The sequence below is a fragment of the Schistocerca gregaria genome, chromosome 4 (genome assembly GCF_023897955.1).
Source record: "Schistocerca gregaria isolate iqSchGreg1 chromosome 4, iqSchGreg1.2, whole genome shotgun sequence".
Taxonomy (NCBI): Eukaryota; Metazoa; Arthropoda; class Insecta; order Orthoptera; family Acrididae; genus Schistocerca; species Schistocerca gregaria.
Window position 1 is genome coordinate 273,656,636 of NC_064923.1, and position 72,089 is coordinate 273,728,724.

Here is a 72,089-nt window from a genome sequence, read left to right on the forward strand (position 1 = left end):
CCCACCTGCATAAAAGCTTCCAGTGTTTCGTCCTTTAGTGTACACTTGGTGACTCATTACTGATAAGAATGTTACTGTCATTGGCAAACAGTATTTTCGACTTGACACTCTGGAGAAAATCATTGATATATAATCGTTGATATATAATATTGGTCTTTGCACATTTCCTTGGGTGGAATCCAATATTGGCTTGAAGAGGTGTTTTATGAAATGTCTGCAATTACTTTGGAAGATCTCCACCCATAGCACTCTGTTGCTCAAGTATGTATAAAACCATTTACTTGTTATCCAGTTTATTTAAAAGAACTGTGTAATCAATTGTATAAAAGATTTTGGTAAAATCAAGGAAGACTCCTGTTATATGACGTCCTTTGGTTTAATTCAATTTACAATATTTGTAAATTGCATTATAGCCGATTCTGAAATCAAACAGACCTTTAAGCAGAAGATTGTATTTTGCTAGGGATCTCAAGAATCTAATTTTAATTATCATTTCTGATACTTTTAAAAACGATAAGAGTAAGAAGATGAGTCTATAATTTCTTATCTTTTTGCAGTCACCCATCAAATGTAGAGGCAGCACTCTTGCTTGCTTTAGTCTTTCCAGGAAATGACATTTTGTGAAATATTCATTTATGATGTTCACTAAAGAGTATTTGATACTGTCTATATAAGCCTTCAGCAAGCACACAGCCACTTCATCTATAGCTATTATTTTTGGAAATATCTCTTCAAATTTATATTTAAATGTCAACAGGAACTTTGAAAAATTCCCATTCATACTAGTCTCTGCATACACTACTTCTCATGTTTCGTTGTTCATCTGTGCAGAAAATTCATTTCTCTTTGGTTTACAGAAATCTCTTATGTACATGATTATTTTAGTTTTGTTTCTACAGCTATGTTTAGCACATTGAATGCTGCACACATAGTGACTGACATTTCACTGCCAGGCCAGGGCATCAAGTGAGAGACTGCTGTGGTTGTCAGTGGTCTGGGCAGTCAGTGTGTTAATTTTAAGATACAACTGGAATGATCTGAAGAGCAATCACAACTTTCTTTCTCATTGTTATAGTATGTGGTCAACGACTGATGCTCAAAGCTAGCTTATCCTAGCAGTAGTGTAAATACATGGTAATATTCTATAGCTGTACATAATGACCAAAAACATAGTGCAGAACCCATCTGGGTACATTGTGTTGATTATATATATATATAATGATGTAAATAAAATAGAAAGAAACTTCCACATGGGAAAAATATATTAAAAACAAAGATTCCAAGACTTACCAAGCGGGAAAGCGCCGGCAGACAGGCACATGAACAAAACACACAAACACACACACAGAATTGCTAGCTTTCACAACCGATGGTTGCTTCTTCAGGAAGGAGAGGGAAAGACGAAAGGATGTGGGTTTTAAGGGAGAGGGTAAGGAGTCATTCCAATCCCGGGAGCGGAAAGACTTCCCTTAGGGGAAAAAAAAGGACAGATGTACACTCGTGCACACATGTCTGCTTGTGTCTGTGTATGTGCGGATGGATGTATGTGTGTGTGTGTGTGTGTGTGTGCGCACGAGTGTACATCTGTCCTTTTTCCCCTAAGGGAAGTCTTTCCGCTCCCGGGATTGGAATGACTCCTTACCCTCTCCCTTAAAACCCACATCCTTTCGTCTTTCCCTCTCCTTCCTGAAGAAGCAACCATCGGTTGCGAACGCTAGCAATTCTGTGTGTGTGTTTGTGTGTTTTGTTCATGTGCCTGTCTGCCGGCGCTTTCCCGCTTGGTAAGTCTTGGAATCTTTGTTTTTAATATATATATATATATATATATATATATATATATATATATATAAAAGAGGGAAACATTCCACATGGGAAAAATATATCTAAAAACAAAGATCATGTAACTTACCAAACGAAAGCGTTGGTATGTTGATAGCGACACTAAAACACACAAAATTCAAGCTTTCACAACCCACGGTTGCGTCATCAGGAAAGAGGGAAGGAGAGGGAAAGACGAAGGGATGTGGGTTTTAAGGGAGAGGGTAAGGAGTCATTCCAATCCCGGGAGCGGAAAGACTTACCTTAGGGGGAAAAAGGGACATGTATACATGTATACACTCCCCCCCCTCACAGACACACACACACACACACACACACACACACACACACACACACACACACACACACACACACACACACCCATCCGCACATACACAGGCACAAGCAGACATATGTAAAGGCAAAGAGTTTGGGCAGAGATGTCAGTCGAGGTGGAAGTACAGAGGCAAAGAGGTTGTTGAATGACAGGTGAGGTATGAGTAGCGGCAACTTGAAATTAGTGGAGGTTGAGGCCTGGTGGGTAACTGGAAGAGAGGATATATTGAAGGGCAAGTTCTCATCTCCGGAGTTCTGATAGGTTGGTGTTAGTGGGAAGTATCCAGATAACCCAGACGCTGTAACACTGTGCCAAGATGTGCTGGCCATGCACCAAGGCATGTTTAGCCACAAACACTGTCTGCCTGTGGCCATTCATGCGAATAGACAGTTTGTTGCTGGTCATTCCCACATAGAAAGCTTCACAGTGTAGGCAGGTCAGTTGGTAAATCACATGGGTGCTGTCACACGTGGCTCTGCCATTGATCGTGTACACCTTCCGGGTTACGGGACTGGAGTAGGTGGTGGTGGGAGGGTGCATGGGATAGGTTTTACACTGGGGACAGTTTACAAGGGTAGGAGCCAGAGGGTAGGGAAGGTGGTTTGGGGATTTCATAGGGATGAACCAAGAGGTTATGTAGGTTAGGTGGATGGTGGAAAGACACTCTTTGTGGAGTGGGGAGGATTTAATGAAGGATGGATTTCATTTCAGGGCAGGATTTGAGGAAGTCGTATCCCTGTTGGAGAGCCACATTCAGAGTTTGATCCAGTCCCGGAAAGTATCCTGCCACAAGTGGAACACTTTCGGGGTTCTTCTGTGGGAGGTTCTGGGTTTGAGTTGATGAGGAAGTGGCTCTGGTTATTTGCTTCTGTACCAATGCAAGAGGGTAGTTGCGGGATGCGAAAGCTGTTTTCATGTTGTTGGTGTAATGGTTCAGGGATTCAGGACTGGAGCAGATTCGTTTGCCATGAAGACCTAGGCTGTAGGGAAGAGCCGATTGATATGGAATGGGTGGCAGCTGTCATAACGGAGGTACTGTTGCTTGTTAGTGGGTTTGATGTGGACGGATGTGTGAAGCTGGTTATTGGACAGATGGAGGTCAACGTCAAGGAAATTGGCATGGGATTTGGAGTAGGACGAGGTCAATCTGATGGAACCAAAGGAGTTCAGGTTTGAGAGGAAATTCTGGAGTGAGTCCAGATCATGAAGATGTCATCAATAAATCTGTACCAAACTTTGGGTTGGCAGGCCTGGGTAACCAAGAAGGCTTCCTCTAAGCGACCCATAAAAGGTTGGCGTACGAGGGGGCCTTCCTGGAACCCATGGCTGTTCCCTTTAATTGTTGGTATGTCTGACCTTTGAAAGTGAAGAAGCTGTGGGTCAGGATGAAGCTGGCTAAGGTAATGAGGAAAGAGGTTTTAGGTAGGGTGGCAGGTGATCAGCGTGAAAGGAAGTGCTCCATCACAGCGAGGCCCTGGACATGCAGAATATTTCTGTATAACGAAGTGGCATCAATGGTTACAAGGACAGTTTCCAGGGGTAACAGATTGGGTAAGGATTCCAGGCGTTCGAGAAAGTGGTTAGTGTCTTTGATGAAGGATGGGAGACTGCATATAATGGGTTGAAGGTGTTTATCTACGTAAACAGAGATACGTTCTGTGGGGGCTTGGTAATCAGCTACAATGGGGCGGCTGGGATGATTGGATTTGCGAATTTTAGGAAGTAGGTAGAAGGTAGGGGTGCGGGGTGTCAGTGGAGTCAGGAGGTTCATGGAGTCAGGTGAAAGGTTTTGTAGGGGGCCTAAGGTTCTGAGGATTCCTTGAAGCTCTGCCTGGACATCAGAAATGGGATTACCTTGGCAAACTTTGTATGTAGTGTTGTCCGAAAGCTGATGCAGTCCCTCAGCCACATACTCCAGACGATCAAGTACCACGGTCGTGGAACCCTTGTCCAAGATCTATCCATGATTTCTTCATTTAATGAAAGAAAGTTATTTCTAATTTATACACACTCGTGTGCTTTACATTGTGTCAAGCATTAGCTTGCAGAACCATGGTGAGATGTCAGGGCATCACAGTGAGATCCAGTCTGGTGTTCGGGAGTGAACTGGTGGCACCAACTTGGTACCAGCACCTGTGCGGGCTGTAGACAGTGGCATATAAGTCTTCAGGTTTGGTACTGACCCATGCATGGTGTGTTTAAGTAGCAGCATGACTGGCCCATGGGTTGCTAGCAATAGTATAACTCCATCTAGATGGAGGATGAGGCTACCACTATAGTCATCAGCTACACGAGGCAGTATCAAGCATGTCAGCTAGGAGGCAACTCAGCTAGCAATGTGAAGAGAGCAGTCAGATGGACGTGTTGAAGCAGAATGTCACTGCAAATCAGTGTGGTAGCCTGGTGGACTTGCTGCTGAGGCTGGTGGTAGCTTCCTGTCAGCACTGGGCATAGTTCTGGTCTGGAGCAGCAGGTAGTCCTTGACTTCATGGATCGAAGGAATGCAGTGCAGCTGGTAGTCTAGAGTTGTTAGCTGAGCTGTGTTTTGACTATGATGATTAAACGTAACTGTTCTGTTTATAATCAGTCTTGTAGTGCAGACAAGTTTGTCTGGGTTGGGCAAATTAAGTTACCAAGACATCACAGTGTTCAAATATGGTGAAATCACTACACAGTCTAATGTATTATATTTGGAAAACTGTATTTTATTGTCAAAGTGTTCAGTGAAAATTTTCTCTCTGCCTGTTCCTGGAATTCAATGTCTTGTCATCATTTACTGTGTCCAGCAAGGGTAACTTGGGCTGGTTTATTGTACTGCTGATTTTTCACTTTCTTGTAAATTGCTTGTTTAGTGTTGGTTATTGCGCTAAGATTCATTAATGTGGTTTCTTGTTCCCTTTTACTAGTGTGTCCTAATTTTTGGTATAATATTTTTTGTCCCCTTTATTGCGTACATAACGAAGTTCAATGAGGATGAAGTTTTATTATGAATTCTACTCTGTCAGATATTACATTCTGCATCTTGTATATGCACTTGGAATTGTTTAAATTGGTCAACAAATATATTAAAATATATTTAAGAATTTATGTCCACACAACCTCCAGCCACTTCCCACTCTCACCATTTTCTGTGCCATATTATATGCATGATCCGCCAACTCTCAGAGTGGTTCTACTACAATAGCATGCTAGATTATAAGAGTTTAGAGTTACATGTGGTATTTCACATCCCTTACACCGATGTTCTGTTGTGCAACATGTATGCTATCAATAGTCTGCAGTTCCATTTCTATAATTGTTGCACTAAATTTCTCATGGACTGTACATTTCAGCAGAGAACTGAGAAACACTGAAGACTGCTTACCTTGGAGTCTAAATTGTTCAAGTTCACAGTTGCCCTCAGTTCAAATTATGAAATATTTATTGCATTTTCATGGTGAAAGAATTTTGTAAAACTGTTCACCTTAACTCTGCTTTAGCGGTGCTTGTGTGTATAAAACTACCATTCTGAAGATACTCAGTTTTCTCTTGCCAGTCTTACAAATACCAAATCTACTTTGGATTTGATGCTAGAGTTTGAGACTGGGTTTTGTTGTACAAACTGTTAACATTCTACATGGGAAGTCCATACAAAATTTTGATATTCTCTTAACCACTGCTAATCTGGCAGACTTTGCATTCTTTCAGATCATCACAATTTTTTAAAAAAATTATTTATTATTATTACTATTATTTTGCAAGGGTCAATTCCTAAAAATGCATCAAGCAGATTTTTATTTACCTTTCTTAAATATTTGTATTTTGTGTTTCTTTTTAATGGACTTGGATGTTATGATATTCACTCTTGCTATGATAATTTTTTTATCAGTAATTCCAGTGTATGTTGTTGTAGTGTAACATGGGATTCTTCTCAATAATATGCTCCCCTCTTATTTTCTCAGGTCAATGAAAGAAGTTAATGAGAGCTGAAAACATAATTTAAGTAGTTCGTAAGGATAAAATGTCCCACTGCATGTGTTCTCATTTTTATATCTATGCTTATAAAGTGAGAGTCAAATTAGCTGCAGACATCAGTGAACCATCGATAGCAAATGAACTTCTCCATCTGTTGTGGCACAGTGCTTGATCTTTGGATGACACAGCTTGGCAGTGACTTGGAGGTCAAGGAACAGAGGCATGGGCCCAATAATGTAAATCAGCAGAAAACAATGAAAATCATTTTAAGGACTGTCAGTTACTCAGAAACTGTTGGTTATGCCAAAGCAAAATATGTGTGTGCTGAAACTATCAGAGATCTGTCCACATGGAATTATCATTGACGTTGTGTAGAGAAAAAAAGAAAATGTAATTTACAGAAGAGGTAACAAAGCACTGTACACGTCATTACCTAAATGATTGGTGTAGATCTGAGCTCTTCCAGTCATCAACCCTGTGCAAAGGGAGACCAAGTCACAAGGCAAGAAGTAGCGGCACTGCGTAACAGGTTGACAGCATCAAGAAAGCTATGAGAAAGTGACATTCTAGTTCAAATAAGGTTAAGGTGGTCACGTGAAGCATCAGAGTGACCGAGAAGTGAGAACTTCATTACAATTCAGGCCCAGATCTAGGGAGAGGTGGGGGCAAACCATGTTATCTGCACCGGGCAGCAATTTCAAGGGGCACCAAATGCATGTTCTTGAAGAAAAAAACTATTTCACAAAGTGCCCAGCCTCCATCACATGTCGGTCTGTCAATTGTTCATATTATTTTGAAATGCATCCCTGTTAGTTTTTGAACACATTCTAAGTGGATATCTGAACGAATCATAAGCTTATTTTTGAATGCGTGCATAGTGTACATGATATCTCTGCCAGGATCACACTGTTGCTCCTAAAAATAAAAAACTTTCCAGACAAAAGGGGACAGGGCTATACGAGCTGAGCCGAATAAACCCGAATGGGTGAATGCCAATTGAAGTTTGTTTATGTGGTTGATTGAGTGTGTGAATTGTAAGTGTTGTTATAATTATTAGTGAAATTCATAGATTTAAACTACCAGAGTGGAAATAAACAACTAACAGAAATAACAGGTAAGAAAGATTACCGTATTTACTCGAATCTAAGCCACACTTTTTTTCCGGTTTTTGTAATCCAAAAAACCGCCTGCGGCTTACAATCCAGTGCAAAGCAAGCGGAAGTTCTTAAAAATGTCAGTGGGTGCCGCCACAACTTAGTTCTGCCGTCGAATATATGTAGCGCTACACAGGCATGCTTTGTAGGCACAAAGATAAATACTGGCGCCAAAACCTCTGCGTCATTTTAAAAAAAGCTTTTTTTCTCCGCGCCGCGTTTCGACCACTGCATTTTTATACATTATCCAATGAAGTAAATACAAATTCCGTATTGTTCATCTTCGAATGTAGCAGCATTTCAATGTACTACGAAAACCCTACTGGCAAGAATGTTTAGGATGTTTGTCAATATGGCCAACTCTACGTTCTGAATTTTTCCTATCTGTGAGAAGAGATGGCTGCTAATAGGAACTTTTATAAATTGTGAATCACATGCAGTATTCTCGTCACCATAAGAATAATACGAATATAAATATTTTGCCATGTATTGTTTCGTGTTTGCTGCTATCTCATTTAAATCCTGTCTGCGTAATAAACCACAAAACTAGAGTGAGACAACAGCAAACGCGGAAGAATATACATATCATGTCATGTTTATATTCGTATTATTCTTATGCTAAACTGTGATACAGTCAGAAATGAAGCGAGGCAATTGACTAGATTTTTAAATTTAAGATGACTAATTTCTGTGCAGAATGTAATGTACTAAAGAGGCGCCTGCAAAGATTTTGAAGCGGAGAAAAATTTTCATTAAGCTCTCATTCAGAACATCTTCTATCATACGCAATCTATTATTTGGTTCTTGTTGATCATTATCAAAGAAAGCAGCAGTGTAAGTAACAACAAGTAGCAGTCTCTTGCCATTGTTTCGCTCATGAGACGATTCCTCTCTCTCTCTCTTTTTTTTTTATTTGTAAGCAGTGGTAGCGTGCACAAAAGCAAGCCATGCCGCGATCGGCGACAGGCAGTAAACACGCAGTATCAGAGTACGACAAACAATGCACGACACAGTACAGTAATGCATTTTCAGTGTAGAGTGACGTAACCACCTATAACAAAGAAAAGTGCGCTTATCAGATCAAAGAAAAATAAGCAATCAATTCAAACCAGATGAAGCATGTGAAAATACGGACGGAGCGTCTGACGCATAGCAATGGCTACCGGGTAAAGCTTAACTGATAAGCTTACGACTCGAACCAAACTACTGTAGCTGTATCGTCATTCATTCGACTTAAATTGTCTCATATTACAGTGGACCCACTTTGTTTCGATTTGGAGATGCGGCCTAAAACTTTTCTCTCCCCTTGAATTTCAAGCCTCAAATTTCAGGTGCGGCTTAGATTTGGGAAATTTTTTTCCCTTGATTTCGAGTCTCATTTTTATTTTTCAGGTGCGGCTTAGACTCGAGTAAATAGGGTACACATTATCTTCTTGGTGTATCCAAGAAAATGAAATGTTGACACAAAATTTTTGCCACATTGCTACAAAACTAAGGGCCATTTGTACAGTCTCCAGTTAACAGCGCTTAAGCCCTATTCTTGGAATAGTGCAGAAAATGCATTGTACAAATCCATAACAACACCAAATTGGACAATAAATGTGGGATAACTAAACTGATAATTCTGGCAGTGTTACTGAAGTTATCTGCAAAATAACTTTTGACAATGGCAGGAATAGTTACAAAATTAGTTATGGCAAGATCATTTGTTAGAACAAGTAAAGAGGAAGATAGTTTGTTAGAACAAGTGAAATACCATGGATATCAAACAGATTCTATGGAAGAACAAGACGATTCGAAATTTATACAAAAATTTTGTACTGCAGTTACTTTTCAGTTTCGTGCTTGAGCGTATGAATGAAATGTGAAAAAATTTCCTAACATAAAACTTTTTGCTTGTAGTAGGCCTTAAGTGTTTGATAATGGTACTTCGTGAATTATATTCTGTCATGTTATTTATGTAAGTGATGTAGATAAAAATGACCACTTGTGCAAAACAGTCAAGTGTGTTTGGAGTTTGTTACAATTGCTGCAATATTAGAAAGGCCTATTTCATTTTATTTAGCAGACAATGATTTTATTTAGCAGACAATGACAATATAGATATAATCACATCGAGGAACCACAACAGTCCTGGGTACTATTCTTATTAATAACTTTTCAGTATTAGACAACGACATTTTGATTTTTCATATAGCAAAATGTTTTACAAACTTTGTTGAGGTAATAGATTCATTCATAGAAAGGAAAGCACACTGTGTAACGCAGCAGCAAGATTAGAGAGAAAAAAATGCTGGGACCTAAGGATTGAAGAAATTTGTACTATCTTGCTTGTCTCTTGTCTTTACTGCTTTTACGTTTCCTATACTTAATTTTTTGTCACACAAAAGAGAAAATTGTTAGCTAATAAGCAATGAACAGTACAAATTTTCTGAAGAGTTCTTATTCTACCAATCACAAATAATCCCACCCAATATTAATTGTGAGTTTTTTAAAAGGGGGTTAGGATGTCAAACCGGCCAACTGGGAGCAGGAGAGGCACCATAGGACTTTTAATTTCCACTATCCTGAATATAGGTTTAATGGCTTCCATTACAAAATTTACACGTTTGAATTCCACACAATGAATTATAGAGACGTGCGATAGGAGAATGCTGTGTGAAGAGGCGTGACACTGCACTGCAGCACATTTAATACCAAATGACATGTTTTATATATCAAACTCTCCAGAAAGATGTACACTAGAAAATGAACATATTTTTGAAAAATTGATTTTTTAAAAAGTTTTTGAAATCCTATCTTGAATGCTTGCACCGTTTCGGAAATACCACAGACCCCAGGATTGTTACAATCAATAACAATAACCCTTTTATTTCACTTCATAATGATGCTCTCGAGTTTCTACAGATTATTTATGGCTAAGAAATGTAGTTCAAGTATTTATACAGTGTGTGGACTCCAGAACTAATTGCTCAAAGTAACTTTCAGAGAAGGCATTTAGTAGAATTACATAGATGTTTTATTCCTGTGACTGCTTTTAAAGACTTCTTTTCATCAATATATCCTGGTAAGATTGAACTCTCCTCCAAGCATAACTGTATGACACATACCTATACGAATCAGACTTGAGTTTGCCTTTGAGTGTTTTTGTGATTATCAGGGGAGTCAGTGGAACAGTAGAAAGAACCAACTGTTAATTTACTTCCAATACTGGGTGTACAGCAAAAACTTACTTCTACTACACACACACACACACACACACACACACACACACACACACACACACACACACACACACACACACTTCCTGTCAGCACCGAAACCCTAAACCCAAGTAAAACTTTTGGCTTGTCTTATCTCCAGCTTCAGCCAGTTTCATTACCTTTTTTTGTGTTATCTTTGAGATTTTGAAGCTCTTTCGCAATATGGTTACAACAATGAACAACTATGATTTTTTTTTTCTTGGTCTGTTCTTACCTAGCATTTAGTCTGATCCCTTTCAATTTATAACATTGTTTCAGTTTTCACAAGATACTAAAAAACAACCCCCCACTGCTCAGTCCCCCCCCCTCCCCCCATACACACAAAGCCTTGGCCTCGCATATAGCCATATCCGACGTGTGGTGGGCTCCTGATGTACATACAGGAACCTAACAAATCTTGAGCCTCCGATGTGAAGAATCTATAGCCTATATTGTTGAAGAAATGTCAGAGCCTATGATTTAGATCCTCCACTCTTCTCTACCTGTGGCAGAGGTTCAAAGCAAATCCTATCAATGTTGCTGTGAATGGTGAGCTCTGTCTTTGCCTTGCGAGCTTGGCAATCTTTACCAACTCCACCTTTACCAACTCCACCTTTACCAACTCCACCTTTACCAACTCCACCTTTACCAACTCCACCTTTACCAACTCCACCTTTACCAACTCCACCTTTACCAACTCCACCTTTACCAACTCCACCTTTACCAACTCCACCTTTACCAACTCCACCTTTACCAACTCCACCTTTACCAACTCAGATAGCCTCTAGGAACAAGAAAGAACTGCTTCTGATCAGAAGTGACACGCTGTTGACCCTGACAAGCTACATCCTGCATTTGACCGTGCTCTGTGCTCTTCATTGCATACAATAAAACCCATTCCAAACAAGGGATGACTCCCCACACCTAACACGCACACAGTGTGCACAATTGCCAGTATCTGCCAAATTTTGAATTTACTACTCAGTCCACCAAAGGCAAATCGGCATCATCAGCGAAGCAATAATCAGGCCGATCACAGCAATGACTGACTGGAGGGATAAGCCTAAAACTGCAAGTTTGAAGCCAGATGTGTTGACGGAAGAGGGAAGTCAACTTATGTCCAAATAAAGCATTGATGGCCCCAACGATGCAATACCATTACATGTTATACTTAGGAAGGTCAAATAAATAAGCTATACTGGTGCAGTCATATTATGAACTACAAAAAATACAGAAACATCTAACTTAGCCACACAACATACTACCCAAAAATATGAAAGCTCTCAAGACTTGTGCTATTAGATTGTTATGCAACTCTTTGTCCTTCCTGTGTGTGTTCACTACCTAGTACTCTTGTATTGTTACAAACAGTTATCTATCTTGATATACATATAACATGCAAGAGGACAATGTATTTTCACATTTTAAATGTAATATCAATGTATGATTTGCTGTTGTCACGAGGACAACACCAATAAAATCTCACAGAAATGTTTCTTTATTTATTATTAGCTTAGTATTTTATCCACCTCCAGCAACTGTAGTTATATATAATGAAATAATAATCAACCAGTTGCATAAAAGAAATTAAATTTTTTTTGTTGGACTCGGGCACTTCAGTGTCCTTCCTCCGAAGTTTATGCCACCTGGCATGATGTCTGTACTTTTTGCTTTACTTCTTTGTACTAGTTTTATGCAGACACTGAACTACTTGGCCATGACATTATTCTGTATGCACATTATCACTGACATTTGCAAATAATGCGATAGGCATAACCTTCTGAAGAAGGCAACTAAGTGACCAAAACCAGTAAGGAAGTTAAATTTCTTTTATGCAACTTGTTGCTCATTGTTTCCATATTCTTTGCTTGTATTTATCACCAACAGTTTTTATTTTTATTCTTTTTCTGGTACTAATCTTCTTTTTTTTTTAACAACCCCTGGGCGCATAAGAGAAGGAAAGGTACCTAAACATGTTATTTGAGTAAGAATATATAATCTGCCAGACATAAAACAAATCATTTATGTACCTGTTCCTAGCTCTGTTACTCACTGGTATGAACTTCACAAAGTGTTTTACCCTTGCATGAGCTGAGATCATGAACAGTCGCTGGATACGTTAACTTTCAGTCATACCTAACATTGCTATACACTAGACATTTATGAAAGTGAAAATGTGTGGACATTTGAAAATGAAAGGAAAGAAAATATTTTATTTTGATTTGACATAGAACTTTTAAGTAGTTTTAAAAAATTGTACTGGTAAAGTCAATATATCCTGCAGTATCATCCATAAGGCTCTCAACATTTTTCCCCTAACACAACTGTCAACCACGCTTAAAAAATATATATAAAAAATTACTCTTAAAATTGTCAGAATGCTCTGCAGTCCTTTTATGAGATTCACAGAGTCACTCATTTTGTCAGTCTTCATAATATGGCAAGCTACAGGTGACGAGTCATCATACCCTACTGAGCAGGTACACGTTCTTTCACACTCCCATCAGCCATTCCAAAATATACCTTGGTTGCCATATTTACAAATAAGCCAGTCTCGACAACACCTAGAACAGAAAAATAGTTTAATTAAACACTTCTGTCTGAGCCCACATAACATAATTCGCAAAAGTAGTATTTTATGATTAGCATAAGAGAATCTGACCACGTCTTCACAAACTAGGAACTCATGTCACATTTTAATCATAGCATAGGAAACCAAGCCATGTCACAGTTTTAACCACAGCATAAAAAACAGAGCACCATATTCTGGAATATAAAAGTTACTACTGAAAAACTTGTTTTTTAATCACTAAAATATATGGTTTTGAAAAAATAGAAGTTTAAAATGTCAGAAGAAGTCACATGTAATCTGGAAACACTGCAACAACAATACTACAAGAAAAGATTGCAGTGAATGATGATTCTAGAACAACGAAAAGCAAAGAACAGTATGGTAGTCTACATATGAAGCAGGGAAAAAGTATATCAAATAGCAAAGAGGAAAGTGCGCAGGGATAAGTTAGTACCATGTCAGTTGGTATATGTCAACAAAACAACCACAAAACTGGCATTAGAAATGAACGGAGACAGAGAGAGCCCATACAAATATCGTACAACACTGCATCAAGCACACACCTTGCAGCTAAATAGTCTTGGCCTTGGTGGTAGCTTCATCAACTGAGAAATTTGGACTTCTCCTTCCAGCACCAAAGCCTCAGTTTGTCAGAAGTGAGAAAATAGCATGTGCTTGTTTTTCTCACCTATCTGGCTTCTCCTAATATAAATATCTTCTCCTGTTCACTTTATTTCGACTCCCTCCTCCTCTCCTCTCCTCTCCTCTGCCTCCCCCATTCATCCAAATTTCTTTTAACACTGCTCCCTCTTGCAATTTCATTTTCACATTAAATACTCTTGCAAATAGAGGTTCTACAGTTTACTGTTTCTTTTTCATAGTCCATCTTTGTATCGTATCTTTGTATTTTCTTCCTCCTTTGCTTATGAATCATCAACTGTGGTCTTCCAGTTCTAGCTTCTATGGGTTTTAAAACTATCTGCTTCTGGGATTTTAGTGTCAGCCGTTCTGTTTTTATGAATTTCTGAATAGTACAGATTCAATTAACAAAGTGCAACAAATAATGTGGGCAAGTTCAGCATGCACACCTCTTGAAACAAAATACTTTCAAGATGTCTCCTCTTTTCCAAATGTGCAACAGTGTTACATTGTTTCTCAGGTATATTTTGAATAACTTCAGAGAGTTAATTGATAAATTTTACTGCCTTATTTCAAAAGTACTGATGATCTAATCAACACTACTAAACATCTTGCAGAAACTGAGCAGAGCCAAAGTAGGCTTTGACAGGTCACATCTCTATATACTTGCATCCCAATACACGACTTTGGTTTTCTATCACTGCTGGCTTCCAGCCTTTGAGCAATACTGACAACTCGTAATCTTAAGTACCTACCTTTTACCAAGGAAAACCACTTCCAGAAATCAATTATTTCTTCATTCCCACCAAATGCACACCTGGTCCCCATAGATACATTATTAACCACACCAGATTCCACTTCTACATGACTTTTCTGCTCTCAAATGGAACTTCTGGTAGCATGCTTACCACCCAGGTCAGCTTCATATTGAAACAGAATTGCTTAAATTTTTGGGTCTGTTCTAACAGACACAAATATTGTTAACATGTGTTTGGGTCTTATTTTTATTTTACTTATAGCAATAGCAGGCAATTACATTTTGAGTATTCCTCTGTGAAACACTGTTATTTTGAACAAAACTGAAAATATAACCTGAGAAGGAATATAACATTAGAACTGCCAGCTAAACAGTTCCAAATCTCAGTACAGGAAAGACTCATCCTAGCAAAATACAAGGGTTGGAACTTTAATAGTGGCAACTATTTATTTAAGCTTGTACAAAATAGATAATTATTTCAAAGTTTTACTGACCTTCAAAGTAGTCACCAGCATTGCGTATAACCCACTGCCAGCAATGTGGAAGTCGTAGGATACTTTAGCAGTGCAAGTTGTGTTGACAGTTCGAACACCATAGTCTATTGCCTGACGAATTTCTAGCAGTTCTGAAGTGAATGCCGTGAAGTGTTTCCTTCAGTTTAGAAATTGAATTGAGCACACAAGGGCTTAAGTCGGGGGAGTGCAGTAATTGGTACTGAACTTAGCAGCCCTATCAGTCAAACAAATCAGGAACAGCTTGCACTACGTGCTTGAGCATTGTCCTGCAAAATGATGGTCAGGTCCTGCAGAAAGTGTCATCACTTCTGTCTCTAAGCTGGTTGTAGGTTGTGTTCCAAAAATGAACAGCATAGAGACAGAAGAGATGACACTTTCTGCAGGTGCCGAGAATTCTTCCGAGTTGTATGGCTGTGGTCCATGGAATTCCTCTATCCTGACGTTTTGTCTGAAGCTACATTGGACATCTTAGGACGTGCTTAGTCTTTCCAACTCGGCAAGACTCAGCACAACCAGGAGCACTTCCGAAGATGTCCAACGTAGCTTTAGACGAAACGTCAGGGATAGAGGAATCCCATGGACCACAGCCATACAACCTGGAATGCTACTCTGAAGGTCAGTAAAACCTTGAAACAAGTAAATTTTGTACGAGATGTAAATAAATAGTTGCCACTTCCAACCCTCGTATATATCGAAGATTGATTTTATTTTACATTGGCCAGCCACTGAAAGTGGAAAAAAAGAAACGAATGGAAAATGTAGTGTTGTAGTGCTGGCTAGCTGAGAATTAACTTTTACTTTGTCACCTGGCCATTTTCTGGCTACATCTTCAGCCTGCGAGTAGCCTGTTTACAAGAATTGTAAGTGCATCACATGTTAATGACACTCCACTGCTGACAAACAATCTGCTGAGACCATGATCGCTACCAGGCACTACCAGTTGCGCCATCATCACTCAAGTGCAGTGCACGCTTCAGCAATGGTGGCACTGCAATTGAGGGGACTAGTTTTCATCTGCGAGTCACATGCCCGTCAAGAGTTTGCAGATATTCATCTAGCTGTTGCATATATAAGTTGCTAATAACCACGCTGTTGAGTGCCCCACAAACCAAACCAAACATATATAAGTCACCGCCAGACATTTAGCATGCAGTTGTTTGCAGCTCTGGGCTTTACTTCCGGTGGTCCATACATTAAGAGTTCTTGCCAAGTTCCCACTGGACTCGTGGTAAGCTTGTATCGAGTTCACACTGGGCACCAGCTGCACCCATGCTGCAGCTTCATGTTGGGCTCCCAATAAGCCCATGCCAACCTCTTCCTGCAATCCCACTTCTTCAGCCTTAACAGCTCTGTCAGTCGACATTGCATCTGCACCACATCGTGATACCACTCCAGCAGCCAGCAAGGATGGAATTTAACTAGTGGTACTTGTGCTTAGCAGAGACTGTTGTGACCAGCATCACTACAGACTTTTTATTGTGTTTTACTTGTATCTGATCAGGATGATCTTTTAGTGGTGTATTTCCAAATATGCATTAAGTTGAATGGTACTTAATTCTGTGGTTCTGCAATAAAGAGTACTGATATATTACCTAGGAATCATCACTCATGAATTATCAATTATTCGCCTCAAACCTTACAATAAAGAACATAAAACTTAGTCACTTGATTGACAGATGAAAGCAAAATGTCTGACCAGGCAGGAACTATAGGAGAAAAACTGAACACAATCCATAATCTGTAATCAGACTGAAAACGGCAAGCTACATCTTACCTGGAATCATTTTCAGAGTTGAGTTGACGGAAGCCCAATCGTATTTTCCCTTTTCAAACTTCCAATCAAGAATAAAATTTCCATTGTCTGTGACCACAGGACCCTTGTAAACAAATGTAAATACATCAGTACCATTCTACTTGAATCTGGTAAAATGTATTACAAGCAATTAAGGCATCAAGCATCAAACAGATCACACATTCAATGAAGAAAAATGTTGCTTCAATGGAAAGCTGGAAGCTTTTCAGTGACTATAATATAAGAATTCCATATAATATCTGAATGAAAATGGTTATCCAAGCTTATTAAATTATCTGACAATTTTATTTCCATCACTTTATTAACTATCAAAATCTGAAAAGGTGTGGTTGTGGCCAGGATTTGTGGACCACATGTCATTGAAATTAATACAATGCTCAACAATAATACATTTATTTACAAGCCAAAAAAGTAGAGGTTAGTACACGATTCAAGTAATTACGTTGTGTGTGAGACGAGACTTGAACTTGCTTGTCATCAATGTTAAGGAATTAACAAGAGGTGCTTGAGTAAAAAATGAATCTGAATCAAGTTGACAAAGCGGGAAGAAATATTTCACTTTAATGTTTCCTTGTCGATGTCAGCAAAAAACTGAATTTAATCAAAGTGTTTTTATTCTGCTAATGAATACAGCTGAATTGAGAAACAATCTTGAGCAGTCGCTAATGCTACTAGTGTAGTTGTCTGATGGTTTAACTTTTTATGGAAGACAGGTGAAAGTAGTGAACTTAGCAGTTTTGAAACAGATGGTGTTTTGGATATACAATGAAAGTTTAGTCATGAGAAGAAATTGATTAAATTTCTAAAACATCTAAGCTCCATCCATATGAATCTGGAGTTCACCATGATGCATGAGAAGAATGGATATGTTTAATTTTTGGTTATGCTAGTTTCATGGTTGGACATTCTATTTACGCCCCCCCCCCCCCCCCCCCCACTCAAAATCAAAGACAGTTTTGTACCTGCTGCTGCTCAGCTCCCTCAATACTTTGCAGCCTAGGAGTGTTCTCAGAAACTTAGTCTACAACATGCATGTTATACCACGGTATAAGGGCAACTCCCTATATAACCTGTTACAGCCGCAGTCTGTATTTTAAAAAAACTGGACATTTATAATGTCAGATCAAGAAATCTCTATCACAGTCAACCTGACATGAGCATTAATTATAACTCTGGTATCAATCCTTCATTGTCCTTGAAACCAGCTGCAGGTGCTCAACTGAAATTTTCCATGCAATGGTGTTGAATACTCATAAAGGGTTTGCATATTTTTAAATAAGTGAACATGGTATGATACTGCACAATCCTCAACTCTGGGATTTTTTAAAATTTCTTAATGCACAAGTGATAAAATAGCAAACTGAACAATGGAAAGTCCAGGACAGAATATCAACAATATTGAGAGAGAGAGAGAGAGAGAGAGAGAGAGAGAGAGAGAGAGAGAGGAGGAGGAGGGGGGGAGGGGGGAACGTCTCTAGCCAGTGTGGCCTAACTGCAGACTGCAACTGATGTAAGCAGTATTCCAATGAGGGTGATGGGAGTAAGGAAGTGGCACAGGGCAGGATAGGAGTCGGAGAAAGATGATGTGTTGTCCATAGTGTGCAAGGACACTATGGGGACATGATAGGGCCATTAGATGCAGTCAGGAGGCTGTGCTGGGGAGGGGGGTGGGAGTTAGGGTTGGAAAATAGAGGAAGGAGAAGATAGAAGTAGAGAATGAGAGAGACTAAGTTCATTGGCGGAATAGAGGGCGTGTTTAGTGCTGGAGTGGGAGTGTAGAAGGGGACAGGCAAGTGGAGGACAGGGGCTAGCATAGGTTGTGGCCGGGGGAGTTACAAGAACAAAGGCTTTGTTGTAGGAAGAGTTCCAGCCTTTGCAGTTCAGAAAAGCTGGTATTGGTAGGACGGATCCAGATCGCGCAGGCAGGCCACGCAAACATTACCGTTATGGGAGATGAAGTGGCCACGAAACTTCCTCCTCAAATAGCCCATCACATCATTTGTTGTGTGGGCAGTTTTTCCGTCTTGTTGGGACAAAATCTTTTCATACCACGATGTTTTCTTTTTAGTTCAGGAATTAAGAAAGTGTCCAACATTCTCAAGTAACATTCTTGGTTTACTGGATCTGTTCGCCCTCCTTCCACAAAAAGTACGGCCCAGTAACACATTTATTTGTAAACCCACACACCACACTGTTACTTTGGAACAATGCACAGGTTGTTCATGTAACTCTTGTGGTTTTGTGCCTGACCAATAGTGAAAATTTTCTTTGTTAACATATCCGTCAAGATGGAAATGAGCCTTATCACTCTTTACAAGAATTTTGTCACCATCCATCAGATCACTAATTTGTTCTGAAAACCTCTGCCGATTAGTGTAGTCACGAAGTTTAAGCTTTTGAACAATTGCAGTTTTACACAGGTGAAGGTGTAGTTTCTCGTGCAGTATTCGGTCAGACACTAAAAGAGCACCAACTTGTCTATGCACAGGTCAATGCGGGCTAGTCAGCATGGCTTGCCTCACACGCTCAATGTTGTCTGGTGTCCTGATTGACCTTGAACATCCTTTAGGCTTTTGTTTTAATGTGGAACTAGTTGATCTAAAGTCCTTGACCCACAATTTAACCGTGTTACGGGATGCAATTTGCCCCTAATACTCACATGAAAATGTCTGCGAAACTGACGTCGTGTGACAACAGAACACATGATGCTCACTGGATCACTGCTCCAGGGCAACTGAAACTGCCTAGAGTAACCTGGGTTATGCTATGTTCCCCTCCATGCGACTGCCATAATGTGCATAAATAAAAACTGTCCGGTATTTCTGCCACTTCCGTTGTTTCCCAAGTGATGAAGAGACATGTTTACTTATAAAAATGCAATGGTTCACAAAAGAAAGCATCTTCATAATACCACAAGGAATGAGATATGGAAAATGGGGTGGGGGGGGAGTGTAAGGAGGGATGGAGAACAATGACTGCTGTAAATCATTAGCTGGCATCACAACATGTTTTGAACACATAATAAAAGCAAGTGGTTTGTTGTTAAGTTAGTAGCCCTACATGGTGCCCCCCCCCCCCCCCCAAAAAAAAAGGAAGGAGAGAGAGAGAGAGAGAGAGAGAGAGAGAGAGAGAGAGAGAGCACATTAAATGTGTTCCAAACATAATGAAATACAATTTTTCAATTTTTGTAAGAATGATACATATAATTTTTATTTTACTTACAGCTTTTGCCTTTGCCATTCTCAATTCTGTGGGACCACCATAAAGTTCAACTATCTTTTTCTGGATAGGAACATAGGCCATGGGAATAACTTCAATTGGTATTCCTTTATGATACTGGTCTCCCAAGTTACTGGAGTCTTTGCTGAAATACAGTTTAATTAATCCCACTTAGTCCTTACAAATGACTTGGAAAAACTTAAATATCTAAACTAAATTTAAAGTTCAATGGACTCGATTCATTACAACTATTTCCTTTTCTTTCACACACTTTCCCATACCTTATGAAATTATCACTTGAGACAGGCAGTGATGAAAAGAAACTCAGAAGACCATATTGTAAATTGTCATGGAAGAAAACAGATATGATTTTTTAAAAAAAGGACGAAATATTATACTGCTGATTCTTTTCAAAATAAAACCAGCAAGGACACGGAATGAAAGAAAACAGTACAATACTTGTGGCAAATGAGTGATATCTTAACATGCTTCCAGTGTACTTCTTACACTTACTGCTAATGGAATGTAAGTGACAGAGAAAAGACTGCCACTTACTTTTAAGAAATACACTTTGTAAGACAGACACACAGCCTTTGAAACCTAAAATGGCCTTCACAGTGTGTATGGCGAGGAGAAGGGTGTGGGGAAGGAAAGATTTTCTGCACGTGTATACAGGTATATGTTCCTACACTGTAAACTCTGCTTCTTCTCTGAAGTAAAATTAATGTTGAACTGACAATCTCACCACATTTTTGGGGAGCAAAGTGATAAGTTTTAGGACTGATAGTCAAAGAATCATTTTGGCTAAAAAGAAATCCATTACCTTCCTGACACGCTCTTCATCTGGTTTAATATGCTGTATTAAATGTTTCTGTAGCGAACAGATTCCACCCTGAAGTGCTATTCTGGAAGTTCAGCAAAATAAATATCTACAGCTACCATAAGCTACTCACTGGATCCAAAATATATTCCAGGTAGAAATTTCTTTAGAGAAGGTGGATGGGTGCCAAACAGACTGATTAAGGTGGCAGCTTCAACATTTCATATTTTAAACCCCTCAGATTCCTGTCAGCAAAGCACTTTTGTGAGTAAGTGCATTGTCCTATATACCTTACAAGTATTCCACCCGATGACATCATATATTTCTTTCGAGACGCATCTTCAACTGCCAAACCTCAGGATTCTTATTGTGCACTTTATCGATAATTCACTCTCGTATCCTTTATGTAGTTCATCTTCAAGAGACGTATGACTGTTTTAATTAACTATCTGTTCCTTAATTGCTCAACATGAAGGAGCAGGTTCCTTATAAACCTTCATGATGTTTGTATGAATTTGCACTGCAATGGCAATCCAAAACAAATTAATTTTACAATATTACAGTATTCTTTGTTCATCCCTTTGAACTACTTCACAGACCAAGTTGACACTTTACTTACATTGCTGTGTGAACCATCATTACAATAAATGAATATTCCCTGGGTGTCAGTTCTATGTATGTGAAAGCTGAGAGCTTTTCACCTTGAGTTGTTATGTGATTGATGTTTCCCACTCACTATTTTGTTTAACGTTAAGAGCTTATATGTTCTTAAATCATAATTTCCATTAATGGCATAGTAAGAGGAAACACACATTTTCTAACATTACTTACGTGTAATCTGCTATAACAATGAATTTTTGGGCGCAGGAAGCTACAATTTTTTCCTGCGTTAAGCAACCCCCTCCACCTTTGATAAGAACCAAGTCAGCATCCACTTCATCAGCTCCATCAATAGCACAGTCCAACTGAAAGGTATAAATCTTTTGCAATATATTGATATATTATCAATAGTTATGGTATTCTCAAGTGGTAGTTTGGCATTGGAAGCAATACTTACCTTTAATAAATACCAGAATAATGATAATCAAAATTCATTATTTCACACAAAGGTGAGATACCACTACTTACCATTAAACTCAACATGATGAGAGTGTTTATATACTCACTTGTACCAAAGAAAAATTTAGTTAAGAAAACTACCAAATTATGAGACACATTTACTTTTCTTGTCATATTTCTTATTTGCACTGTTCATCTCTCTTCGGCATAATCTAACCTTTCCTTCTTACTCTGTCATTATCATCTTTGGACTGAAGCTGGCACAGTTCTTACCAATGTATCATCTTTAAACTCCTCCTGACTCCTCTTTGTCTAGCCTTGTTTCCACAACGAGGGATCTCTCTCATCCGGGGGTCCAAGTAACCTGCGCTTCCTATCCCTCTCTCCTTCCTGACAAAATAACTATTAGTTCTAAAACATCCTGCCAGAGGAACATCCACAAATGAGCTTTATAGCAAAAGTTGAAAATACTGCTTCAGTTGTAAGATTCTTTTTATTTTTCAGTCGTTAATACGTGACTGGTTTTGGGCTCTTACATGCCCATGATCAGGTGTTATACTGAAAATAAAAGAGAGACCAGGGCTAATAATAGCTTTCACACACAATAGCACACATAAAAAAGCAAAACAAAAGTTCCATATAACATTTTAGAAAACAGCGGTCGGGGTAGGTGCGTTAAAACCTAACTTAATGGCAAAGTGACACCCGAAAATACTACGGATGACTGCCTGGGTAAATAAATGTGCAGTGAACACCATGACACTTACACTTTGTGCTGTGATCCTGAGTGCTGTGGAGAATGAGTACAGGACACAATGTATCACCAGTGAGGGCAGGGCACAGTGTAGCATACACAAAGGGGGAAGCAAACTGGTAAACTAGAGTGGCAAAAGTACTGCCATCTGTTGACCAGAAGAACAATGCGGGACCAACTAGCCCGGCTGTTCACAATTTGAATTAGTGATTTGCATTCAAAACGGAAGGAAAAAAAATTTACATACAACGTTACACGGAAAGTGTTAAAAGTACATTATGAGTGATAAAGGAACACATTGAATATGGCAGTACAGAACTGTAGTAAAAATAACTGAGAGCGAGCAACATAAAATTTATATATATGTCACCAAGCACAATGAAAATTTTTCCATTTCCATGCCTGTAATTTGATGTGACATTCCACTTTTGTTCAGCAACAGGGTGCTTTTTAATAGGAGTGGCACATATGTATCTTCTTGTAACTCAGGTCTGTGGCACGTTATTCGATGTGTTTTACAATTTATACACAAATTTTATGTCACTGGCTTTCTGTTAGTTTTACTACAGTTCAGTACTGCCCTGTTCAATATGTTCCTTTACCACCCATAATGTAGATTAATGCTTTTCATGTAACTTTCTATGTGATGGGTTTTTCATTTTGAATGTAAATCACTAATTCAAATTGTGAACGGGCTGGGCTAGTTGGACCCATTTTGTTTTTCCTGTCAACAATCAGATGGCAGTACTTTTGCCACTCTGGCTTACCAGTTTGCTTTCCCCTTCATGTATGTAACTCCGTACTCTGCTCTCACTGGTGATACATTGCATCCTGTACGCATCCATTATTGTGCTTGGGGTCAGAGCACAGAGTGTAAGTGTCCCAGTGTTCATTGCGTATTTCTTTACCCAGGCAGTCATCTGTAGTACTGTCTGGTGTCACTTTGCCATTGACTTAGGTTTTACCGCACCTCGCTGAACTGCTGTTTTCTAAAATGTTATATGGCACTTCTTTTTTGTTTGCTTGTACAATTGCATGAAAAAAATATTATTAACTTTGGTCTCTTGTCTGTTTTCACCTGATGATGAGCATGTAAGAGCCCAAAACTGATTGTGTTTCGACAAATGAAAAATAAAAAGAATGTTACAACTGAGGTGTTATTTTCAACCTCTGTTCAAAAATATAGATGAGTGTGTAACTTTTACTTTTGTGCGAGTTTACTGGCAGTACTATAGATTTTGTCTCCTGACAATAAGTACTGGCCTGTTTTATACATACCGAGCTGATTGTCAGATTGCTAACACCTTCATTTCTTATTCAGCAATTTGGAAAGTTTATTGAATACAGAGAAAACAGGGATGTAACTCACGATTTGGATTGACAAATATTTTAGCCATCATGTCCACGAGGACGTACAAAATCTCAAAATTGAGGTATTTGTGTACATGGATTTCAATATTTTTTTTTAAACTATATTTCACAAAGAATATTTTGAAACCAAATAAATAGAAGCAGAGGTATAATTGTCTTCTTTTCTATTAATAGCCAATACATTAGCTCTGACATAAAAGGCACTTACTTTGGGATGAGTTTCTAGATCTCCAAGTCGCAGCTGATTTTCCAAGATCAACTGCCTTGCTTGGAATGATGTTGGTACACATGTGACTTCCAGTTTTTCATTACGAACTCTCTCAGCTAAAATAAACATTTATGCTTATTTTATTATAAGAAGAGAAGTGAATCAACCAGTAACATAAAATAATAAAGACATTATACTGTGTCATGAAAAGACTAAATTAATAAGTGCATTTCTCTTAACAGACAGAGAATGTTAACGTCATGGCAGAAACGGTTTCCCACACACATCTCACTAACTGTTCACAATAACCCGTTTTACTGGTTGTAAAGGACTCTTTTCAAGAATTTTAATCAAAAAATGGCTCTGGGCACTATGGGTTTAACATCTATGGTCATCAGTCCCCTACAACTTAGAACTACTTAAACCTAACTAACCTAAGGACATCACACAACACCCAGTCATCACGAGGCAGAGAAAATCCCTGACCCCGCCGGGAATCGAACCCGGGAACCCGGGCATGGGAAGCGAGAAGGCTACCGCACGACCACGAGATGCGGGCAATTTTAATCTGTTACTTTCTTAAGGTTTTGTGACTTTGCGGCATGACAGGAAAAGCTCATCTGAAGGTCTACATTTATTTACTTATTCAGCCATTTGATGTATTCAGTTGATACACACATCATTATATATAGGCCTTGACCTTATGATCATACAATGACAACAATTACAATTTAGTGCATCTACAGCATAGATTAGAGCATAATACATATATTTCACACCTTATTAGTTCTTCTTTGCAGTATATGACTGATTCCAGTACACAGGAGTAAAGTCACAATTTGTGAAGTGATTCTACAGATGAAAATAAACCAAAAAGGTCCTACGAACATGTGTCCAGTTTTGATCTGGAGTGGGTTAAGACTACACACATCCACAAATGAATGTGAAGACCAGTGTGAAAGTTACTTACCAAAATGCTGCATAAGCAGTGTCGTGGACAGAATAATGGTGGGGCAGATGACTGATCCATCCTACAAGAGGTATGAGACATATGGCCAAACTTCCAGCACTTAAAGTACCACATTCGGGGAGGGATATATGACTTAACATCACAGTGGTAGACCATCACCTTGACCTTCTCGGGTAAAGTGTCATCCTCGAACGTCGAGATGAAGGTACCGGTGGCAACCTGATTATCCCTCGGACCCCGATGGACAAGCCAGATGAAATGAACTACTCGCCACTCTAAGTTGGTCAGACTGCAAAAGAAGGTCCATGTGGAATATAATATCCTGGAACATATTTAAGCTCTTATGAGGCACGATGGTAACAGAAACAGCTCCCAGCTTGTCACAAGCGAGTAATGCATGTGACTGGGCAGAGGATGCCATTGTTATCAAGACTAACCCTGACCGCATTCTGGACATGCTGTCCACCTCCCCAAACTTGTCCTCTAAATGGTTTACAAAAAAAATGAGGCTTTGTCGAGACAAAGGAGTCCCCATCAGCTCTCGTACATACGAGGTACCGGGGCGAATAAGGTTCGCTGCCATCCTTAGCCTGGTGTTCCTCCCATGGTGTGGTCAGGAAGGGGAATGATTTAGGATCATACTTCTCCAACAGATGGCAGCACTGTGACATAGCATCGAGGCAACAGTTACAGGTGTACCCAATGCACAATCATGGGTTGGATCAGTCAGCAGTCATGAGTGAGGCCATGTATGTGTCGTGCTTGAGTGTTGTTTCATTCAACTAATCCATTGTATGTGTGAATAAAAACATGCCACAAACATTTGTCCTTTCAGAATAAGGAGATTTGTTGTTTGTGTACAGGTACTGCAACAACAGTGTCTGGGTGGCTGTGACAGAGTACCAGAGACAATTCCCTGCTCAACAAACCTCCTTTGCCAGGGTATTTCTCAGGGTTTTGCAAACATTGCATGAATCCGGAATACTATCACAGTGATAGGCTGTCCAGTCAATTGAGGAAAGGGAAGATATTACTGCAAAGGTACAATGGAGTCTCACCATCAGTACACAATGCATTAGCCATCTGCTCAATATTCCACAAATGCAAATGTTGCACAATTACACTCTTGAGGGTTTGCACCCATTCCATGTGCAACCCATGCAACTGCTGCACGTAGGTTTCCCAATAAGCAGACAACAGTTCTGTGAATGGTTGGCTGTACACAGAAAAGTTAAGCAGTACAGTTCATTTACAGATGAGGTTACATGTACACAAAATAGTATCAAGAACACACAATTATCACACATGGGCGATAGAGAGCCTACATGACACTAGGGAAACAAGAATCCAGGTCAGGTTGTCAGTGAACGTCTGATGTCTTAAGATTGATAACCTGGTGAAAGGGCCTGTGTTGCTGCGAAATCACATGACAGCAGCAGCATACATACGTTTCCTGATAGAAGACCTACCTGCACTTTTGGAAGATGTGACATTAGTGCACCGATGGCAAATGTACCTGCAACATGATGGATCACTGATAGACTGTACCAGACGAGTATTCCAGTATCTGAATAACACATTTGCTCAACAGTGGATTGGCAGTGGCAGACCCATTAACCGGCCTGCCAGATCACCCCATCTAACACCATTAGACTTCTGTTTACGGGGGGCTTTAAAGGGGGATGTGTACGCTACAAAGGTGGATACATGTGAAGAACTTGTCACCTGCATCTGTGATGCTACTGCCTGCAGAGGTGATGTTCCACATGCAACACAGCACACTCTCCTATATGTCGACAAGTGCGCTGAGGTGGGTGGGGGACCTTTTGAACACATCTTGTAGGATGGATCAGTCATCTGCCCCACCATTCCTCTGTTCACCACAGTGCAAATACAGCATTTCAATAAGTAACCTTGATGCTTGTCTTCATAATCATTCATGGATGTGTGTAGTCTTCAACCTGCTCCAGTTCCGTAATGGGGGGGGGGGGGGGGGGTAGAAAAACACAGGTATGTGTGCATACGACTTTTTTTGGTTTATTTTCACATGTAGAATTACGTGATATTCCCCCTGAATCACTTCAGTTTTCTTGCTTTTGCTGTGGCATATTTATGGATTGTCCTTGTAATAATCAGAAAATTCAGTTAAGGAACACAATAGATTTTTCTCTCGTATTTCTTTGACTGTGAGATTGAAAGCATTAATATTCTTTACTTTGACTGATATTGTTTAGAAGGCAATTGAATAGGTCCATTCCCATGTATGTTACACATTACTCACAATGACTTGTCCTGTGTTGGATTGTTCTCAGTTTTCAACAGTTTCTTGTTTCATATTGATGAGCCTCTTCATTTCTCTTAAAATTATTTAATGTTGTTCTTAGTATGTACTAGTGTTTCACACACACACACACACACACACACACACACACACACACACACATTACTGTTAGAATATTTATTAGTTTAAATTTTGGCCTGTGTATGGCCCTTTTCTGTATGATGAACTTCTTCATATTTACTGAGCTTTCCCACAGTTCAATTCCATATGACATTCTGGATTAAAAGTGAGAAAAGTAAATCATTCCAATGACTTAAATACTAACAGTTTGGCTAACTTCTGTTGTGCACAGCAGTACGAATTTAATTTACTGTTTATGCTCTTGATGTGCTCTGTCCATGTTGATCTACCATCAAGTGAAGACCCAGAAATTTTACCCAAGTTATCAATTTTTTTCTCTTTGATTTTTAGTGTTAACTCATTTTTTGGTCAATTGTTTTTAAAGCTCATGATTTTTTGTTTCTAAACCAGTTACCTAGTCTATGTAACACTTTCAGCTCCAAGTGCAGCTTCTTCTAGATCCACCCTCTTAATTAAAACATTTTTGTCATCCACTAAACAGTATGGATTCCTGTTGTATTTCATGAGAAAGTCCATTAATATATACCAAAAACAGCAGTGGCCCTACACACTTCCCCGAGACTCACCAGTTAGGATCTTCCCCATGTCTGAGTAGTATTTACTTCTCTCTTCATCTGATACTTCTACTTTTTGGTATCCGTTCATTAAGTAAGATTTTATTACTTTGAATGCAATACCTCTCACTCCGTAGAATTTTAGAACCTTGTGATCAACTAAATCAAAAGCTTTTGACAGGTCACATACTATCAGAATTATTGATTCTTCCTTGTCAAGTGTTTGTAGCACATTGTCCACAAGTTCACGTGTTGCTAAATCAGTGTATTTATTTTTTTTGAATCTAAATTTGGTTGGGTTGGTTGGTTGGTTGATTGGGGTTGAAGGGACCAAACAGCAAGGTCATCAGTCCCTTGTTACAAAGACGGTCAGTTCCGACAGAGGGACAGCTCAGAAGAGTCAAAAACGATAAAGGTAAAAAGTAAAAGGCTAAAAAAAAAGTGCAGTTGTGTCGTCAATGATAAAAACACAAGGAGGGAAGTCAGTAAATGGGCAAACTCAAGAGAGGAAATATCCCACCTGTGAAGCAGTACAAGCAAGACCACATGCTATTTAAAAGCGTTCAACCGCCAGAGTGTAAAAGGGCGGATTGTAAAAGGGATTAAACAAACCTAAAAGGCGATAAAAACAGTAAAAGGGAAAAAAGATAGAACATGGCCAGGGAGGGGAGTCAGGAATCTCCAAGCACAGCCTACAGTGGAAGACATCCCAACCCTCACCGCCCTGCCCCTACTCCAGAGGGAGATGAAAATCCTTAAAACTGAGAATAAAAACCACTTTCACGGAGGAAACTGAGAACCAGTTCAACCATCCGGGAATCGTCTGCTAATATTAAGGGTAAAGTGCAGGGAAGTCTGTACTTAGTACGCAGAGCTAAAAGAAGGGGGCATTCCACCAAAATGTGGGCCACTGACTGGAAAGCTCCACAACCACAAAGTGGGGGTGGCTCACCACGCAAAAGAAAACCATGGGTCAGCCTGGTATGGCCGATGCGAAGACGACAGAGGGTGGTTGAGTCCTTTCGCGAGAGGCGTAAGGAAGAACGCCATGGGACAGGTGTCACCTTAATCGCACGAAGTTTATTAGACAAGGAGGTAGCCTCCCAGGATGTGGCCCATGATTGCGCAAAGTGGGATTTGAGATGAAGCCGTAAATCCGCCACAGGAGGGGTGACAGGGAATGGGGGGTAAGTGACTGCTCCCCCAGCCAAACGATCAGCAAGCTCATTTCCTTGGATGCCCACATGGCCAGGGACCCAAAGGAAGCTAACAGAGCAAGCAGCATGGTGGAGATCAGCGAGATGGTCATGGATGGAGGAGACCAAGGGATGACGGGAGAAACACTGGTCAAGTGCCTGAAGGCCACTCATTGAGTCTGTACATAACAAAATGCGATTGAGCTTGGACTGTTTAATAAAGGCCAGGGCCCGGGAGACCGCCATCAATTCCGCAGTGAACACCCCACATGCATTTGGCAGGAGATGATTTTCCATGCCTACAGAGGAGGTGAAGGCATAGCCCACACGATCAGCAGATTTAGAGCCATCAGTGTAAAACACAACAGCATCCCGAAACTCAGATAAAATGCGGCGGAAAAAACAACGGAACACCATCGGGGGAACGGAATCTTTCGGACCTTGGCAGAGATCCATCCGAACTCGGGGCCGAGGAACTAACCAAGGAGGTGTGTTGGGGAGGGAACGTGAGATACAGGAAAAGGAAGGAAGCTGAAAATCACGGCGAAGAGACGCTAGGCGGAGCCCAACCGGTAAACCCGCCCGAGGGCGGGAGTCAGGTGGGCGACTTCCTTGGGCAGGGAACAGGATAGAATAGGAAGGATGAGTGGGAGAGGAACGGACAGCGATTGCATACGAAACCAGAAGCTGGGAGCGCCGAACGGAAAGGGGGGGGATCCCAGCCTCAACCAGGAGACTATCTACAGGGCTAGTCGGGAAGGCACCGATGGCCAAACGGATACCACGATGGTGGACCGGATCCAAGAGGTGCAATGTAGAAGGGGCAGCTGAACCGTAAACTTGACAACCATAGTCCAAGCGAGACAACACTAAGGCCCGATAAAGGTGGAGGAGAGTGGAACGGTCAGCACCCCAAGAGGTGTGGGCAAGGAAGCGAAGGACATTTAGTTTACGGAAACATCCTATCTTCAGGCATCTGATATGAGGCAGCCAAGTGAGCTTGTTGTCGAAAAGAAGGCCAAGGAAACGAAACTGTGGGACCACAGGTAATCGTTGTGCATTGAGATAGAGCTCTGGATTGGGGTGGACTGTCACACGGCGACAAAAGTGGACCACTCGCGATTTTAAAGGAGAAAACTGAAATCCGTGTGAGATGGTCCATGCAGAGGCACGCCGTATAGCACCCTGGAGCTGACGCTCTGCAGCGGCCATCGAAGAGGAACTAACCCAAATGCAGAAATCATCCACATACAGAGCAGGAGTGACCAAAGGACCGACGGAGGCCACAAGTCCATCTATAGCAATGAGGAACAGAAGTACACTCAATACGGAACCCTGAGGGATGCCATTCTCCTGGGTTCGCGGAGAACTTAAAACTGTACCAACCCTAACCCTAAACGAACGATGAAACAAGAACTGGCGGATAAAAATCGGGAGTGGGCCCCGAAGACCCCACTCATGAAGTGTAAGTAAAATATGATGGCGCCAAGCCGTATCATAGGCCTTGCGAAGGTCGAAAAATACAGCAACCAAATGGCGGCGCTGGGAAAAGGCCTGCCGAACTGCGGATTCCAAGCGAAGTAAATGATCGATCGGAGACCGTCCCTCTCGGAAGCCACACTGGTAAGGGGACAACAGACGCCGAGATTCGAGGACCCAAGTGAGCCGACGGGCTACCATCCGTTCAAGTAACTTACAAACAACGTTCGTCAGACTAATTGGCCGATAGCTGTCGACGAACAGGGGGTTCTTACCGGGCTTAATGACGGGAACCACGATGCTATCCCTCCATTGAGAAGGGAAGTCACCCTGGAGCCAAATACGGTTAAATACCCGGAGAAGATGTCGCTGTTGTGGAGCACTGAGATGTTGAAGCAGTTGGTTATGAATGAAGTCTGGGCCAGGGGCCGTATCATGAGAAGAGGAGAGTGCGGAAAGAAGTTCCCATTCAGTAAAAGCGTCGTTGTATGATTCTGACTGGCTGGGGGTAAAACATAAGGCGGAAGCTTCGGCCCGCTGTTTCTGGGGAAGGAAAGCAGCCGGATAGGAGGCTGATGCCGACGCTGTTGCAAAATGGGTCGCAAGGTGTTCCGCAAGAATCAACGGGTCCGTGCAAAGGCCATCCGGGAGGTGAAGACCCGGGAGGATAGACTGCCGATGGCAACCTTGGAGAGAGCGAAGTGTAGCCCATACCCGCGACAGAGGGACAGCAGAACCGAGGGAAGAAACAAAACGTTCCCAACACATCCGTTTGCTCCGTTTGATTAAGTAACGGGCCCTTGCGCGAAGGCGTTTAAAGGTAATAAGATTGGCAACGGATGGATGCCTCTTAAGGTGTTGCAAAGCTCGACGGCGATCACGGATGGCAACGGCAATGTCGGAACTCCACCAAGGGACCTGCCGGCGGCGAAATGGTCCAGATGAGCGCGGGATAGCAAGGCTAGCAGCGTGAACAATCGCGTCAGACATGTCACGTATGACATCATCAATACCATCCGACAATGAGGGAGAAAAAACGACCTGTGCAGTATACAGAGGCCAATTGGCACGTTGGAAGGACCAACGAGGTGATCTGTCCATGGGGGAGCGGGAAGGGAGCGAGAGAATCAACGGGAAGTGGTCACTATCGCAAAGGTCGTCGTGCGGTGACCATTTTAGGGAAGGGAGGAGGGAGGGAGAAGAGAGAGAAAGATCAATGGCAGAAAAGCTACCATGACCGGCACTGAAATGGGTTGGGGAGCCATCGTTAAGAAGGCACAAGTCGTGGTCGGTAATAAACTGGTCAATGAGATGACCCTGACTAGATGGAAATGCACTGCCCCACAAGGGATGATGTGCATTAAAATCGCCAAGTATAAGGAAGGGAGGAGGAAGTTGCTGAAGGAGGGCACTTAAGGAGGCAGGTGTAGGAGTTCTGTCAGGAGGGAGATACAGATTGCAAATTGTGACTCCAGAGTCCAGGTGGATCCTAACAGCAACTGCTTCCAATGTAGTTTGGAGAGGAATCCACGTGCTGGCAATGTCCGTTCGGACCAACGTGCAAACTCCACCAGACGCCCGTAGGGGGCCGACCCGATTTCGACAGAAAGCACGGAAGCCACGGAGGGTTGGTGAGTGACCACCAGTAAAATGAGTTTCTTGTAGAACCACACAAGCCGCAGAGTAAAACGAAAGAAGGGATTGCAACTCCGGTAGGTGACGGTAATAGCCATTACAGTTCCACTGGATAGCCAAAGAACGATGAGTCAATTGGGGGGTGAACAGGCTAATGTCAGTCATGCCGGTGGGTCACCACCCGTCACCGACAAGGAGGGGGCGACATCCATGAATAACAGGTCAGAGTTAGGTTGTGAAGATGGGGACGAGACCTCTGGCGATACCAGAGACTCCTTGTCCCGGGACTTGTGCTTCTTCTTTCTTTCTGTTTGGGATCGTGGAGGGCTGTGCAACAAAATGGAGCCAGCCACAGCAAGATCGGGAACAGAAAGAGAGCGGGCGATCTGAGGGCCCGCAGACCGTGGTTCTCGTGGTGGCCGCGTGGCAGCAGACCTTTGGCCTGGAAGGTGCCGGGAAGGGGGATCCCGCGAGGGGCGCCCATGACCGGCAGACGCCGAAGAAGCAGGACACTTCTCCAGCCGGGGAGAGGAAGCGGTGCCCGGGGGGGATGGTGTGGGAACCGCAGGGGGAGGGCGGAGGAAAGGGGTTTGGGACTGGGGTAAGGAATGAGGAGGAGGGGGTGAAGATACTGCTGAAGCATAACTAGTTGTCAGGGTCACTGGATGAAGGCGTGTATACTTTTTACGGGCCTCGGTATAGGTGAGACGATCAAGAGTCTTATACTCCTGTATCTTTTTCTCTTTCTGATACACTGGGCAATCCAGTGACCGTGAAGAATGATTTCCACGACAATTTACGCACACAGGAGGGGGAACACAGGAACTTCCCTCATGGAACGGATGTCCACAGTCACCACAGAGGGGGGCCTGCGAACAGCGCGAAGACATGTGGCCAAAACGCAAACACTTGAAACATCGCATAGGTGGTGGGATGTATGGCTTCACGTCACACCGATAGACCATAATCTTGACCTTCTCAGGGAGGGTGTCCCCTTCAAAGGCCAAGATAAAGGCACCAGTGTCAACGCGGTTGTCCTTCGGACCCCTCTGAACCCGCCGAACAAAGTGAACCCCCCGCCGGCTTAGATTGTCCCGAAGTTCCTCATCAGATTGAAGGAGGAGGTCTCTATGGAAAATTACACCTTGCACCATGTTCAAGGACTGGTGTGGGGTAATTGACACAGGAATCGTACCAAGATGGGTACAGGCACGGAGAGCTGCAGACTGGGTAGCTGAAGCGGTTTTAATCAACAGCGACCCAGACCGCATCTTGCTGATAGAATCCACCTCGCCAAACTTGTCTTCGATGTGTTCAACAAAAAACATAGGTTTCGTATGAGTAAAAGTATCCCCATCAGTTCTGGCGCAAACCAGATAGCGAGGGAAAGGTTTCGCCCCCAGCCGACGAGCCTGGCCCTCCTCCCAGGGGGTAGCCACGGAAGGGAAGGCGGAAGGGGCAGAGGAAGCAGCACGTGAAGAATCTTTTCCAGTCAAAGAGACGGCCGGAGAACGGCCAGAGTTGTGGACTCTTATGCGTTTCATGAGCATAGTGTCCGCCCTGATACCACCCACTCCGATCAGGGGCTCTCCTCATGGGCGCCACCCAGCCACAGCAAGGGCCGTCTGGCACGGCGGCCATTGCTGGGAGTTCCGATGCTCCAGGACGACAAGCAACCACTCCTAGGCTTACATGAGGAGGTCACAGCTCAGGTATCAGACGTGTGATCCCTGTGTTTTCAGGGGGCTCAACCAAAAGGGTACATAGCGACCCCACCACACGGGCTGGCTACCGTGCTGGCTATGGACCCTAGCGTCAAACAATGACGTAAAGGAAACGATGGAATCAATGATGATGGCACACGCCGGAGACACTAGGTAAGGTGCTCTTCCCCAAATGGCTCACACTACGGAAGAAAATTTAGTGATGGAGGTCAAACCCCAGAGGGGACCAGAGAATACCAAAAGGATGAAGGAATTACAGAACAAGGCCGAATTGCAAGGTCAACAGAACCAGGAGAATAGCAGGGCCAACATAAGGAAGGACACCATAAGTAGGGACACCAAGAGAGGGAGAGGAGAGGTCGGAGGGAAGGATGAAGGACAGGAAAGGAGGGGAAGGGAAAGGAAATGCAGCCCGGAAAAAGAAGGAAGGCTGCAATAGCTCGGGGCCCCGTGCTCGCCACGCACGTACTCACGAAAGGACCGCGAGCCCCCTGGGGGGAAATTTGGTTGGGGGGGGGGGGGGGGGGGGGGAGAGGGGGAGGGGGAAGGGACCAAACTGCGAGGGCATCGGACCCTTGTTCCCAGTAGAACAATTAGTCAAGGGAAAGAAGAAGACGTACAGCACAATAACAGGAGAAACGAAGGAAAGGAACAGAAGGACAACAAACAGTACAACGGACGAAACAGAAAAAGAAAACCACAAACAAATGCAAGAAACAGGGAGAAGAGATTAAAAACAAGAAAGCAGATTACCTTGGCTGGCTGACCATGAGAATAAAGAGAGAGAAGCCAGCCACTATGCAACACATTAAAATCTCCACCCTAAGTGTCCTAGATTGGAGGACACAGAGCTACAAAGGACATGCTCCAAAACTCAGATCAAATGATAAAACCCACCCCCACGAATAAAACATAAAATTAAAGCTGCTGTTGAGGCACTGTCACCCGACACTGAAGGAGGGTGCTGGGAAAGTTAAAAGTCCTCTGCAGAGTGGTTAAAAGCGGGCAGTCCAGCAAGAGGTGGACTCTGTCATTTGGGAGCCACAGCAACACTGAAGTGGGTCCTCGCGATGGAGGGGGTAACCACGTGAGTGAAATGTATGGCTAATGTGGAGGCGACAAAGAACAACTGATTCCTTGTGAGAAGCCCACAGGGAAGACTTAAATACATTCACAGTCTCAATGACATGCAGTTTGCTATGCATACTATTATTCCACTCCATCTCCCAAAGCCAAAAAACCCAGCGGCGTAAGACAGAATGCAGGTCAGTTTCAGATATACCTATCTCCAGAAGTGGTTTCTGCAGAGCCTGTTTGGCCAGTCTGTCAGCAAATTCGTTGTCTGGGATTCCGACATGTCTTGGGGTCCACACAAACACCACGGAACAACTGGACCATTCAAGGGCAGAGATGGACTTCTGGATGTTCGCTACCAAAAGATGGCAAGGGCAGCACTGGTCGATAGCTTGTAGGATGCTCAGGAAGTCAGTACAGAGGAGAAACGACTCATCAGAACAGGAATGCAGTGCACGAGATATGGCTACAATCTCTGCAGCTAATACACTGCAGCCAGCAGGTAAGGAATGCTGTTCAATATGACCTCTGTGGACATAGGTGAAGCCAACATTACCATCAGCCATCGAGCTGTCGGTGTGAACAGCTCCAGAGCCCTGGAAAACATCAAGAATTGAGAGGAAGACATAACGGAGAGTGGTGAGGTTAGAGGAGTCCTTATGGCCATGCAAAAGGTCCAGTCAAAGCTTTGGTCGAGGAGGTGTATGTGAATGGACCTCAAGCAGAGGTGGTAATGGGAAAGACAGGATCACACATGAACCACAATTGTGAGCCCTGACCTGGGCCGCAAATGTGAGAATGTGTGCAAAATAACTGGCGAGCAGTTGTGCACATTAGATTCACAATAGAGGGACTCCTGCCTCCACCAGGACACTGGTCACCAGACTCATTCTAAAAGATCCCGTCGCTAGGTGAACGCCACACTGGTGCACTTGGTTAAGTAAACGTAATGGTGAGGGTGCCGCTGAACTGTAAACCAGACTCCCATAGTCAAGGTGGGATTGAACAAGGGCTCTGTAGGGCTGCAGCAGCGTAGAGCGATCTGCATCCCAGTTGGTGTTGCTCAGGCAACAGAGGACATTGAGGTGCTGCCAGCACTTCTGCTTAAGCTGAAGAAGGTGAGGTGGCCAAGTCAATCGGGCATCGAAAACCAGTCCTATGAATCGATATGTCTCCACTACAGTGAGTGGATCGTCATTAAGGTGAAGTTCTGGTTCCATATGAATGTTATGACACCAACAGAAATGCACGACACACGATTTCGCAGCTGGAAACTGGTAGCCATGGGCTAGAGCCCATGATTGTGCCTTGTGAATGGCTCCCTTAGGCGCCGCTCAGTAACACCATTACTGCAGGAGCAATACAAAATGCAGAAGTCATCTGCATACAGAGAAGGAGAGACCGATGGTCCTACAGTTGCTTATAAGCCATTAATGGCCACTAACAATATACACTCAATACAGAGCCCTGTGGAACGCCATTCTCCTGAATACTGGGGGAGCTATGGGAGGTACCAAGTTGGACATGGAAAGTACGGAGCAACAAGAAGTTTCGGATAAAAATCGGGAGCAGGTCCCAGAGACCCCACTCAAACAATGTGGCAAGGATATATTGCCGCCAGGTCGTGTCGTATGCTTTACGTAAGTCAAAAAAGATGGCAACCAGGTGTTGGTGCCTGGAAAAGGTACCTCGGATGGCAGACTCTATGGACACAAGATTATCAGTGGTAGAGTGACCCTGGCAGAAGCCACCCTGGCACAGAGCCAGTAGGCTGCGTGACTCCAGGACCTAACCCAACCCAACCCAAGACACACCATACGTTCCAGCAGCTTACAGAGAATGATGGTGAGGCTTATGGGCCGACAGCAATCCACATAAAGCGGATTTTTACTGGGTTTTAGCACTGGAATGATGGTGCTCTTCTTCCATTGTGATGGAAAGACGCCATCGCACCAAATCTGGTTGAAGATGACAAAGAGATATTGCTTGTAGTCAGAAGAGAGATGTTTAATCATCTGACTGGGGATCCAATCCAGCCCAGTAGCTGTGTAGGGGCAATGTGCAAGGTCCCTGAGGAGCTCCCGCTCTGTAAAGGGGGCATTATAGGGTTCACTGTGGGGTCTAGTGAACGAGAGGACTTTCCTTTCCATCCACCATTTGAGGGTGCAAAGGCTGTGGGGTAGTTCTCTGATGCAGAAGCTCAAGTAAAGTGCTCGGCAGTCACATCTGCATCAGTAGAGAGCACACCATCGATGTTAACACCAAGGACATCTGGTACCCAAAAAGACGCCTGATCTTCATCCAAACTTGGCGTATGGCACCCAATGCTCAACAGGTACATCTCCCAACACTCCTGTTTCCATCGTTTTATAAGCAGGTGAAAGCAGACACGGAGTCATTTAAAGGCTATTAGGTGCTCTAAGAAGGGTGCCACTTATGTCGCTCTAGAGCTCACCCATGCTCTTTAATTGTCTCAGCGACTTCCGGCAACCACCAAGGAACTGGCTTTCACTGGGGGAACCCTAGAGAACGAGGGATCGCGTTTTCTGCCACAGAAATGTTTACTGTAGTGACCTGCTCAATCACAACACTGATGGCACCATGTGGGGGAGATTCAATGGTGACAGCAGAGGTCAAGGCTACTCAGTAGCCTCGTTTAAAGTCCATCTGCTAGGCGTTCATAGGCACAAAGACAGGAAGATGGGGAAGTCTTCACTACCACACAGGTCATCATGTGCTCTCCAGTGGATAGATGGGAGAAGTCCTGGGCTGCAAATTCATAAATCAATGGCCGAGTAACTACCATACTGAAATGTGTGGCAGCCCCAGTATTTAAGAGGCAGAGGTCGAGTTGCAACAGTAAATTTTCGACATCTCTGCCATGGCCAGTGAGCATGGTGCTACACCACTATACGTGCAGCGGTACCACACCATCTGGAGGGAGATATACATTGCAGATAGTTATTTCCTGCATAACTCTTATCCTGATGGCCACAGCTTCAAGAGGAGTTTGAAGGGGCACAGGTTCACTACCTACTGAGTTCAGGATGTAAGACGCAAACTCCACCGGACACACTATTATATTCGCTATGGTTCCATGGGTCCACATTTCTGAGAACCAGGTTTACTGGAGGGCAATGCAGAAAGCAGGTGTAAAACTTAACAGTTGCTGTACCTCAGCCACGTGGTGGAAAAAACTGCCAAAATTCCACTGTAGGATGACATGATCGTGAGATCAGAATGCACCATGTCAATCTCAATGGAGAGAAGTCTTCCGAAGTAAGAGTGATTTCAGGTGTGCCGCAGGGGAGTGTCATAGGACTGTTGCTATTCACAATATACATAAATGACCTGGTGGATGACATCGGAAGTTCACTGAGGCTTTTAGCAGATGATGCTGTGGTGTATCGAGAGGTTGCAACAATGAAAAATTGTACTGAAATGCAGGAGGATCTGCAGCGAATTGACGCATGGTGCAGGGAATAGCAATTGAATCTCAATGTAGACAAGTGTAATGTGCTGCGAATACATAGAAAGATAGATCCCTTATCACTTAGCTACAAAATAGCAGGTCAGCAACTGGAAGCACTTAATTCCATAAATTATCTGGGAGTACGCATTAGGAGTGATTTAAAATGGAATGATCATATAAAGTTGATCGTCGGTAAAGCAGATGCCAGACAGATTCATTGGAAGAATCCTAAGGAAATGCAATCCGAAAACAAAGGAAGTAGGTTACAGTACGCTTGTTCGCCCACTGCGTTAATACTGCTCAGCAGTGTGGGATTCGCACCAGATAGGGTTGATAGAAGAGAGAGAGAAGATCCAATGGAGAGCAGCGTGCTTCCTTACAGGATCATTTAGCAATCGCGAAAGCCGAAAGCGTTGCGGAGATGATAGATAAACTCCAGTGGAAGACTCTGCAGGAGAGACGCTCAGTAGCTCGGTACGGGCTTTTGTTAAAGTTTCGCCAACATACCTTCACCGAAGAGTCAAGCAGTATATTGCTCCCTCCTACGTATATCTCGTGAAGAGACCATGAGGATAAAATCAGAGAGATTAGAGCCCACACAGAAGCATACCGACAATCCTTCTTTCCACGAACAATACGAGACTGGAATAGAAGGGAGAACCAATAGAGGTACTCAGGGTATCCTCCGCCACACACCGTCAGGTGGCTTGCGGGGTATGGATATAGATGTAGACTGGGAAGGCATGAAACACTCAATGAAGCAGTCTACACCTCAGGGTCACCTGCTGCCACCGACTTATTTCCTGAACAGGCTATATACATTGTGTCTGATGGTCTGGCAAGATCTAGGTCCTCAGCAGACGTCAGACTCTACACCTCATCCTCAGACGCAGAGCTTGTAGGCAGCAGTGGTGTGGGTGCCACCGCAATTCCCTTGGTTTTGGGGGTCTTCTTTCTGGATTTGTCTCACTGATTCTTGGGTTTCTCTGGCTGGGAGGGCTTCACTGATTCCATCTCCGGGACGGAGAATGATCGTGAAGCCCTATAACCAGCTGCTTTTGGGCACTTCAGCCAATGGCGGGTGTCATCTTTCCCATTAGCAGAAACATGGGAATGGAGTGACCCTAAATACCCCTTCCTAGCAAGAGGAGCCAAAGAAGACTTACGCTTCTCCACCTGAGAAGTGGGGACTGGTGTCCTCGATGGTTGGGGAACAGTGCTCCCGAAGTAGGTAGTGTGGGAGCAACAGGGAGGGAAGTGCCCCCCACCATCAAGGGGGCAGGCATAGTCTTCCGGCTCTGAGAGCCGACTGGAACTCGTGCAACTGATGGGGCTACAGCTGTTCTTGTAGTGGCAGTAAAAGAGGTGGTCACAGCCACAGAATGTAGGTGCTCGAATTTCCTCTTAGCCTCAGTGCAGGTCAGTCTGTCCAGGGTCTTGTATTCCATCATTTTCCTTTCTCATTGTAAAATCCTGCAGTCTGGTGGGCAAGGGGAATGATGCTCTCTGCAGTTGACACAGATAGGAGGCAGGGCACATGGAGTATTGGGATGGGATGGATGGATGTCCACAATCTCGACCTGTGATGCTGGATGTACAGCGGGAAGGCATATGGCCAAACTTCCAGCACTTAAAGTACCACATTCGGGGAGGGATATACGACTTGACATCACAGTGGTAGACCATCACCTTGACCTTCTCGGGTAAAGTGTCATCCTCGAACGTCGAGATGAAGGTACCGGTGGCAACCTGATTTTCCCTCGGACCCCGATGGACAAGCCAGAGTAAATGAACTACTCGCCACTCTAAGTTGGTCAGACTGAAAAAGAAGGTCCATGTGGAATATAATATCCTGGAACATATTTAAGCTCTTATGAGGCACGATGGTAACAGAAACAGCTCCCAGCTTGTCACAAGCGACTAATGCCTGTGACCGGGCAGAGGATGCCATTGTTATCAAGACTGACCCTGACCACATTCTGGACAAGCCCTCCACCTCCCCAAACTTGTCCTCAAACTGAGGCTTCGTCAAGACAAAGGAGTCCCCATCAGCTCTTGTACATACGAGGTCCCGGGGCGATTAAGGTTCGCTGCCATCCTTAGCCTGGTGTTCCTCTCACGGTGTGGCTAGGGAGGGGTACGATTTAGGATCATACTTCCAAACTTGGAACACTTAGAGACTGCTGGTGCTTGATCACCTGCAAGTGATGACGTGGTATACTTCATCACACATCATCCACCCTGATGCCACCCACTCCGACCAGGGGCCCTACCCATGGGCGCCACCCAGCCGCAGCAAAGGTCACCTGGCATGATGGCCATTGTCGGGAGTCCTGATATCCAGGGTGACGGGAATCTACTCCATGGTATATGTGGGGAGTTCACGGCGCAGGCATCAGCAGAGTGATCCCTCTGTAGTCAGGGGCTACAACCAACAGGGTACATAGTGGCCCCACCATAACGGACTCGCCACAGTGCTGGATACAAGGTGCAAAGAATTCCATGGTTACCTTCGATGCAGAAAATGACACTGCATAGTGGGTGGAAGGAAATGAACCCAAGAAGTTGTCCTCACCGAAGAGATGGAGGATGAGCGTGACTGCAATGCCACAACGAGAAAGTGGGCTAAAGATCTCAATGCATGATAGACACGATGCACCATGTAAGGTGCCCTTCCCCAGTCAGCTCGTTCTTCGGGAAAATTGTGAAAAATTGATGTCAAACCCTACAGAGGACGATCACATAAAGGCCAAAAGGTGCGAGACTCCTATTAGTCGCCTCTTACGACGGGTAGGGATATCTCGGGCCTGCGGGGGAGGGGGGCATCCAAGTTGCTTTCTAGTTAGGATAGCTTATTAATATATTTTACAGAATGTGTTCAAAGATTTTTTACATTACTGGCATAATATTAACAGGTCTGTAATTTTTGGGTTTTGTACGCTCACCTTTTGTACAGTGGCACTTCCCAAGAAATTTTAAATTCTATGGATACAGTCCTTCATTCCTTCTGTGATGGACTTGTTAATCATATTAGTCAAGGGTTTAACCATGTATTTGGATGAGATTTTAATAATCCCATTCGGGATACCAAAGATGACTCTTTAAGAAAGTCCAAGATCAGTAGATACTAAGAAAATGCAAACTATCTACCAGCTCAGAGGAAGTCTAATTAACATATATACAAGTGATGAACGTTTATTTTCAATTGTGTCTTTGCAGGATTTTATGTAACAGATTCTCAGGTTCAAATATAAATTTTTATCAAAACTTGTCCATAGTCATATTCTGATACTTTGGAATCTAAGCATATTATAGCATTTATTTTCTGAAATGCATTTTATACGCCAGATTTTGTACTTTTTCTTTGTGTAGATACCTCAAAACAATGAAGACGACAATTGAGACAGTAACTTTACTTTTTGCATTACTACAGTTTTTGAGGAAACTTGTTTTGTAACAAGAAACAGATTTTGCACAATTACAGTCTAAGAAACAAAGCGTCTTTCAGGCTGGTTCAAATGGCTCTGAGCACTATGGGACTTAACATCTGAGGTCATCAGTCCCCTAGAACTTAGAACTACTTAAACCTAACTAACCTAAGGACATCACACACATCCATGTCCGGGGGAAAGGACTCGAACCTGCGACCGTAGCAGTCGCGTGATTCCAGACTGGAGCGCCTAGAACCGCTCGGCCACTATGACCAGCCTCTTTCAGGCTGGAATACATTCTATTACACTCAATTATGTGTATCTCTAGGTATGACAGAGTCATGTTAAAAATCACTCTCTCACATCACACATACTTACAAGACAGGATAGCACAAGTGAAAAATGATACAGGGCCACTCCATTACACTAAACTCTGTATCTTCATCACAATTGATTGAAAAAGAAGAAAAGCACTTTCTTCAACATTAATGATGTGATCAAATTATCCAATCTCAGGAGTTAGCAACATCTATACAATAGCTATAGAAGGACACAGGAGCTTTAGATGTTTCATCAAAGTAATATAGTAAAATTTTATGTAACTTACCTAGCCTTTCAACTGCATACACTATAGTAGATCCACTTCCAACTCCAATAACTGATTTATCCTGCAACAATATAAACATCTTTGAGGTTATCTGTTTCCATTGGACCAGTTGGGTGCAGAATATCATCAGATGCATATTACAATCACAACATTTCAGTGGTACATGTGTATAGATCTGAAGCTGTAACCCCTGATAGTTTTGAGCATTTAACTTGTTTTTGGTTTCTATATGGGACTGCCATTATCCACATATATTCCCCCATCATGTCCTAGTAAAATTGAAAGTTAAAAATTCACAGTTTCAATTTTTGTTGCCTTTACAGTTTTCAATACTTTTTCTTCCCATTATATAGCAGAAATATGAGAGTGGGAGCTTCATTTGTAGCAATGAGTAAGTGCATGTCAAAGCTGGATAGTTGTAATTTTGAAATTATTAGCAAAAGATCTCTGCTATGAATCAACACAAACTACTGATGACTTGGCATACCATGAGTTCTATTAAAAGAAAGCATTAACTGAAACCTTTGATATATTCACCAATTCATTACCAGTCACCTTTCAATTAAACACAGGCTTGGGCTATGTTGCAGATTAGTATGTCACTACAAATAAGATTTTGTATTAGGTTAGGTTAGGTAATACATTGGTTGGCTTTGCCAACTCAGAATCATATTGGCATCTCACAACCTAACCTACACATCAAGTTACACAGCTGATCCAGCTGTAAGTACAACCTACTTTAAAAATAAACAAATAAAACTGCCAGTGTGCTGTTCTCTTCCTGTTTGCATGTGTATTATAGTGCATGTCTCCAAATCAATGTGTCAAGGTACGAAGCCAACATCCAGTATCACTCTGAATAAGTCCATGGGTTAATGAAGTGTAAAAAAAAAAAAAAAAAAAAAAAAAAAAAAAAAAAAAAAAAAAAAAAAAAAAAAAAAAAAAAAAAAAGAGAGTTGTTGGCCAACATTATTAAAACTTTCAGATTGGCACGTCCTAATCAGCAGCGAAGAGAATTTTTTATACCACTTAAAGAACAACATCTGCACTTAGTTGAGAGTTCTTGTAAGCTACATGTGATGTTACAGCAAAGCAACACCGAGCTGAAAATTTAAACTCTTAGAAATTAAGCAGCCACTCATAAATATATGGAAACTTAGCTCAAAAACCAGCTTATTGTGACTGAAATGAGGGAGAACTACAATATTTAAATTACACGCATTTTCTCTCAAGAACAGCATGGAATATCGTGATACTTTTCAAAAATCAACCTACAAGAAAGAAAATTTCTCTCTTTTTACAGTCAAGTGGTGCTTTAGATAGCAAAATGCAGTACTGTGGAAATACAAAGATTGATGCAGGTGCATTTGAGGATCTGGAAGGAAAGAAAGTAGAGGCTGGTAACTATGTGGCAACAGGAAATTATGTTGCACATTGTCCAATGCAGATTCAAAAGAGTGCTGATTTATTCATGATTAGTCTTGCTCTGCGTGAGTGACTAAATGCAGTAAAGTGAAATTCTGATGTGCTGACAGACAATCTGCCAACTGATAAAGCTGTACAAAGAGTGCCTGTGGGTAACTGCACATACTAAATGCACAAGATTAGGTATATGAATTGCAAAACTGCACTGGAGCAGACAGCAAGTTATTCTCCAATGAATAAATGAATGAAACTGACCTCCAGCATGCATTGAGTTGTGTTCACCAATAATATTGCCATGCATATGGAAGTTTTATTTTCTTCCAAAAATGGATGTATGCTTGTAATATAATGTGATTCGCAAAACCATCAGTAGCCCGAAAATTTACCTGAACAACTGTGTTTCATTGTAAGAACCAGGACACACTACCTTGATAAATGGAATTAGCCCAACATATTTGATGTAACAAAGTGAGAGTTGTTCAGGAGCTGTGGAATAGGGATTTCTTTAATCTCTGAACAGTTTACAAATCACTAATCAGTGTTTAAGTGCTGTTCAGAGGACAACCAGAAAAAAGCTGCATAAAGGGTCAATGTTGCATTTTTCATAGTTCATGTCCAGTATAAGTACATAATCTATATTAAAATGCACACCGGGGATTTTGCTATTATGTAATGTGTCTTTTCTGAAATGAGATAGAAGTTTTTCGTTTTATATAAGAAAAGGCAGTTAAATACAGTACAAATATATATATTAGGCAACACTGAAAATCAATCACTTTTCTTCATTTTATATTCACTGATTTTGCCAATTGTCCCTCTCCAACCTAGGAGTTCAGGCTATGCTACAGACTAGTGAGTAGCTTTTGGTGATAAACGCTACTTGCAACAGCAACAAAAACTTTGGTTCTATAAACATGACAACGTATGTACATGCACAGAAATACTTAACTGAAGATGACAACAGCTGTGGAAGGCCACACTCTCTTACGTGAGAAATGCATCACAATTGTACAAAACTACTGCAGTCTTATGGCTACATATGGGTGTGAATAAAAAGTCTGTGGTCTCTTGAATCATCCTGTAAACAAATTCCAGTGAAATTGTCATTAAGAAAACTACAAATGATCCAAAATTGTGCCAGAAGATTTCTTAGGGCTCATTTCTGTTTACCTCAATGGAAGAGCACGATAATATAATCCATGACAATTATATTAAAATTGAAGGTGATGACAAAGGAAAAATGATACAAATGGCAATGAATATATGTATTTTTCCTACATCTAGATCCATACTCTGAAAACCACCGCAAAGTGCATGATGGGGCTATGAACTGTTGTACCAGTCATTTATTTGTGGAGCATGAGAAAATGATTGACGGAATGTCTGTGTGCATACTGTAATTAGTCTAATCTTGTCCTCATGATCCCTGTGTGTGCGATACATATGGGTTGTATTATATTCCTAGAATCATCATTTACAACCAGTCCATGACACTTTGTTAGCAGGCTTTCTTGAGATAGTTTACGTCCATCTTTAACAGTCTGCCAGTTCAGTTTCTTCAGCATCAACGTAACTCTCTGCCACAGGTCAAACAAATCAGTGAGCATTCACACTATGCTTCTCTGTATACGTTCCACATCCTCTTTAGTGCTATTTAGTATGGGTCCCTCACTCCTGAGCAACATTCTAGGATGGGTCACACAAGTGATTTGTAATCAATCTCCTCTGTAGACTGATTGCAGTTCCATAGTATGGTGCCAATAAACCGAAGTCCATTACCTGTTTTAACTGCAACAGGGGCTATGTGATCATTCCATTTCATTAGCAAGTTTAGTGCTATTAGTGTTTTAACATTCTGTCGACAACGAGGTCATTAAAGACGGAGCATGAGTTTGGATTAGGAAAGGACGGGGAAGCATATTGGCTATGTCCTTTCAAAGGAACCATCTTGGCATTTGGCTGAAGTGATTTAGGAAAATTACAGAAAACCTAAATCAGCATGGCTGGATGCGGATTTGAACCATCGCCCTCCAAAATGCGAGCCCAATGTGCTAACCACTGTCCCACCTCATTTGGTATTCCATTTCATACCCTTGCAAAGTGTTATTTCCAGGTATTTGTATATGTGTTGTCAATTCCAACTGTGATTCATCGATATTATACCTTTTTCATTTTGTTAAATGCACAGTTTCCCAAATATTGCACATTCTTTTCTTAACATGAAGATCTAAATGTTGTATTTGTTGAAAAATGTTAAGATACATTATACACAATACAAACAAAATATTTGTCAATCTACCTACATGTATTAAGAATGAGGAGGATTGTGGGGGGTGGGGGTAATTTTATTGCAGTCGAGGGAACACTCCCCTCCTCTTCACCCACAGAAAACTAATTCCACATTCCACAAGTAAATAGTACGTTCTGATTCTTCTCAATATTTTGACACTACCAATCTGTACGGTTTTTTGCTTCACTAATTTTGCGTGCTGGGAGGATGAAACAATTAGGCTGCTCGTCAAAAACGACTCTCTTAATATCTGGAACTCGTTTTGCTAAATTACTTAGTGTATACGTAAATAAGAAAAACACAAAGAAATGCGCTATCTGGTTTTAAATATCATTACATAATGGCTCATTGTAACTTTGGATGTTTAACATGAGAAGAGGTTGCTACATTATGAGACGGTTAACCATAGCGACATTTCCCGTGCTGCAAATTTCAAAATTAGAGATGCGATTTGGTACCGCACGTACAAGGCACTGACGTTGTGTTTGTATATCATTTAGTAACAACATATAAAAGAAACATATTCTTTGTCTTGGCTATAGCCGAAATGCGTCGTCATGTGCACCTTAAACTTAACCTATCGTCTGGGTTGTAAGCATATAGCTTTACATGGATAAATATTTACAGGAGAAAGTATCACTTACTTTCACGTATTCATCCACTGCTTTAAAGGCTGCCGCTTGCTTTGCACTATCATGTGGTCCCATAATTCTTTTGTGAATCTTTCGTGCGGGGCAAAATCTGCTTATCCTTGGCCTCGGTAATCTCACTGTAGCAATGTATTCGCGCGCAGGTGGTATGCAACCCTTAAATATCTCTGCATGCCGGCCGGAAAACTTCCACTTCTTTACTCTCCACAAACACCACGAAGATGCCGTTGACATCACGCTATCTGTACACAAAGATATTATGAAAACGTATTATCAGTAAGGTCCAGCTGTTTAATATTTCTGTAGTGAAGTGGGCGTGACGTGTGCGTGTTAAACAGAACATTTAACGGCTAATGTCACGGCGTTTATGTCTAAAGAGAGCGATATGTGAATACATGCTAATGAATCTAGATCTTTAAGTGGGAGAAAGGCTGGAGTATAAGTAATGGAAATCTGTAGGACTACAGAAAAACCGACACCATTTATGACGAAATCGGCAATAACAATTCATATCTATTTATCATAACTGGAAAAAAGTAAAAACAATCTAGACTTACTTCCTTGGAAGTCGGCCCTCTCTTCGTCACATCACAACAGTTGCATTAAAAGCTATCACCTGCCAGAGTGCGTTGACCTTCCACTTATTCCACTGTTTACATTCCTCCCACGGACCTTACCCGCGTCAGTGCCTCTGTACCAGCAACTCGCTATTTATCGCATTGTTTTATCTTAGCTAGGGGGTACCAAATTTTGCAGATTCACTTTGCTCTATTAGGACGAGAGTTATATAAACATTTTCGAAGTATCATTAGTGGAGAAGTATTTGATTTTTTTTTTAAAAAAAGGCGAAATTTAAAACCAAATTTTCACGCTGTTACCACTTGCAACAATGGAGAACGGGTAACACATTTTCGGTATTAATATAAACGCATTACTTTTTGTTATTGTCGTCCAAACCAGATCTCGCTTTCATTTCTTAATACATCTATTTCATTTGAATGAGAGGGCGAAAATTAATTGGTACTCGACACTGTTGATGATCCCTTCTTTTCCTTACTGTCTTTTTCTTAGAAATCGTTTGACTAAAGGTGACACAGATATTAAGGATATTCAAAAAACAAATTCTTTTCTTTAGAGTCACATTCCTCATTTCTTTATGGCGTAAAGGTATTTCCATACGATACCCTCGTCCTCGGGTGCAATGGCAGACGCACGAGAATAAAAGCCTAAGCACTCGTTATCCTCATTGCGCAAGTAGTAACTGTGTACTCCCTTTGCTCGGGAGTTTGTGCTGTGTTTATTGCGAAGAAACGGAGACAGAAAAAGAAAACACGAAGGTGACAGTAGGAGAATAAGCGTCTTAGTAACTGGGGTACGAGAAATCCAAAGTGACGGCAACTTTTTGTATGCAAATTTCAGAAGCTGACAGCGACATTTTTGATTTTATGCTTGGGAAACTGCAGCCATAAGGGTGCCAATAACATTTCGTTGGCTGGTAACCGGCGACTTATATACCTATTTTAGAGTGATGCTATCTTTAACAAAAACTGAAGCTAAAATCATCAAATGAAGCGGGGAAATAGTAGCGAAAACTTCAAAGAAAGGCAGTTTGTACTATGTTTGTGAAGAGAACTCTACTATTTCAATGCGAGTACGTGACCCTGTCATGTATCTTACTAGTAGTCGGGAAGTGGATTTATAGATCCAAAGGCTAGGTGACATTGACATTAATAAAGTTAAGAAACAGGTCAATAGTGAATAACTCTCGAAGTGTTGGATGACTGGATAAATCAGCTGTGGAGTGTGTGCACTGAAGGCAAGATGAAAGCCAGTCCTTTCACCAAACAGACTGAAAACAGAACAAATCAACTGTTACGTTTGGTACACAGTGATGTAATGTGTATCTCTGTCCCACAATCACGTCGTGGAGCAAAATATGTTGTCACACTCATTGATGATTAGTCTAGACATGTGATAATACATTTACAGAAAGTCAGAAACGAAGTATTTCAGTCATTCACAGAATACAAAGCTGTTACGTGCGGGTACATCGTGGTGCGGTTCAATATTGATAGAGCCATCTGGTTTGCAGCATTAATGTCGGTGGCAGAGTTGGAGCGATTTTCCGCCGCCTGAGGGATGTGGAGACGAGGTCGATTTAAGCGCGACAGTGAGGGCGGTTGCTCTCTCAGTGATCAGGTGTCTAGCTGTTTTGTGGCGATGGTGGGTAGTAAGCGCCGTGACGTCACGGGTGAGATGACCATTGGCTTGCTGCTGCATTTGGGATGTCAGTCAGAGTGGGTTATGTGATGTCCTGTGATGGCCGTACCAGTGAGACTGCCCAATGTAGAAGTTGCGTCGGTGTGTTGCTTATGCACGTATCTGTACTTGGATTTGGATCACTCAGAACAAACCTGTGTGCACCGTGGAGCTGGTTTGGTTTCCTCTCAGCCAGATCCATTTTTTTTTTTTTTTAATGCGAGTGCGACTGGTGGATATGGTCAATTGATTGTAGTCATTGATCGGGCAGCTGATGACTGTTGACTTATATTCATACTTCCTGGGATTTATGGTGAGTATTCAATTACTGTCACTACCGTTATAGATTATATGTGAAAAGGCTACTCTCTTACTTGCCATCCTGGTTATCAATCGTCGTCTGTAAATCAGTTCTTGTGAACATTTGAAGTGATCACATTCAAGTCATTTTACTGTGTATTTTGGACTATTAAACTGAGTGTGGAAGACTCTTCTCTGGGTTTGGCCATGCTAACTGGCGTTATGTAAATTAAACAGTACATAACGTGATTTCAGTGCATGGCTCACTTTTTCCAAATTTTCTCCAGTGTCTTTTGACATTGTAATTTTTTCTAAAGTTGTTATCTAATAATGTATGTGTTACAGGATAAATTTAGTACACATGTGGTATTATTGTGATTTCCGCTAAAAGGGTCTTGGGTAAAAGAAATGGTTAATCCTTAAGTGGTTGCTCTCTCTGTAATAAAGCGAGAGTCTAAAATTTCAGCTGGCCCTTCATGGGCACCTTGTCTGCATGGCCAGCCAGCTTACTGTATTTTGTGAGAACTTGTCATCAGCCTATTTACTTGGGTTGCTCGTTTTTCCTAATTACATGTGATCCATTTTACTTTCCAGTGGATTTGGACCATTTCTGTAGGTTTCTAAAGGTTAAATTTAGAATGTCTCGTTAAATGTCACATTACTGATGTTATTAAACATCTGTGTTAAGGCTTGGAGTGAATGTCAAGTAAGATCCTTTTATTAAAATTTTACTTAAATATTATTTTAGAGGTTTTATAAGTTCTACCACAAGTTGCCTTGCTTCCAAAAGAAAAACGTCACAAGTAAATTAAATTCTTGTCGTAGTTTATGAGAATTATAGATCTTCCGTTTTTACTAAATTTCTTAACAAAATTATGTCCAAGTGTTCTACCACTAGACACCAGCTCTCTATCACATATCAGAAGCAGATGTAGAAAATTGTCAACATGTAGTGCCACTAACCAGGTTTAGTAAAATTAATAAGAAGTGGTAAGAAAGCCACTTTAGAGTATTGCAGTAGTGGGTGTGGGCTGGCAACGCAGTGTTGTGAATGTGGGTCAGAATAACATGTATGCAGACAGATTACAAGAAGGGGTAGCTGCACTCAGAAGAAAACTCCAATGCACAGAGGTAATAGCCATGGTAGGTGGGTTGATGTCACTACACCAGGGCAAGACTCTTGTTGTGGGCTAAGTGACTAGGTGCTAGGTTTTGGTGTAACAAATGCATGCCAGAGCTGTATATCATTCAAATGAAACCTGGCCAGTGCATCTACCTTTGCCTTGCATTTAAGGTGGCACCCTGTAACTGTGGGTATGGTAGTGTCATCTATTCCGGACTGAGCGCCTAGAACCGCGAGACCACCGCAGCCGGCACTGAACATGCAGGCGAGTAAGCAGGAACAATGAGGAGTTAATCGATTTTTGGTGGCAGAGGGAGTCGGAGGCCGTGAAATGTATCAACGGACGAAGGCTGTGTATGGTGAGTACAGTCTGAGTAGTTCAAGTGTTGTGGAATGGCGCAAACGATTTCTTGAGGGGCGCGAGTCACTGGAAGATGATGCTCGTCCTGAACAGGCTCATCATGCCATCTCACCGGAAAAGGTTGTGGGAGTGAATGCTTTAGTCTTGAACAACTGCAGAATCAATGTGGTCGAGATCCATCGGTGTTTGGACCTCTAAAACAAACTATTCATGGATATCGATTCGCAACGAATGATGAAGTGTGTGACTGGATCAAGGTCTGGGTCCGACAGCAGCCTACTAGCTTCTGCGAGGATGGAATCGACCAGCTAGTGTCACAATGGGATGAATGTGCCAACAGTTTTGGTGACTATTTTTGAGTATGTGTATTGTGTATAATTCCATTTTTCAGTTAAGAAAATCGTTAGCGCTGCTTTACACTAGTGACTGGGTTTCATTTGAATGCCCCTTATACATAGCTCTGAGTTTGGATGCAGAACTACCTCTTTAGAGTCCAGCAGCACCGCCATGACACCAGGACCACCCCAGACAAAGGGACAACTGGACATCATCATTAACAGTCATGAATTTGAGTCCAGGTTGGGTCAGTCACTGCCAGCAATAAGTTCCGCCTGGGACCTGGTACCACAGCACTGTTGATGCATGACCACACCAGCCAACACCAGCACTGAGTTCCTTGCAGAATTTTATGCTTCAACACTAGCCACCACATGACTGCTGTCGAAAAGCAGCAGGTCATGTTCTGCCCTCAGCAGTCATCATGCACTGCCATGGTGAGCATATGCAATGCCGAGTCATAAGAAGAGGCTGCTCCCTGATGGAATGTCATCACAGCACAACATGCAGTGCTGCTAATCCCGTGATCATGACCTACTGAAGCTGCTAGCCATCCTCTGACCTGTCATCAGCACTGAGTGGAAGTAGCCAGCCATGAACCAGCAATGGCCAAGGTATACAGAGTAAGCTGTGTTTACCTCACTGAGCTAATGATGCAATGTGTAATTAAAGTCGAATAAACGCCTTTCTTTTGGTAAGCAGTGTTTTCCACTTGTCTTCCAGCTTATTGTCACCACCACTCATCATAAATGTAGAGATACGTTTGAGAGATCAGAAGAGCTGGTGGATATCTCTCACTTTGAAGGTAATTCCAGGGACGAATGGCCAGAACCTGCATGATGTACACAGTACAATTTGCTTGGGCATTCTGTCCCTTGTGCTGAATCTGTGGCTGTTGTTTGTTCTAAATGCAATCGTGTCGGTCGCATGGCAAGGCAATGTAGTGAGTCCAGGTGGCTCATCAATGGACAGAAGAAGTGAATATGGTAGCAGAAGTAGCTGTGGAGTTTTCTATCTGTGTGATGGTTGAACTGTTAGTTCTAGGTTCATGAAAATGAGCAAGGGTAATGCAATGCCAAAATCAGAGAAAAGCTGTTTACATCTACATCTACATCCATACTCCGCAAGCCACCTGACGGTGTGTGGCGGAGGGTCCAATCATTGGTTAATCAGGTAGCTCAGTTGAGGATAGAGAATACGTTTGTAAATAATAAGCTAATAGAGAAGGATGAGGAAATATAATTACTGAATTTGCAGATTCTAAGAGTGGATCCACTGGCTGCAAACCTTGTTTCTCTGTTTTCTGGTAACTCATCTGAGGATGTATTGGCATTTACAGAGAATTATTGTCATCGGCTGAGATGTTCAAATGTGTGTGAATTCCTAAGGGACCAAATTGCTGAGGTCACCAGTCCCTAGACTTACACACTACTTAAACTAACTTATGCTAAGAACAACACACACACCCTTGCTCGAAGGAGGACTTGAACCTCTGGCAGGAGCAACCGTGCAATCCATGACACGCCACCTCTAACTGCGTGACCACTCCGCATGCGGCTGAAATAGGGGGTTGGTCAGGCAAACAGTTATTACAAATAGCAAGGTTGAGTCTGTTAGAACAGGTAGTTATTTGTACAATGCACAGAAGCACTACAGAAGGTGATTTTTCAACAGCTTGGGCATGGATTAGAACAGAGATATAGGAAGCAAAACAGTGCATGGTTTTTCTGTAAATGGTTGGTCATAATTTGGAAAGGGCATAATGAAGCTGTGGAAGAATTCATTGATAGGATTAGGAAACTTGATGTGTATATGAATGAGTTAACAGTAATGAGGAGGTGAATAAAGTGTTGGTACAGGAAGTGGAGCAATGGGCACTTGATGTTCTCATGAAGAGTTTAGCACCAGAGACGTCCAGGAAGATTCTGGACATCCAGGAGGTTCCTGGATGTGGAAGACCGGTGGGGGTCAGTACCCATTGTTGCCTTCTTGTTATGATGTATTGCGGAATGTGGGAATCTTTATGTATGTTAAAATAAATGTGTTATTTCAACTGTGATGTGCTGTGCGTTCGTGTGCTTTCCCTGCCGTTTTGCTGAATAAGATTCACAAACAATTGGGTTGTGGAGATGATATCACTTGACTCATCAATAGACAATGAAAAATAAACAACTTTTTTTGAATAAATTGCTTATTGGCCTTTTATACACTATGCGATCAAACGTATCCGGACACCTGGCTGAAAATGGCGCCGTCCATCGGTAATGCTGGAATTCAATATGGTGACCGCCCACTCTTAGCTTTAATGACAGCTTCCACTCTCGCAGGCATACGTTCAATTAGGCGCTGGAAGGTTTCTTGGGGAGTGGCAGCCCATTCTCCATGGAGTGCTTCACTGAAGAGAGGTATCGATGTCGTTCGGTGAGGCCTGGCACGAAGTCGGCGTTCCAAAACACCTCAAAGGTGTTCTATAGAATTCAGGTCAAGACTCTGTGCAGACCAGTCCATTACAGGGATGTTATTGTCGTGTAACCACTCAGCCACAGCCCGTGTGTCATGAATAGGTGCTCGATCATGTTGAAAGATGCAGTCGCCATCCCCGAATTGCTCTTCAACAGTGGGAAGCAAGAAGGTGCTTAAAACGTCAATGTAGGCCTGTGCTGTGATAGTGCTACGCAAAACAACAAGGGGGTGCAATCCCTCTCCATGAAAAACACGACCACACCATAACACCACCGCCTCCGAATTTTACTGTTGGCACTACACGCGCTGGCAAATGACTTTCACCAGGCATTCGCCATACCCACACCCTGTCATCGGATAGGTACATTGTGTACCGTGATTCGTCATTCCACACAAAGTTTTTCCACTGTTCAGTCGTCCAATGTTTACGCTCCTTACACCAAGCGCGGCGTCGTTTGGCATTTACCAGCGTGATGTGTGTCTTTTGAGCGGCCGCTCGACCATGAAATCCAACCTTTCTGACTGTCATAGTTTGCAGTGGATCCTGACAGAGTTTGGAATTCCTGTGTGATGGTCTGGATAGATGTCTGCCTATTACACATTACGACCCTCTTCAACTGTCGGCGGTCTCTGTCAGTCAACAGACGAGGTCGGCCAGTACGCTTTTGTGCTGTACCTTCTGTAAGGTGTCAGGCAAATCCAACACCTTCCATGAAAACCCTGACATGATAAGCAAATCCGGCAGTATGTCACATAGTTCCGAATAAATCCTGACATTAAATTAACCAAAGTAATACGATCAACGAGTGAGCAAATGGAATACCACAGCCTAACACAAGAACGCCTAAATGCATGTCATACCTTCCCACCATGAAACAGACGCAGTTCCGAGGGAAGAAACGAGAACAGAAGCCGAGAGCAGAATCGTGTAGGCTAGGAAGCCCTACGATAAGTGACGGACACCCATGTCGCCAGCTGACTGCCAAAACCAACCCCCAGCCCATGTTAAAAGATAGATCCCTCTAGAAGAACAGTATTGATCTTACGGTAACACTAAAAGGGCCACACCAGCTGCAAGTTTTAGCGTGAGACTTTTTCACATCTCTATGACGCAGCAAACATTAAAAACATTGCCCCACCACGAAAAGCAAACGTTTCTCGTTGGATAGACAGAATTTTTGTAGGCGGAGCTTAGGGTTAACATTGAGACCGTGATAGGTCAGTTGAAAACACAGCCAGATAGCTTTTCTAAAACCAACGTCGGTAAACTGTAGTAAGGAGAAGCTAGGAGGGAGTTGCTTCCGAGACGGCGAGGTGTGGAACTGTGCCGCCTGCCACCCCCTGACGCTGCCTAAACACCGACAAGGTAATGAACACAAGCGGTGCCGCATTTTTGAGTGCATAAAGCTTCACTCAGAACTGCAGAAGTCTCATCTGTTACATCCCCTTTTTGCGTAATACTAGTGTCGATCGTCAAATAAAGCTCATGGTATTCACATTTGCTACATAAGTTAAAATCTGAAACGCGATGATTTTTCTGTTATATAATAATTGAGAAGCAGTATCAGCCACTGTAATTTACGACAAGTTAAATAAGTAATTAAAGATAATTGAGGGTCACTGTAGACCATTTTGATAGTTTTCTCTTTCATGAAACTTAACTTAAATTTAGATTATAGATGTGATATGGCATAGGTCATCCTTCGATCCATTGTAGAACTTGGAAACCCATTCAGGGAATATTCGTTCACATTTTTGTTGAACGCATTTGGTTTTTATCATCCTGTATTACATTATTTCCTTTTATCAATAGTGCAATTTATAAACAATGTTTTGTGAGTAGAATAAAATTTCCAATGGTAAACTTAACTGCTTTTTCGACGTTATTTTACTAGCTAACTAAAAACAGGAAAGCCTTGAACCCCTTCCACTAAATTTAGTTAGTATTAAGATTCTTTTACAGGGAGTTTAGTTGAGCTGACGCTGAAATGATTAAGTATTTGATTATATAATCGCTAGTCTCACTAACCTCTACCTGTCATGTGTGGTTTGGCGTCTCCTTACCAGCCACAAGTCCCAGGTTCAAACTAGTCAATTCCCTAAAAAAGACACTCAGAGCATCGTTGCGCGGAAGTGGTAGGGAGACATGACTTAGAACAAACAGACACCACACAGAATGTTAGAAAATGGCGACCCTGCCAGGATGGTAAAATATCACGATTGAAGGTCGACCACATGCCTAACTAGGTCAGAAAAATATCCTGTTGAAAAGTTTTCGTAAGAAAAATTTTTTTTGTTAACGTTATACATAGTCGAAGACAGTAGCTGCAGTGATAGATAGTGAAAAAGTATTCAATAGAATGTGAGACATTCTAGCAGAGACAATAGCATAATAAAGTTATGAATTTTAATGTTGTTAGAATTAAGTTTTCTCTCTAATGTAAGCGCACAGGTGGCGGATACATCGTTGACAAGTTGGTTCTGACCCAACAAGTAGCACACAGGACTCGCATTCGGGAGGACGACGTTTCAATCCCGTCTCCAGCCATCCTGATTTAGGTTTTCCGTGATTTCCCTAAATCCTTTCAGGCAAATGCCGGGATGGTTCCTTTCAAAGGGCACGGCCGATTTCCTTCCCCGTCCTTAGCTAACCTGAGCTTGCGCTCCGTCTCTAATGACCTCGTTGTCGACGAGACGTTAAACACTAATCTCCTCCTCCTCCTCCCAACAAGTAAGTGAATGGATTGTCAGTCTTGGGTATAATAAATGCCAAGTCGTGTGAAGAAAAAGTTTATGAAACACGTGAAATCGTATGAGCGCATGTTGACGCGAAGTAGGGCACGTGAATTTCTTTTAAAACAGAAAATCAGGGGTTCGGAAAGATTAGCAATGGCAGATCGAGACATTGACCGAATTGAGGTTGAGATCCTGCATGAAGATGAACAGAGAATAGAGGACAGTACAACAAACGATGCAGTATCGCGAGAAATAGGACAGATAACGCACCATAACGAGGATAATGTACGCCAAGGCATAGAAAACGTAGGTCAGCATACGACAGAGGAGCAGGAAAGTAGAGACTTAGTCGATGAGGATTCTAACTTGCATCTTAAATACGCAGAACCCATAGTACAAGTAATCAGAGCTCCCTCACCACAGAGTACAAGGAATTAGAGCAGAAACATGTCACCGCAAAAGTTCATTGTTCAATGCAATCGGTTGCAAACCAACACTTGGGTGAAAGTACGGAGCGTAGGACGTCGGAAGAAAACGCAATAGGACCCGCCAATCTGGCAGAATTATTACAACAAATGACGGAAAATTTGACAAGACAAAATAAAGAAATTGCGAACCAAATTAAAATTCAGAATGCAGAAACGACGAAACAAAATGCAGAAACCACGAGACAAATGCGTGAGATTAAAGAACAAAACAAAAAAAATCAGTTACACCTAAGTCATATTGAAGACGAGGCAAAAGAATCTCGAGAAGTGATAGGAAACTTAATAACAGGTCACAATCAGTTGAGAACAGACATTGACAAGGTACAGGTGGACGTACAAACATTGCATAATGACATTCAGGACGAGATGAAAACATTACGTAACAACACCTAGGGAGAAGCCAAGAAACAAGAGAAACAGATAAACGTAATTACTAGACAAACAGCAGGTACAGCGCGTGAAATCGTTGAAAACAGTGTGTTACACAAACGTATCACAAAAGCAGCGTTGAAAAGATAGATAATCGCATAGTCAAAATAGAAGCGCAAACGAAGCAACAATTTGAGAAATTGCGAACAGAGTTGTTGCAAACCATTGAAGAGCGTAGTGAACAGGATTGAACAAGCACTGAGTCCGCAATCACATCCGTATCTGTAACAGCAACGGAAAACAAGCAATTAACGAAGATATTACGCACTTGCGATTCCAATCACAGGCGGAAAGTAACATACGTGAAATCAGACAGCCTGCACAGCAACAAACACGTTTCGAAATTCTTGATGAACAAACGGCACCACAAACACATGCAGAACCACAAATGTATGTTTCAAGACAGTTTGGATCGTGCAATGAAGCGGCAAGGTTAGCCAGACAGGATACCCAACCAATACGTGACAATGGAAAGCCAGGTCGCGAAGAGTACAGTGCAATGCATTCAGCTACACGTTCACAACCGATGGAAGAAAATTATTGCGTACCACTCCAACGATACTACCCAAGGGTAGGCGAAAGTTGCAGTGGACAATTTCCAGTGAGTCTACCACAACCGGAAAGACCGACGGGAGACATGATCAGAAACAAAAGTGGCGAAGAATCGCGAATTTCATATGGAACCATGACGAAGTACGACAACGATCATTTCCTCACAGTCAGAAAATTTCAACACTTTCGAGAAGGAAACTCATTACATCCACGAACTTTTATTGATCAACTTCGAGTAGGATTACCACAACACTGGACGCTAGCACACAAATTAGACTTTATATGTGCACACATGTCAGGAACAGTCGCAGAAACCATGCAGAATGTTGCAGCGACATATCGATAGTACAAAGATTTCAGAGAGAAATTTCTCTCACGATATTGGTCCAGCGAAGCACAGAACAGAGTGAAGTACGAATTATTGCAGAACCCATATTTTGAAAATTCAGGAGAGAAGAGTCCTGTGAAATTATTCGAAGTAATGGCAAAGAAAAATCAATGCTTAGATGTACCATACAGCGATGGAGAGTTGATTAAATTATGCACGACGAAGGTACCATTGAAATACCAGCAATCATTAGTAGGTCGCGGAGGCAATGACGTCGAAGCATTTACAGGAATTCTAAGGGAACTAGAGTTTGTATTTTCGGAAGATGCCGCGAGAAAAAGACGAAGCGCACGTGAAAACGAAAGCAAAAAGCAATGGAATCCACAATACACAGTACGAAGAAACAATAATTACGAACCACGTGATAACTTCGCTCCAAGAAACGACACAAGATTTCAACAAAAGAAACGGTTATGGATTTAGAAGAGAATATGGCAATAAATATAATTCACCCAGGAACGGTAACAACTGTTACAGAGGGAACAATGACAACCGGAAAGGCTAAGGGAGAACCAATAAACCGACAAATTATCAACAAAGAAACCATTACCAACAAGCGGAGCAAGAAAAGAGAATACAGGTATAAGAGGTGGAGGTAAGACCACCAAACCCCGAAAAACGTTCGAATTGACAGCTAAGCGCCCATGCCAAAGAGAATGACACACCGACCCAGGATAATTGCAGCACCTTGAACAAAGAAGTAAATATCTTATCAAGAGAAGAGAAGAAGGAAGAAACAAATCCGCAGGGACCAGATGAAAACGAAGACAGGAAAATAACAATATCATGTTGGGACAAAATTAATTGGAAGAACTCTGACAAGGAAGATGAATTACCAGAGGCATGCACAACGAATGTAGGAGGAAAGAATGAAGTAATGAGTATTGCGGAGCTATTTGAGATGGAAACCAGGGAAGCCGAACTCAATGAGGATAATGCGCAATCGACAGAAGTTGAAAATAAGTTACAAGTGGGCACACAACCCAACGTATATAATGAAGGAAGTTATGAAGCGATAGTTAGAGCATTTAGATGCGATTATGTGGAAGTAGCGACGAAGAAGGAGAAGATAGATGAGGATGAGGAAAAAGTAGAGGATGTAGTAGAAAGCGTAAATGAAGGTAGAAATAGAGAAGAGGAAATAAAAGAGAGAGAAGTAGCAGTCGAAGCTTATCCTACAGGAAGTTCGAATTCAGAAGAGAAATTCCTAAAAAGACTCATGAATGATTCAGTGGAGGATTCGTTGATGCAAGAAGAAGAAGAAGAACAGAACCAACCCTTTCAAATTCAACCAATTGTGAAGGCCATGGTAAAGCATATCCCAGTCAATGTTGTAACTGATAGCGGAAGTGAACTGACTGTGATCTCAGAAAATTTATTCATGCAGTGTAATGCCAATGAGGAATTGCCAGTTCTGAAAACATGTAAGATTAAAGTAAGAGGTCCTATTAGAAACAATGCTGCGGAAGTTACGAGACAAACAAGGTTAACTCTTTCGTGCCAAGGTCAAAAGATCGAAGCCAACTTCGTGATTATACCTAAACTAACGGTAGATTTGATTATAAGTGCAGATTTTTTAAATGAGAGACGAGCAATAGTAGATATGGGGAAAGGTAGCGTAACATTCGGGAATGTCACACTTCTCTTTGAGCAAAAGCTAAAATTAGAAGAAATACCAATTATAAACAAACAATTAAGAATGACACAAGATAAAGAGGATGAAGAATTATAATGTTATGCACAAAAGAGGGAATCGCCTCAACTCATGTTAGAAGTCCATAAAGAAATCGACGAAAAATTGCAAGAAGTTCAAGGTATTTCGGTCTCAGTAAAAGAGAATTAGAGGCTATTTTACGAGATAAAGCAGAGCTATTTTTACCTATGGCTGGCGGTATTAAACACTTTCAGTACAAGTTTGAAGATTAATTTTATTACTGGTAAATAATCAGCACAATATTTCAAGATTATGTTGCAGATAAGATCGTCAGGAGAAAGAAGAATGGGAAAAAGAAAGTTGTTTCAATAATAACACCGATAGTACCATAGATTAAGGTGAAGGGATAAAGTGTAGATAGTCTAACAGCATGAAATACTAAAATGCTATACACCACGACACTACACAAAAATCAAAAACGAATTTGAGGATTCTTGAGTAGACGTTAAGACTCCAAATATCTTAGAATTGTAACATGGAAAGGGCGCCAACATTTGTAAAGCTTTTTAAGAAGGCGCAAAACAATGTACCTACTAAACACATGTTAGATGATTATAAGTAAAACTTTTTGTAAGAACCATTGTAAAAACTCCAACAAAGACCAGGTGCAACGACCCACAAGTAGCAACGCGAGATGTATCAAGAAAGAAAAGGATGTAATTATCAAGACACGATTCCTACATAGCAGAAGCGTCGAGAGAAGGGAAAGGACAGCGAAACCAATAGAAGGCCCTTGTATGGAAAGTGGGCAATAAATTTGCCGGCTAGGAGGAACCCTGCTGGGATGGAACACTGAGCCGCACAGTGACAGACCCCTGCAGAGACGCGACGGAACTCCCAACGTCACAAGCGACCGGTGCAGGGACACCGGATTTTCACCGCTCGTAAACCCCGGGGCGCCCCGACTCAGTGGAGCGAGCAAAAAACGGCCAGACGAGAAGACCGCTTGGGCAAGCCACCACTGGCAAAAAATATGTGTAAAAGTCACACTACTGTTATTAAACAGCACGCTGATGCACAAAACTGAAGAAAACTTCCACAAAGTATAAATGACACACCCAAACAATTTATCAAAGTGTTACTAGGAGGAGAACTTCAAAGCGACTAGTTATCAATAAATATTTCCATATCCTGCCCAGAGAAGAACCAAGAAGCAAGTAAGAAGCAGAGAAAAAGCAGGAAGAACAGAAGTTGAAGATTCGCAAGATTGAGAGAAAGAAAGAAGATGGGTGAAGAATAGACGACATACCTTCCCAAATCCCTATCCTATTGTAAACTAGTCGTCTGCGAAGTATTACAACGAAAAACGACCTCATTCAGCGACACATAACGATAACTTTCACGCATACAAAGCCAGTAAACCACGAGATTCTGCACTCACAGCTCCATTCAATTATGGGACCTTCACAACAGCAACACACACTTGCAAAGCCAACAAGGAACACCGAACGAAGCTATACATCAAATACTTGCCCACACCCATCTCGCTCAAGTCCATCACATTCGTGCAAAAATAATCGCCTACCTCATGCTTGAACATTCACAGGATTGTGTGAATGTGTGAAATCAAATTACGTGATGTAGGAATTGTGCAAAAGAAACGTGTGAAAAACTAAATAAGTTAAGCACACCAGACAGCTAATAAACTACAAAATAACAGTCATTGACTATGGACTTAAGTAGAAAGATAGACTATCGATAAAAATAAGTCATTAGTTCTGAAATGGACAGTATATAAAGAAACAATATGCCACTTATTTTCTCCTCATAAAAATAAAAGGATAACTATATTTTACTTATTTTCTCCTTATAAAAACAAAGAATAAAAAATTATCTTGTTGGATGTTTTCCCTTTTTTTAACATTTGTACCATTTATTAGAATAATACCTCAATACTTGTGTATGTATATTTCTATGTCAAAGCAATTTTTTTTAACATTTGTACCATTTGTTAGGATAATGTCTCAATACTTGTGTATGTATATTTCATTGTCAAAGCAATTCTTGGAAAAAATTCTTATTTGTTAGTGTAACAATGTTGAAATGAGTGTCTAGAAACAAAAACATTTTACTTGCACATGATATTTAGAAAATGTGTTTGGAATAGATTTTACTTAATTACTACATTTGTATAAACAACATTTCTAAGAAAATCGATGTGAAAGACTCCTCACTTTCGATAACAACCTTCTTAAAAAACAAATGTCACACTTAAGTAAAGAAAGAAAACAATTAAAAATTAATAATAGTAAAAAATCTTCTCTTGTCATTTTTAATTATAATGTGGAAGAATATAAAAATATAAATTAGTAATACAAACTAGCATAGAACAGAATAATGTGGCTGAACAGTATGCAACAAAATTTAGATAAATTAGAAAATTTTTGACTGACTTAGACAACGATTCAATCATTGCCTAAATTCAGTGCAAAAATTAAGTTCGAAGGGTGGTGATATGTAAGGTGTCAGACAAATCCAACACCTTCCATGAAAACCCTGACATGATAAGCAAATCCAGTAGTATGTCACATAGCTCCGAATAAATCGTGACATTAAATTAACTAAAGTAATACGAGTAACGAGTGAGCAAATGGAATACCACAGACAAACACAAGAATGCCTAAATGCATGTCGTACCTTCCCACTGTGAGACCGACGCAGTTCCGAGGGGAGAAACGAGAACAGAAGCCGAGAGCAGAACCGTGTTAAGCTAGAAGGCCCTACGATAAGGGACGGACTGGACATCCACGTCACCAGCCTACCTCTAAGACTACCACCTGCACGTTTTAGCGTGAGACTTTTTCGCATCTCTGTTGCATCAAGGACCACCCCCCAGCCCATGTTAAAAGCTAGAGCCCTCCAGAAAAACAGTTTAGATCTTACGATAACACAAAAAGGGGCACTACCACCCGCAAGTTTTAGCGTGAGACTTTTCCGCGCGTCTGTTACATTAGGACCACCCGCCAGCCCATGTTAAAAGCTAGAGCCCTCCAGAGGAACAGTATAGATCTTACGATAACGCTAAAAGGACCACACCAGCTATAGGTTTTAGCGTGAGACTTTTTCGCGTCTCTGTTACGTTGCAAACTTTAAAAACATTGCCCCACCACGAAAAGTATAACGTTTCTCATTGGATAGACAGAATTTTTGTAGGCGGAGATTAAGGTTAACATTGAGACCCTGATTGGTCAGATGAAAACACAGCCAGATAGTTTTTTTTTAAACCAACTTCGGTAAAAGTAGTAAGGAGAAGTTAGAGAAGAGTTGCTTCCGAGATGGCGAGGTGAGCGGAGCTGTGCGCCGGCCGTTGCCCCCTGAAGCTGCCTAAACACCGACAAGGTAATGAACGAACGCGATGCAGCATTTTTGAGCGCATAACGCTTCACACAGAACTGCAGAAGTCTCATCTGTTACACCCCCTTTTTGCGTAATACTAGTGTCGATCGTAAATTAAAGCTCATGGTGTTCACATTTGCCACTTGAAGTAAATATCTGAAACGCGATAATTTCTCTGTCATATAGTTATTGAGAAGCCGCATCAGCCACTGTAATTTACGACAAGTTAGATAAGTAATTAAAGATAATTGAGGGTCACTGTAGACCATTTTGATAGTTTTTTCTTTTGTGAAACTTAATTTAAACCTAGATTATAGATGTGATACGGCATAGGTCATCCTTCGATCCATTGTAGAACTTGGAAACCCATTCAGGGAATATTCGTTCACATTTTTGTTGAACGCAGTTGGTTTTTACCATCCTGTATTAAAACATCTCCTTTTATCAATAGTGCAATTTATAAACAATGTTTTGTGAGTAGAATAAAATTTCCAATGGTAAACTTAACTGCTTTTTCGACGTTATTTTACCAGATAACTAAAAATAGGAAAGCCTTGAAACCCTTCCACTAAATTTAGTTAGTATTGAGATTCTTTTACAGGGAGTGTAGTGGAGCTGACTCTGAGATCATTAAGTATTTGGTTATATCATCGCTAGTCTCACGGAACTCTTCTGAATTCTACATGTCTTGTGTGGTCTGGCGTCCCCTTACCAGCAACAGGTCCCAGGTTCAAACTAGTTAATTCCCTAAAAAACACGCTCAGAGCGTCGTTGCGCGAAAGTGGTAGGGAGACACGATATAGAACAAACAGACACCACCATGAATGTTTAGAGACGCGCTACTGGGTATTTGAGGTACCGGCGTGTACAGCAGTCTGGATCACCACCTCTGAAAGTCTCGCTGTTTAGTGTTGTTGTGGTCTTCAATCCAGAGACTGGTTTGATGCAGCTCTCCATTCTACTCTATCCTGTGCAAGCTTCTTCATCTCCCAGTACCTACTGCAACGTACATCCTTTCAGGACACTGTCCAGTTCCTTTGCTGTCTCTGACAGAAATTCAATGTCATCGGCCAACCTCAAAGTATATATTTCTTTTCTATGGACTTAATTCCTACACCAAATTTTTCTTTTGTTTTCTATACTGCCTGCTCAATATAAAGATTGAATAACATCGGGGATAGGCTATAACCCTGTCTCACTCCCTTCCCAACCACTGCTTTTCTTTCATGCCACTCGACTCTTATAACTGCCATCTGGTTTCTGTACAAATTGTAAATAGCCCTTCGCTCTCTGTATTTGACCCCTGCCCCCTTCAGAATTTGAAAGAGAGTATTCCACCAACATTGTCAAAAGCTTTCTCTACGTCTACAAATGCTAGAAACGTAGGTTTTCCTTTCCTTAATCTATCTTTTAAGATAAGTCGTAGGGTCAGTATTGCCTCTAGTGTTCCAACATTTCTACGGAATCCAAACTGATCTTTCCCGAGCTCGGCTTCTAGTTGTTTTTACATTCGTCTGTAAAGAATTCGTGTCAGTATTTTGCAGCCGTGACTTATTAAACTGATAGATCGGTAATTTTCACACCTGTCAACACCTAATTTCTTTGGGATTGGAATTAATATATTCTTCTTGAAGTCTGAAGGTATTTCACCTGTCTCATACATCGTGCTCACCAGACGGTATAGGTTTGTCAGGGCTGGCTCTCCCAAGGCTATCAGTAGTTCTAATGGAATGTTGTGTACTCCCAGGGCCTTGTTTCGATAAGTTCTTTCAGTGCTCTGTCATACTCTTCACACAGTATCATATCTCCCATTTCATCTTTATCTACATCCTCTTCTATTTCCATAATATTGTCCTCACGTACATCGCCCTTGTATACTCCTTCCACATTTTTGGTTCAAATGGCTCTGAGCACTATGGGACTTAACTTCTCAGGTCATCAGTCCCCTAGAACTTAGAACTACTTAAACCTAACCAACCTAAGGACATCACACACATCCATGCCCGAGGCAGGATTCGAACCTGCGACCGTAGTGGTCGCGCGGCTCCAGACTGTAGCGCCTAGAACCGCTCGGCCACCCTCGCTGGCTCCACGTTTTTGCTTTCCCTTCTTTGCTTACTACTAGTTTTCCGTCTGAGCCCTTGATATTTATACAAGTGATTCTCTTATCTCCAAAAGTCTCTTTAATTTTCCTCTAGGCAGTATCTAACTTACCCCTAATGTCCTCTAGCCATCCCTGCTTAGCCATTTTGCTCTTCCTGTCGATCTCACTTTTGAGACGTTTGTATTCCTTTTTGCATGTTTCGTTTACTGCATTTTTATGTTTTCTCCTTTCATCAATTAAATTCAATATGTCTTCTGTTACGCAAGGATTTCTACTAGCCCTCGTCTTCTTACCAACTTGATCCTCTGTTGCCTTCACTATTTCATTTCTAAAAGCTACCCATTCTTCTTCTACTGTATTTCTTTCACCTGTTCTTGTCAATCGTTCCCTAATGCTCTCTCTCAAACTCTCTACAACGTTTGGTTCTTTCAGTTTATCCAGATCCCATCTCCTTAAATTCCCACCTTTTTGGAGTTTCTTCAGTGTTAATCTACAGTTCATTACCAATAAATTGTGCTCAGAATCCACATCTACCACTGGAAATGTCTTACAATATAAAACATGGTTCCTAAATCTCTGTTTTACCACTATAAAATCTATCTGAAATCTTTCAGTGTCTCCAGTCCTCTTTGACGTATACAACCTTTTTTCATGATTCTTGAACCAAGTGTTAGCTATGATGAAGTTATGCTCTGTGCAAAATTCTACCAGGCGGCTTCCTCCTTCATTCCTTAGCCCCATTCCATATTCACCAACTACTTTTCCTTCTCATCCTTTTCCTACTATTGAATTCCAGTCCCCCTTCACTAGCTGAATAATTTCTTTTCTCTCATTATGCACTTCATCAATCTCTTCATGATCTGCGGAGCTAGTTGGCATTTAAACTTGTACTACTGTGGTAGTAGTGTCTATCTTGGCTACAATAATGTGTTCACTATGCCGTTCGTAGTAACTTACCCGCACTCCTATTTTTTTATTCGTTATTAAATCTACTCGTTTATTACACCTATTTGATTTTGTATTTATATCCTTGTCTTCACCTGACCAGAAGTCTTGTTCCTTATGTCACCGAACTTCACTAAATCCCACTATATCTATGTCTAACCTATCCATTTCCATTTTTAAATTTTCTAACCTACTTGGCCTGTTAGGGGATATGACTTTTCACGCTCCGATCCGTAGAATGCCAATTTTCTCTCTCCTGATAACGACGTCCTCCTGAAAATTCCCCTCCCGGAGATCCGAAGGGGGGGACTATTTTACCTCCGGAAAATTTTACCTAAGAGCACTCCATCATCGTCTAACTACACAGTATAGCTGCATACTCTCGGGAAAAATTACGGCTGTAGATTCCCCACGCTTTCAGTCGTTCGCAGTACCAGCAGAGAAAGGCCAGTTTGGTTAATGTTACAAGGCCAGATCAGTCAACCCCTTCCAGACTGTTGCCCCTGCATACTACTGAAAAGGCTGCTGCCCCTCTTCAGGAACCACACGTTTGTCTGGCCTCTCAACGTTTCCCGTCCAATGTGGTTGCACCTACGGTACGGCCATCTGTATCGCTGCGGCACGCAAGCCTCCCCACCAACGGCAAGGTCCATGGGGGGTGTATACATGTGCAACATGCAATGTGTGGTTTTCAGGAGCAATAGAAAGCGCGGAAATGATGTTTGTGTTGATCTCTATTCCAGTTTTCTAATTAATTTTTAATTTGTGGTAAGGTCTTATGGGACCAAACTGCTGACATCGTCGGTCCCTAAGCTTATACACTACTTAATATGACTTAAATTAACTTACACTATTGACGACACACACACACCCATGCCCGGGAGAGTGTTCGAACCTCCGACGGGGGGAGCCGCATGGACCGTGAAAGCGCGCCTTGGCACCCTAGACCGCCCGGCTACCGCGCGCGGCTCCAATTTTCTGTAAATGTTCCGGAACTCTCGGAACCGAGGCGATAGAAAACTTATTTGAGGCGTGTATTTCCGTAGAAACTTTCATTCCTTGGCTAATATTTTTATGTATATAACAGAGAAGCGGAACACCAATTTTCATAGATTTAGCTTTAATTTTTTTTAAATATGTTGTTGTTGTTGTTGTTGTCTTCAGTCCTGAGACTGGTTTGATGCAACTTTCCATGCTACCCTATCCAGTGCAAGCTTCTTCATCTCCCAGTACCTACTGCAGCCTACATCCTTCTGAATTTGCTTAGTGTATTCATCTCTTGGTCTCCCTCTACGATTTTTACAATCCACGCTGCCTTGCAGTTGTAAATTGGTAATCCCTTTGCTTTACTGTTCATTCATCACTACAATAAACATAGGCTGCAGATAATACTCCCACAGCTGAGAGAAATAAATTATTTTAGAGTGGCATAAAACTTTTGAAAGAAATACACTGCTTACCATAAAGATTACAACTCCACGATGACCACGTGCAATAACCGTCAAATTGACATTGTTGTTGTTGTTGTTGTTGTCTTCAGACCTGGAACTGGTTTGATGCAGCTCTCCATACTACTCTGTCCTGTGCAAGCTTCTTCATCTCCCAGTACGTACTGCAACCTACATCCTTCTCAATCTGCTTTGTGTATTCATCTCTTGGTCTCCCTCTACGATTTTTACCATCCACGCTGCCCTCCAATGCTACATTTGTGATCCCTTGATGCCTCAGAACATGTCCTACCAACCGATCCTTTCTTCTGGTCAAGTTGTGCCACAAACTTTTCTTCTCCCCGATCCTATTCAATACCTCCTCGTTAGTTACGTGATCTACCCATCTAATCTTCAGCATTCTTCTGTAGCTCCACATTTCGAAAGCTTGTATTCTCTTCTTGTCCAAACTATTTATTGTCCATATTTCACTTCCATACATGGCTACACTCCATACAAATACTTTCAGAAATGACTTCCTGACACTTAAATCTATACTCGATGTTAACAAATTTCTCTTCTTCAGAAACGCTTTCCTTGCCATTGCCAGTCTACATTTTATATCCTCTCTATTTCGACCATCATCAGTTATTTTGCTCCCTAAATAGAAAAACTCCTTTACTACTTTAAGTGTCTCATTTCCTAATCTAATTCCCTCAGCATCACCCGACTTAATTTGACTACATTCCATTATCCTCGTTTTGCTTTTGTTGATGTTCATCTTATACCCTCCTTTCAAGACACTGTCCATTCCGTTCAACTGCTCTTCCAAGTCCTTTGCTGTCTCTGACAGAATTACAATGTCATCGGCGAACCTCAAAGTTTTTATTTCTTCTCCCTGGATTTTAATACCTACTCCGAATTTTTATTTTGTTACCTTTACTGCTTGCTCAATATACAGATTGAATAACATCGGGGAGAGGCTACAAACCTGTCTTACTCCCTTCCCAACAACTGCTTCTCATTCATGTCCCTCGACTCTTATAACTGCCATCTGGTTTCTGTACAAATTGTAAATAGCCTTTCGCTTCCTGTATTTTACCTCTGCCACCTTTAGAATTTGCAAGAGAGTATTCCAGTCAACATTGTCAAAAGCTTTCTCTAAGTCTACAAACGCTAGAAACGTAGGTTTGCCTTTCCTTAATATTTCTTCTAAGATAAGTCATAAGGTCAGTATTGTCTCACGTGTTCCAGTATTTCTACGGAATCCAAACTGATCTTCCCCGTGGTCGGCTTCTACTAGTTTTTCCATTCGTCTGTAAAGAATTCGTGTTAGTATTTTGCAGCTGTGGCTTATTAGACTGATCGTTCGGTAATTTTCACATTTGTCAACACCTGCTTTCTTTGGGATTGAAATTATTATGTTCTTCTTGAAGTCTGAGGGTATTTCGCCTGTTTCATACACCTTGCTCACCAGATGGTAGAGTTTTGTCAGGACTGGCTCTCCCAAGGCTGTCAGTAGTTGTAATGGAATGTTGTCTACTCTGCGGGCTTTGTTTCGACTCAGGTCTTTCAATGCTCTGTCAAACTCTTCACGCAGTATCGCATCTCTCATCTCATCTTCATCCACATCCTCCTCCATTTCCATAATATTGTCCTCAAGTACATCGCCCTTGTATAGACCCTCTATATACTCCTTCCACCTTTCTGCTTTCCCTTCTTTGCTTAGAACTCGGTTTCCATCTGAGCTTTTGATTTTCATACAAGTGGTTCTCTTATCTCCAAAGGTCTCTTTAATTTTCCTGTAGGCAGTATCTATCTTACCCCTAGTGAGATAAGCCTCTACATCCTTACATTTGTCCTCTAGCCATCCCTGCTTAGCCATTTTGCACTTCCTGTCGACCTCATTTTTGAGACGTTTGTATTCCGTTTTTCCTGCTTCATTTACTGCATTTTTATATTTTCTCCTTTCATGAATTAAATTTAATACTTCTTCTGGTACCCAAGGATTTCTACTAGCCCTCGTCTTTTTACCTACTTGATCCTCCGCTGCCTTCACTACTTCATCCCTCAAAGCTACCCATTCTTCTTCTACTGTATTTCTTTTCCCCATTCCTGTCAATTGTTCCCTTATGCTCTCCCTGAAACTCTGTACAACCTCTGTTTCTTTCAGTTTATCCAGGTCACATCTTCTTAAATTCCCACCATTTTGCAGTTTCTTCAATTTTAATCTACAGTTCATAACCAATAGATTGTGGTCAGAGTCCACATCTGCCCCTGGAAATGTCTTACAATTTCAAACCTGGTTCCTAAATCTCTGTCTTATCATTATATAATCTATCTGATACCTTTTAGTACCTTTTTAATATAAGGAAATATTTTCTTAAAATTTTCATTCACTTTTTCACCGCCTTAGGGGTTGAACTTCCAAAAAAAGTGGAACACTTTTTGTTATTTGTAACAGAGAAGCCAAATAGAAATATTCATAGATTTAGCTTAGAAAACGCTTTCATAATGCAGTATTTTCGTAAAACTTTTCATCTCATATTGCACCCCCTTAGAGGTTGAATTTCCAAAACATTGAAACACGTATTTTTAAATTTTTTTTTATATGCAGCCCAGAAGTCAAATACTAATTTTCATAGATGCAGTTTCAAAATTCTGTAGTAGTTCTTTAATAACGATTTATTTTACAAAAAAATTCACTCACTCTTCTACCTTCTTAGTTGAATTTCTAGAAATGCTGAAACATGTATTGTTTTATTTCTGACTGGGAAACCAAATACCAATTTTCGTAGTTCTATCTTCAAAATTGTCTTAATATCGACATATTTTTAAAAAGCATTTCATCTCATATTTAACCCCTTTAGGAGTGGAATTTCGTACAATCCATTCTTATCATACAATGTAGGCTTTGATCATATAATGTAGGTTTTCACGGCTGGTATTGTCTTCACTTAAAACTTTCGAGCTGATAGGCCGTAGTAGATGTATAAAACTCTCCCCTGACGTTTCGTCTCCGACTGATGCAGACATCCTCCGAGGTAAGGCGGACGGACTGCCTACAGTATAAGTTCAACACCCTCTCCAAATTTCAAGTTTCTACCCTCAGCGACTTGGGCTGGACGATCATGAATCAGTGAATCAGGTTACTCCTATTTCCAAAATCATTGAAACACGTTTTTCCATTTCTAACCGAGCAGCCAAATACCAATTTTGAAAGATTTAGGTTTAAAAATTTTTTCACAATGAAATATTTTCATATAACATTAGAAGTTGAATTTACAGAAACGAAGAAATGCGTATTTTTCAAATTTATAAAAGAGAAGCCAAATACAAATTTACAAAGATTTAGCTCCAAAAATAAAATATTTCGCTATTTCACTCCCTTATGGGTCGAATTTCCAAAAACACTGATCACTGTTTTTTTTACTCATAACTGAGATGCCAAATACCAATATTCATTACGTAGCCTTGAAAGCCTTGAAAATAATGATTTATTTTTTAAAAAAAACGCCTTTCATATCCTTTTTCATCCCTTAAACGTTCAATTTCCAAAATTGCTGATGTACGTATTTCTTTATTTCTGACCAAGAAACCAAATATCGAGTTTCGTAGTTCTAGCTTCAAAATTGTCTTAATAGCGACATATTTTCACAAAGCCTTTCATCCCCTATTTCATCCCCTTAGGGATGGAATATCGAAAAAAAATCCTTCTTAAACAACGCCTACAGTACAAGATCAAGAACCTCTGCAAATTTCAAGTTTCTATACTTACTAGTTTGGGCTGGATGTTGATGAGTCAGTGAGTGAGTCACACACTCGTGACATTGCCTCTTATACATAGAGACTGACTTATAATCGTGAAGTAAGTGGAAAATAGAAATGTATGAAGACGCTGTTATGCACCTTTGTACCAAAATGTGGAACGAACTGGTTAATAGACTGATCATATGTCAAATGATGA

At 41.6% G+C, this 72,089-nt stretch overlaps 1 protein-coding gene across 1 annotated transcript; it reads right to left on the reverse strand.

Moving 5' to 3' along the window:
- Positions 1-12,698: 12,698 nt before the first annotated feature.
- On the reverse strand, positions 12,699-47,845 carry LOC126267286 (ribose-5-phosphate isomerase). Its single transcript, XM_049972357.1, has 8 exons — positions 47,719-47,845; positions 47,156-47,403; positions 42,797-42,857; positions 24,233-24,348; positions 21,672-21,805; positions 20,024-20,165; positions 16,763-16,865; positions 12,699-13,069 (listed from the first exon to the last, which is right to left on the reverse strand). Exons 2-8 carry the CDS (start codon positions 47,393-47,395, stop codon positions 12,975-12,977), a joined length of 891 nt encoding a protein of 296 aa, XP_049828314.1. The 5' UTR covers positions 47,396-47,403; positions 47,719-47,845; the 3' UTR covers positions 12,699-12,974.
- Positions 47,846-72,089: the final 24,244 nt, after the last annotated feature.

Excerpts from the sequence above, each read along its gene's own strand:
- LOC126267286 (XM_049972357.1), bottom strand. The coding sequence starts at position 47,395 with ATGTCAACGGCATCTTCGTGGTGTTTGTGGAGAGTAAAGAAGTGGAAG. Across the intron at positions 24,349-42,796 it reads GTATGCAGTTGAAAGGCTAG|CTGAGAGAGTTCGTAATGAA; the intron begins GTAAGTTACATA and ends TGTTTATTTTAG. Across the intron at positions 21,806-24,232 it reads ATCTAGAAACTCATCCCAAA|TTGGACTGTGCTATTGATGG; the intron begins GTAAGTGCCTTT and ends TATACCTTTCAG.